General features: G+C 36.2%; 9 protein-coding genes across 11 annotated transcripts; 5 read left to right on the top strand and 4 right to left on the bottom strand.

Moving 5' to 3' along the window:
• The first annotated feature begins 1465 nt into the window (after positions 1-1465).
• LOC132166402 (magnesium transporter MRS2-I) lies at positions 1466-7012 on the top strand. Of its 2 annotated transcripts, none has more exons than XM_059577205.2 (11): positions 1466-1984; positions 2127-2156; positions 3125-3266; positions 3427-3548; positions 4736-4810; positions 5547-5771; positions 5851-5895; positions 6073-6117; positions 6390-6419; positions 6571-6690; positions 6830-7012. In XM_059577205.2, the coding sequence occupies exons 1-11, from the start codon at positions 1754-1756 to the stop codon at positions 6911-6913; spliced, it is 1149 nt and encodes a 382-aa protein (XP_059433188.1). In that variant the 5' UTR covers positions 1466-1753; the 3' UTR covers positions 6914-7012. The 2 variants fall into 2 exon arrangements, with proteins under 2 accessions (XP_059433188.1, XP_059433189.1); XM_059577206.2 differs by having other exon boundaries at positions 1767-1984; positions 2114-2156.
• Positions 7013-9614: 2602 nt separating this feature from the next.
• DRIP2 (DREB2A-interacting protein 2) lies at positions 9615-16400 on the top strand. Of its 2 annotated transcripts, none has more exons than XM_059576258.2 (8): positions 9615-9780; positions 9945-10157; positions 11016-11115; positions 12527-12860; positions 13014-13459; positions 13581-13631; positions 14716-14788; positions 15754-16400. In XM_059576258.2, exons 2-8 carry the CDS (start codon positions 10043-10045, stop codon positions 15925-15927), a joined length of 1293 nt encoding a protein of 430 aa, XP_059432241.2. In that variant the 5' UTR covers positions 9615-9780; positions 9945-10042; the 3' UTR covers positions 15928-16400. The 2 variants fall into 2 exon arrangements, with proteins under 2 accessions (XP_059432241.2, XP_059432239.2); XM_059576256.2 differs by having other exon boundaries at positions 9615-9845.
• Positions 16401-17025: 625 nt separating this feature from the next.
• Positions 17026-18366, bottom strand: LOC132165680 (PRA1 family protein F3). The gene is made up of 2 exons (XM_059576341.2): positions 17486-18366; positions 17026-17382 (listed from the first exon to the last, which is right to left on the bottom strand). Exon 1 carries the CDS (start codon positions 18134-18136, stop codon positions 17561-17563), a length of 576 nt encoding a protein of 191 aa, XP_059432324.2. The 5' UTR covers positions 18137-18366; the 3' UTR covers positions 17026-17382; positions 17486-17560.
• Positions 18367-19083: 717 nt separating this feature from the next.
• LOC132166290 (GABA transporter 1) lies at positions 19084-22280 on the bottom strand. The gene is made up of 7 exons (XM_059577086.2): positions 21998-22280; positions 21314-21436; positions 20926-21020; positions 20634-20820; positions 20391-20521; positions 19984-20199; positions 19084-19644 (listed from the first exon to the last, which is right to left on the bottom strand). Exons 1-7 carry the CDS (start codon positions 22218-22220, stop codon positions 19249-19251), a joined length of 1371 nt encoding a protein of 456 aa, XP_059433069.2. The 5' UTR covers positions 22221-22280; the 3' UTR covers positions 19084-19248.
• An 11931-nt stretch (positions 22281-34211) lies between these two features.
• LOC132166197 (Signal recognition particle, SRP9/SRP14 subunit) lies at positions 34212-37066 on the top strand. Its single transcript, XM_059576976.2, has 4 exons — positions 34212-34358; positions 34557-34625; positions 36150-36243; positions 36754-37066. The coding sequence occupies exons 1-4, from the start codon at positions 34287-34289 to the stop codon at positions 36828-36830; spliced, it is 312 nt and encodes a 103-aa protein (XP_059432959.1). The 5' UTR covers positions 34212-34286; the 3' UTR covers positions 36831-37066.
• Positions 37067-43698: 6632 nt separating this feature from the next.
• On the top strand, positions 43699-46598 carry WRKY21 (WRKY DNA-binding protein 21). Its single transcript, XM_059576911.2, has 3 exons — positions 43699-45059; positions 45200-45325; positions 46149-46598. Exons 1-3 carry the CDS (start codon positions 44299-44301, stop codon positions 46291-46293), a joined length of 1032 nt encoding a protein of 343 aa, XP_059432894.1. The 5' UTR covers positions 43699-44298; the 3' UTR covers positions 46294-46598.
• Positions 46599-48690: 2092 nt separating this feature from the next.
• LOC132166436 (ethylene-responsive transcription factor 3) lies at positions 48691-49593 on the bottom strand. The gene has a single exon (XM_059577251.2). The coding sequence runs from the start codon at positions 49485-49487 to the stop codon at positions 48978-48980; it is 510 nt and encodes a 169-aa protein (XP_059433234.2). The 5' UTR covers positions 49488-49593; the 3' UTR covers positions 48691-48977.
• Positions 49594-54002: 4409 nt separating this feature from the next.
• On the bottom strand, positions 54003-57884 carry LOC132166631 (small ribosomal subunit protein uS19x). Its single transcript, XM_059577477.1, has 4 exons — positions 57798-57884; positions 57521-57669; positions 57316-57373; positions 54003-54379 (listed from the first exon to the last, which is right to left on the bottom strand). Exons 1-4 carry the CDS (start codon positions 57798-57800, stop codon positions 54131-54133), a joined length of 459 nt encoding a protein of 152 aa, XP_059433460.1. The 5' UTR covers positions 57801-57884; the 3' UTR covers positions 54003-54130.
• Positions 57885-65008: 7124 nt separating this feature from the next.
• LOC132164929 (histone H1.2) lies at positions 65009-66363 on the top strand. Its single transcript, XM_059575453.2, has 2 exons — positions 65009-65332; positions 65449-66363. Exons 1-2 carry the CDS (start codon positions 65153-65155, stop codon positions 66118-66120), a joined length of 852 nt encoding a protein of 283 aa, XP_059431436.1. The 5' UTR covers positions 65009-65152; the 3' UTR covers positions 66121-66363.
• Positions 66364-69796: the final 3433 nt, after the last annotated feature.

Here is a 69796-nt window from a genome sequence, read left to right as displayed (position 1 = left end):
TATTATGTGTTCATCCTAGTACAAATAATTGAAGGCCCCAAATGTGGTCTCTTTTCATGAGATAAATAAATTATGTAAACATTTTTTTACAAGGTGATCGTGATGTAATCTAGATGGTAATTTTTGTTCTACTTCAATCGAAACTTAATTACTTTTATTAGACAACGGTGAACGGTGGAACTAAAGAAAGAACGTGACAACGTTACTTTGTGGGGTTAACTTTTTAACGGAAATATGTCAAGTTTAATTAAATTACTTATGAAAATGATATAATTTTATTTTAGATCCGACTTACTTACTGTTATTGTATGCTGCAATAAAAGCAACAGTTAAGATTAAATCTCAAAGTTAAAAGTGAAGTGAAGTTGTGGAGATAAGAAAATACGATTTCATCAAGTTGCCTTACCCTTCATTAACATGGTAGGTAAGGAAGACATTTTGTCATTTGGCTTCTCACTCCACGCGCTTAATAACCGTGGGAATGATATCCTTCCAATGGAAAGAGAAAGAAAAGGAGCATATAAATAAGAGAGAAAAGGAAAGAACGAAAGCTGAAAGAAATGACTGGGTTATATATTCATTGTATCAAGAGACAATAAATAATGATCAAGAAAATTGAAATTAGGGAAGAGAATAAATTCTACAAGAAAATATAATATAGGAGAATGAACATATTTTAACATAAAAGAGAAATAACTTATTTAGAAAAATAGAATCAATAGAAATAAATGGTTTCGCTCTTTTTTTCTTTTTTCTTTTTTGGGGTTGGAATTCTAGAGCTAGCAAGTTTAAACTCAATATTCAAAATTGACTTAGAAAAAAGGGTGTTCAAGAGTTTATATAGTCTATATAAATATAGTTAAGATTGAACATAATTGCTCAGTTACAAAGTTGAAACTTATTCGATTCCGCACTTAATGCTTTACATGGTAGTTAGTGAACGTAATGTGAGATGAAAACTTAATAAGAATAACATATATAACAGGATTTTTGAAGAATCATATACCTCTTATAAATAATTAGAGTTGCTCTCTGTTAAGGAATTAGCATATGCGTAGCAAAGTCCTACGCAGACTCTGTATTATTCTTATACCTTTTATAAGTAATTAAAGTTGCTTTCTGTTAAGGAATCAGCACATGAGTAGCAAAGTCCTACGCAAATTCTGTATTATCCTTATAATTGTTTTATCTCTTTCCTATTAAGCTCTCTAGTTTTCTATCTCTTCCCTGTTAAGCTCTTTAACTGTATTAGTTTTCCTAGTGCTAGTGGACTTGACTCCTACTTAAATAACAATACGATCAAAGAACACAGTAAACATTACCAAAAAAAAAATTTTATAAAAAAAATAAAATCAAGCTTATTTTCATCAATACCACGCGCCTACACACCGAGAGTAGAGGCAAGAATTTTAACAAAGAAGTTTAAAAGCTTTTCTTCTCCAATTTTTAACTTGCACTCCAACATTCCACTACCTGTCACTAAACTCCCCCATGCAAATATCTCTCTGAGCTCCACAATGATTCCACCAATGCCAACACTCTGCTCCCCGCCATAGCCCAACTTCTCCCGACCCCCTTACCCCCTTTCCAGCACAACCCAATTCCAATCCACCATTCTTCACACGCACGCACAGATATGGCGATTCACAAGCACCAACCATAGTTATTACTCCTCACCTATTTTGCAGCACACAGAGAGTTACTGGATTTGCTCATTGGATACGTGGCGGTGATTGCTTGCCTGCCGGGATTTATGGATCGTGATGGGTTGGAGATTCAAGCTTCTTTCAAGAAGAAGACAGCGGTTTCAAGTAGCTGGCTTTTGATGGACCACAGTGGGAGGAGTTCCGTACTGGATGTCGACAAGTATGCTATTATGCGACGAGTTCAGATTCACGCTAGGGATCTTCGAATTCTGGATCCTCTGCTTTCCTACCCTTCCACCATTCTTGGCAGAGGAAAAGTTATTGTTCTCAATTTGGAGGTGAATATAGAAAATTCCTTGCTTCACATTCACTTGTGTGTTATATTTTGTTGGCTTGGATTTTAGTTTTTTATGTGGATGATATATTCACTTATTTCGCTAATCTTTTATCTGGGTTTTGTTTTTGAGTTTTGTTTTCCAGCACATCAAAGCAATAATCACTGCAGAAGAGGTAAATCTATATTTTTTTTTTCCTGGGTCTGTTTATTTTTACTTCTTGTTTGCCTATAGTTACACGATATGTGGAGTTTGGGGGAATGGTGATTTCCGAATATCTTTTGAAAGGTGAACTTTTTTTTTTCCTGGGCAGGGGTGAACTTCTTTAACTTTACTTTGAACAGTACCATTTTCTGTTCTGTTTGAGTGTATTTGGTAGGTACAAGGAAAAGTCGGTTTCACGTGGATGGGAGTAGGCCAGGGTACTGTAAATTCGTGTTAGCATGTTTGGGTACTGTTTAGTATAAAATTATATAAGTAAACCATAATACGACCATGTAATCAAACGCCTTAGGCTTGTTAATTCTAACCTGTTAATTCTTTGTCGGGTTCGCGAGTAATGCCGGATTTGCTAAAATGAAAACATAACAAGTGCGGTAGATTTTGGTAGGATAATTCAAAAAATCCTATGCCTCCATAATTTAGGGTAGTTCAAAGAACACTAAACCTTCCAATAAAGAAATGTAAACCTTTGATAATTAACTTCTCTGATCCCTTTCATTATTCAAGCAATTCAAGCAATATAGACTTACAAGACAAAATAGAAACATAATTGAAAGACAACTCTAGAGATCGTATGGCGTCTCCTAATCTCCTGCAAACTTCTAATACTACTCCAACACTTAGGATAAACCATATCCCTTCTTCCCTACTTAGATAATAACTAAATAACAAAGATACAGGGCTGCTTGTGTTTATTTGCTGGTAGGACTCTTTGTTCTCATCTTTTGCCCACATCTAGTATGTAACTGTGTATAAGGCTATATAGGTACATCATAATCCGACCCATTTAATTATAACCCTAATTTCGTATTGTGTTCCTATTCGGTTCGTGAGTTAAAAATTGTGAGTCCGAAATTGAAGTGAATTATTTGAGGCAATTGACGCTATCTTTTAATTTTTTCTTTTATTTTTTTTTTATAGGTATTGCTTAGAGATCCATTTGATGACAACGTAATTCCTGTAGTCGAGGAACTCCAAAGACGATTGCCTTTAGCAAATGCCATTTGCCATGGCCAAGCAGAAGAAGAAGAGCACCCGGGTGCTGAAAGCAGTGAAGAAAATGGTAAGACTTAACAATGACGTTTTTCTTGCCAGTTTTGGCATTCGATGGTGTTAAAAAGATAATATTGCTAGGAATAGTTTCATTTTCTTGTTCATAACGCATTCTGATTCTACATTTTGGTGCCACACTACAATACTCTTGCTTTGGCTCGATTATGCAGAGTTTCCATTTGAATTCCAAGCCTTAGAAGTTGCATTGGAAGCCATTTGTAGTTTTCTTGATGCACGCACAAGAGAACTAGAGAGTGATGTTTATCCAGCTTTGGATGAGTTGACCTCCAAGGTATAAAGCTTGTTCATTGAGTTATCATTTTTGCTTGTACAGGGGAATCCCATTTATTCCTTGGATGCTGTTTCTGAGATTTGAGATTAGTTAAAGCTAAGTCATGATTTAATTGCTGCCTTGCATACCATACGTAGAATTCAATTTAGCTCTATATCTGTGAGTGTTGCATCTTTTGTTGGCTACGTTTAATATTTCCACTTTGGTGCAAAATAATTTACTAGAAGTGCTGATGAAAATATATTGGCAGTTTACTGCTTGTAACTTTTTGAGACAGCCATATGTTCCAGTGGTCTCTCTGATAACTTGAATTGCAGTTTGATCCTAGGTTGTCAACAAAAAATTAGTTAGTTAGTTACTTGTGTGTTTCTGAAGAAGAGTGGATGCTCCAAACAGCCACTATAGTGTCTTATTTTTAAACTACAGAGCAGCCAGCAAGGTCACTCCTGCATCAAACTGAAACCCTGCATTCTTCATTTCATTGCATGCCTGTCTTTATTCATTATATAGGACAGGCTACTAGGTTTGTACAGCTAAGCCAAGAACCACTTTTGAACTAAGCGATTTCTAGTTATATTAATTTTCATACCAACTTTGGAGTTAAGGTGGCAATTCGTGTTCGTGTGTTGTATTTAGGTCATGTGATATCGAGGTTTGGATATAAGATTATATAGGTCAATCATAATCCGATCCATTTAGTTAAACGGGTTAGACCCTTTAATTCTAACCCACAAATTTTGTGTTGAATTCGTGTCAGGTTTGTAAGTTGTGTAAAAACTTGCCAACCCTAAATGTCGAGTGTCGGGTTTGGATCGTGTTGAGGCATAGGTATAAGACTATATATGTAAACTTTAACCCAATCAATTTAATTAAACGGGTCAAACCTTCAATTCTAACTCGTTAAATTCATGTTGGGTTCAATTGGAGTTGGTGGGTCTTGTAAAAAATTGCCAACCCTACTTTGGAGGAGTTAGGCACTTAAGGTGACACGTGACAATATGAAGTGGAATATTGTTGAAACAACTGTGTTGATGTGCTTCTTGTTTTGTTGAACTGAAAAGCTGCATGAATTACCATCTGTTTTGAAGGCAAGTATTGTTCTCTCGATGGTGATTTCTAGGCTTGCAAAGAATTCAGATGACAACCTTCTTCTTGTTTTCTTGTAAAACCCTTTCCATAACATGCAGATTAGCAGTCTTAATTTGGATCGGGTGCGCAAATTGAAAAGTTCAATGACAAGGTTGACAAATCGGGTTCAAAAGGTATGTTGATATCTACACAGCATCTGGAATCTTGAATTTAGGTAAAAGTCCTTTCCTTTTAGATGGTTAAATTCGTTTCTTTTTGTATGAAGTTGATTAAAAATGTATATTTCCTGTATACAAGAGTTTTATTTGTCTTAGGAGGTTGACCAACCCTCTATTGAGTGAGCATAGGACTTCAGATAGGCTGTAGCAGCTGCCTTGGTGGTGCTGTGGGGCATCTTGTCCTGCCTATTCTATACGAAATTAAAGAAGAAAAATGATAAAAAGCAAAACGTTAGACATACCTGTACTTCATGGACTATTCATCATCAGTAATTATGGAGGACTGGATGTTAGTACAATCTCATGATTTTGGCTTTAAAGTCTTCAGTGCTTGATATACTGTTAATGGTAGTGTATATCAGCTTACTTGGAGATTTCTATTATTCATTCCCAAAAGAATAACTCCTTTTTTTTTGGTTGGCAGCCCCAAAAGAACAATTACAAATACAATTATTACATATATCCTAATGCACATGGTTGTTTCAGGTTGAAGAAATTTGTGACCAGTGTGGAATGATACAGGGGATTGCTTTCTTAATTTCTCCTTCAATCATAAATCATTCCCATTGATCACCTAAATGAAAACATTAATCACTTAATTCTAATTTAGCAGTGGTATTAGCAACTTAAAGCTGATGCCATTTATTGGTTGATCACTAAGAATTTTTCACTGGCGTTCTGGTTTTCGCAGGTAAGGGATGAACTCGAACAACTTCTTGATGATGATGATGATATGGCAGACCTTTACTTATCAAGAAAGTTATCTGGGGCAGCTTCACCTGCCAGCGGCTCTGTTGCTCCCAATTGGTTTCTTGACTCTCCTACTATAGGCTCAAAGATATCCAAGACAAGTAGGGCAAGTGCTGAAACAACTCAAGGGGAGAATGATGTCGAGGAGCTTGAAATGTTGCTTGAGGTTATAAATATAATCTTATTGTTGTAGTTTTTTCTAAAACTGAAACTGAAGTCTAAACTCACGCTGAAATATTTTACAGGCATACTTCATGCAAATTGATAGCACAATGAACAAATTGACTACGGTATGCATAAACCTGTGCTAACATGTTGACTTTTGTTTCTTCTCCTGTCTGTTGTACATGAAATCCTAGTTATCTGGAGTAATGTAGAGTAGAATTTTCTCAAAACATATTTAGTAGATTGTTTCTGTTTCATGTTGGTCCGTATTGATGCTATTCTAAATAATCTTATTTGGCCAGCTGCGTGAATACATTGATGACACGGAGGATTACATTAATATCCAGGTGCGTGAATACATAAAAAAGTTGTATCTTTATGAGTTAGCTTTCCAACGCCACTAAGTTTGCCTTCATCTAATATTGGAATTAAAAGCTATGACCATTTTACTCCGAATAGGTCTTTATTGGACAGCATATACAAACTTGAATTCTTATATCTTGGACCAATTTTTACACTGACGTAACTCTAGATCTAAAACTTAAATCAAAATATGTTTTGACACTGAATTTATCAACACTAAAAACCTAACATGCCCCTTATGCATCCCTTGTTGCAGCTTGATAATCATCGAAATCAGCTGATTCAGGTACTGTCTTTCCCTTTCCCTGTCCAAGTTTATTCACCTGTCTCTCTCTCCTTATCATCAACATGCTTCTTTTACTGCAATGGAGCTGGCCACATTTCTTACATATACATCATGTTTATGAAAATTCTCATTCTTTTTTTCTCTGTGGCAGCTAGAACTGTTCCTAAGTTCTGGAACTGTTTGTTTGTCTGTGTATTCTTTGGTGGCTGCAATATTTGGCATGAACATCCCAACTATATGGAATGATGGCCATGGATACGTATTTAAATGGGTATGTATTATGCATAATCTCATAATGAAAAGAAAACCAGACCACCCAAGAACAAAAAAAAGAATTCTGTTCATGTCTTGCCAATATACTTGATCATTCATGTGATTTACTTTTAACCTTCCTTTCCTATTACCTTTAGGTGGTCATCCTCACAGGAGTAGTTTGCGCATCCCTCTTCTTATTCATAATTTCATATGCTCGGCACAAAGGTCTTGTTGGTTAATTCTTGAAATTCATTAATCCAAGTTGAAAGGATATACACAATAAAGCTTTGCAATTTTACTTGCAAGTCTTCGATGAATTCGGAGGAGCATGGTTTACAATAACCATTTTTTTTTTTTTTTTTAATTTATGTATTTAAATCGTAATTTTTTTAAAATACCAATTTTAAACAATATGTTTATTTATTTATTTTTATAATTTTATTTTAAATTACACATTTATCCTATACAATGGCAAAGAAAACTGTTTTCAAATTGGGTAAAAGTCGTTTAGAGGCAATATCATTTGGTCGGCGTCAGCGTCAAAGACAATGACAAGTTGGCTTGGTCCTTTGGCAATGGGCATTAATTAAATTAATGCAGGACAGAGTTACTGTGATGGCATGTTTCACGTTTACTGCATTCGCTCAACAACATCCATTGGAGAAAAATACAAGCTTGGTCGGATAAGGATAAAAGAAATTGCAAAATTTTAAATTATGTGAATTTAGGCTTTTTTTTTTATTGAATGGTTTGAAAATTAGTACTTATTAAAAATGTGACGTGTAATTGAGGCAATAAAAAAAAAAAAAAATCCTCCCAAAAAGCTTATTCTTTACTTTTGAATAGACGCCTTTTTTTCTTCTTCATAAAACTAAAAGACAATTTTTAGTTCAAAGATTTTTTATAACAGTGTAAGAACTTGAAAATAATTTTCCTACCAAAAGGCTTTTTTTCTTCACCTTTTTTAATAAGTAACATTTTTGAAGCGGTAAACAATTTGAATTCACATGATTTTAGAATCTACAATTTTAATAAATCTTGATCTGCAGATGTGCAAAGTTTTCGTCAGTCTATAAAACTGAAATATGTTCAAAACCCATGTGTTTATTACATTAATAACACTGAAAATAATGTAAAAGCACATGCTTTATTTTCTATGCATGTCAATTTAATAGACTGAATTAAATGAAATCCCTTCACTATTTATCCAATTATCCTCCCACTAAATCTTGTGCTAGCATCTGGGTTAAGAGTATTACGTTTAGGTGACGCTTACTATATCAGTTACTTAAATTTATTTGTCAAATTTTATTATTTATTTATTATTTTTTTTTTTACCAAGGCATGGGTTTGTAAAAAGAATATAATAAAAGGTGCTATTACATTTTATTTTATTTTATTATCTTATGTGGAAAACACATTTGGAAAGAGCACGCGGTGATCGAGTACTAGCATCCTCTATCAGCATTGTTGTCAACAACTCTGATGTTCGGGGCCCTTTGGATGGCAGGTCAGTTTTCCAATGAATGATTGCACCTTTGGTTTGTTGAATATTTTAGATAAGGCTTAGGCTGTTGAAACCTTTTTTTCTTCAACACAAGTTACTTACAACTTACAACTCTCCTTTTTTTGGTGAGCAGCCAAAAGGGTTTCAAATGATTTCCGATTTGGCTTAAGTCCGATAAAAAAAAAATTAGTAAATGATCCACCAATTAGTTCATTTAAATGACCAACGTACCGTAATCTGCATGAATCGAAATTAATTGCAATTTGTTCGATCTATCGGACGAGGAATAAAGGTAGCTAGCTTGGCTAACATAAGATTCATATGTGTTAAAGTTAAAATATACCAAAAGAATAAAAAAGAAAAGGTACCTAACATCATATGCATGGGGGGCTAGGAGGAGGCAACTCATTTGGTTGTTAGTTATTCCATTTTTGAGGTTGAGAAATGAGAAGAAAATGAGGGCATGGGCTGATGGGCAGACCTATTTGACTTGCCAAATTCCAACCTACAGAAATTCTCACGCTGTATTGTACGGTTTTCATGTGAGCGGAATAAACATTTGGACGTACGGATTTGACATTTCCACCATCCTTCTTTGTCCTTCTCCGGAGAGAATATATATACGACCAACTCCATCATTGCCTCTTCAAAGGGGCACAGTCATTTTATGCCTTCTTCTTTTAATTTACTGTTTGAACTACGACTGCTAACGGAGAAAGGACTTCGATGGAGTTTATCTGTCCCGACTCTTGAGTTTTGAGTTGTTTCGACATTTACTCGAACAGATAAACTAATCAGAATGTTTCTCGTTAAGAGCTCGAACAAACTGCAATTTGTATCAAATTAAAACATGAAAACAATCTTTAGGATCATCTGTTTTATGTCTTTTTTTTGTTAATTTTTACATAAGCTTTACACTGATTAATGTGACGTATTTTAAGAGGAGAATGAAAAAAAACAGTGTGTTCACTTGAAAATTGAAATATAGGAAATGAGGTTTGTATAAAGGTAGTGTAAAAATCTGGTATGAAATGAAAAATAGGATTATGGTTACTTTAATCAAAGGTGAGTTGGCAGCAAAAGGTGTTTGTCCCAAAAGAAAACCTGAACCGAAGTAACTTTCTGTGCACAAAACACAAAAAGCAAAAACCTGAACCGAAGTAACTCCATCTGAATCACGAGGGCTCGCTAACATGCACCGGTGCACACATTAACACCACCCACTCCCGCATAACTCGCCGTCGCGTACACGAAACCCTGTGGCGCACCCAAGCGCACGTTATCCCCACCCTTTAGCTCGCACTTCAGCTGTCGAACTCGTCTCTTTGACACTAAACAATTTCAAATTAGAAACAAAAAAAAAAAATAATAATAATAATAATAAAACAACGCACAAATAAAAACACACAGAGAAAAAAGAAAAAGAAAAGTAAACAAATTTTTTATATATAAAAAGAAAGAAACTCCTGGTTCATGCTATTTTCAACGAAGAGAACCTCTCCTCTCATCGATTCAGATCAATCAGACAGACCCTTTCTCTCTCTCTACAAATACACCGAAACCCACGTCAAATCCCCACAAATCTCGCCGACCCATTTGGTAATCTCACACTCTGAGTCACCAGCTTTGGTTTTCTCCACCGATCAAGAACCATTTGCTTCTCTGTATGCGACTATGCATTAAATTATTCGTCTTGGTACCGTATTTGCTGGCTTTGTTTGCTTATTCTTGTTCTCACTTCTGCGTTACTGGGTCTAATGCAGGTCAACATAGAGAAATGGACGTAAATTTTGCGTGTGCGCGTGTGGTGGTGACATGCAGTGTGCGGACACGTGGGTGAGAGAGGCTTTGGGTGGTGGAAATGGCGAATCCGGTGGTGAAGGTCAGGCGGGAGACGATTGTGGCGTGCATGACTTGTCCTTTATGCAAGAAGCTCTTCAGAGATGCCACTACGATATCTGAATGCCTCCATACGTGTGAGTCTCTCTAATCTGTTTCTTGTGGTTTGAATCTCGTTTGTTTTGGCTTTTTTTAATATGCAAATTTTAAAAATTTGGGGATTAAGGCTTCTTGTTGAGGCATTTTGTGATTTTGCTTATATGGGTTGTTGTTATTATGTGTTTTATTATATGGGTTTGGCTTGGTTTGGCTCTTTTTGATCTGGGCATTGGGTTTTGTAGTATTTTGATGTTTTAAGGGATCTCTGTTCCTCTCTCTCTCTCTCACAGTACTTGAAATAGAGATCCTTAAATCCAATTATTACTTTCCCTAAACAAGTTTCTGTTTCATAAATATACGTTGTGGAGAAAGATTTGGATGTTTGGCTAATAGTGATATAATGGAGGGCCTTTTTTTGTAGTGACTAAGTAAGCATACTAGCATTGCACTCATGCAAAAGGTATATTAGGAAATTTTAGATTTTGTTGGGCTTTGAGTGTGCTTGCCTATGGGCGAGACTAGGATACAATAATACAGTTTGTTTATTGGGAAATCAAGTATCAGGGGATGCATTAATTCTCGTTTTGTTGTAATTGATAATTTAATTTCTATCGCAGTCAGTAAATTATGCTATCACATAGCTTAGAAGCCTCTTCTTCTGGTCAAGACTCTAAGAAAAGCTATTGTAAGCCTTATGTGTGAAAAACGAATTCTAAGTATGGTCTATATCCTAGGACTTATTTTCGCTGGCCTCTTTTCCTAAGTTGAAGAGTTTATCGGAAATTGATTTTTTGAAAATTTTATATATTTGAATTTCCTTGTCTCTATTACTTAGTAAAGTTATTGACTAACTGAACGGATGTTGTCTGATGATTGGTATTTTGAATTTCATCCAGTTTGCAGGAAGTGCATATATAATAAGATTTCAGATGAGGAATTAGAATGCTGTCCAATATGCAATACGGATCTGGGTTGTGTTCCACTGGAGAAATTAAGGTTTGATCCGTGATCTATAGCTCAGCTACAAATACAATCTCTCTCTCTCTCTCTCTCTTTGTACTTTTATATATACCATGAAATGAGCTTGCATACAAAAGTGATATTTCGAGTTCATATGATTGGATACTTCCATAAGCAAGTGCTTGAGATGCAGTTGTTGAATGATTGATGTCATTGCACATGCACAAGGCACATATAGTTCAACCAGTAGCTGTTATGTTCAGATAGAAATGCGATATAATTTTTGATCACTTAGTCAAAGCTTGATTATTTTGTAATATAGATGCATTTGTATAGGAGTCTTGCATCCTCCCCCACTGGTGCTCCCCATGAGTATACTGTTTTACTGGAAAAGAGGATCAAATTATATAGAATAAATTGGGGTACATGTGCTACTTTGGGTAAATATTGAGATGCCGAGAGAAGATGCTGGTCTCAAGAAGACTTTAATGAGGAAGTAGAATGATGCAATTTGAAACTCTCAAGATCGTTTGTTTTTTCTCCTTTTAATAAGTTCTGTCACTACATACAACTAGATGTGAGGCTTTCTGTTACTTATCTCTCAGCTACAAACATTCTCAAAGACTTTTAACTTACAAAGGCACATTGCACTTCTCTATCACTTACTTTTGCCAATCATGTAATTTTTTCTTTAGTTGGAACTCTGCAGATGGCTTCTTCCACTTTCTTTCTTTCTTTTTTTTTTTTTTTTTTGTTTTTTTGTTTTTATGTTTTTGGTCTTTTTCCTTTTAATAATACTTTGTATACTTCCATATCTAATACAAAAAATGTGAAAGCTTACAACTGAAAGGGTAGAAAGCTTTCCAATGAAGTACACCCCACAATTCATTTTATGCCCTTTATTACCAGATAATGGTTTCGGGTGCTTGATATATATTTGCATCCATTTTTTATAGCTGAAATTGTTGTAAGAAAAATTAGGTATTGTTTTAGTCAAAATTTAGGTAAGAGATAATATTTTTGTAATTTCTAAAAATATGGAAAGATGCTAATTATTTTACGAATTTGCAAGGGCGTATTTATTGGCATGTTGGGCTGCAAGGGCGTATTTATTGGCATGTTGGGCTGTTGGAATTTGTATTGTGTATCCGTTTGTGCGTATTGATGCTTTGAGTAGTTTTTTTTCTTCCTTCTGGCTTTCTGCTTGTATGCGGGTGGGTTGCTTTGCATTCATGTCATTGTGCTTGATATAGATTGCCATAAATTGGAGTTCATTTACTGCCATCTTTCAACTTCTCATCACACGTACCATTCTGCAGCAACAATAAAATCTGCTTTCTGAGCAGCATGCACATTTAGATCCGCATATTAACCACACATTTCAGTGGATGCTTTAGATGAGAATCCATTGTATAGTTAGCCATACTTAATAACTTCTAATCATCAGGCCGGACCACAGTTTGCAAGATGTAAGGGCCAAGATTTTCCCTTTCAAAAGAAGAAAGGTAAATGCACCTGAAGCTGTGCCTTCAACTACATTACCAGCTAGAAGAAAGGAGAGATCACTCTCGTCATTGGTAGTCAGCACTCCCAGAGTGTCAACCCAGGCTACCATGACTGGGAGAAGATCAAGAGCTGTTTCAAGAAAGGCTTCTGCTTTACAAGGTTCCAGATTTTCTATTGAGAAACTCATTAAAAAGGAGGGTGATTCTGTGGAAGATCATCATGAGAGTTCAAGCTCACCAGAGACTTCAAACAAGTTTCTGCAGAATACTGGGCAGGTAAAGAGAAGGCCAATATGCTGTTTTCTTCATGCTTTCCATGACTTATATTTTTCAGCCTTCCTATATAGTTTTGTTTTCCACTAGCTCAAAAAGATTGCATCTGCTCCAGTTCACTAATAACTTTCATGCTCTTATATTTGACTGTTATAGAGCTCTTCCCCTGGTGAGCCTAGCCACTCCACCTCCATTAAAGAAACAGAGAATGATGTGGAACCATGGGACGCAAAATTGGATCTCTGGAAACCTTTAAACTGTCTGGTGGAAGTTGCAAATAGGACTAAATCTTTCAAGTCTAATTCACAGGGGTCTGATGCTAAGCTAGAACCTATGCAAGCCAATGAGAGTGAAGGTCGAGTGCGAAAATCCAAAATTAAGGAAGTTAAACGCAAATTGAAAGTTGAGGATGAAAAGAATATCACTGATCCTGTCTCTTCAGAAACAGTAAAACCTAAAATGTTACGAAGGGTTCGCCGGAAAAGGGAACATGTTTCTGGAGAATCATGCTTTTCACCCCAAGCTGTGCTGGATGCTGCTGGTGCAAAACATGAAAGAAGACTTGGTCCAGTTTGGTTCTCTCTAGTAGCTTCCGAAGACCAGTGAGAAATAACTTCAGCTTTGAAACCTGATATAGTTAATTTGATTATAAAAACTGGTTGAATTAGTGCTGAACATTTGGTTTTCCTCTGTTTAACATTGACTTGAAATTGATGGTTTCAGGGAAGGAAGTTCACCCTTGCCACAAATTCCTGCAAGTTACTTAAGAATAAAGTAAGTTCCTTTTGCCACTTCACATGGTATTCATTGCTTTTGATAGCTTATTTGATAACATAACTAAATGTGTACATTTTGATGGATTATGTATGTGTCAAGGTTATCTGCGTAAATAACAGAAATAAAACTTATCCAAGTTATAACCCAATTATCTTAATCGGTTAATCTCAAAATGCTCCCACTGAGAAATCCTTCACATGCTATTGAGTCACGGTTTTTAGGATGCTTATGATAAGCACCAGTACGGTGATTCTAGTTTGTAAATATTTTAAGAAGTATATACACTGTGGAGACTTCTGGTAGGCATAGGTGATGTTCCTAAGTATATGCTCTCCAGCTGCCATCATAAGCCTTGAACGTGGGCTTGGTTTTTCTTTCAGTTCTCACCTCAATTATTGTGCTTTGTGCTCTGCTTCTCAGGCAGCTCAAACATCATTTTTATTTCAAGCTGAAAATTAGTTATTTGAGTCGCCTGTATGTTAAACTATCTCTATGTACTGTAATTATATATATCATATGAAACTGTAAAGAATCTATAATCCCAGCATCCATCTCCCCCCTCTCCCATCATAAAAATCCTCTTAATTTGACTATCTCTACCAAACTGACTTTTTGTCAAAATGTGAAGCATCTATATTGAACTGCTAATAGCAAAGATACTTTTTCTGAGATATCCTAGTGTGCAATAACTGTTCTCACATGAATTTCACATTCAGAGTCAGCCCTAATGGTAGTGCTCATTATGTATTGGGCCCGTCAGACCAAATGAAAATTGTTCCATTTTTCACCCTGGAATATGAAACTGTAACTGAGATTTTGATCCTCTCTTGCATGCGTGCTATGTTAATCAAAAAACAGTTCAACAATGTACCACAGAAAATTTCAACTGGCTTGAAATTACATTTGCTCTAAAGAGAAAGAAAGTGATGTTAATATGTTCGATTAGCAGTTGTCTTTTAAAACTGTTGTACCTAGTCCACGATATGTGAATTGGAATTTATATTTATTACTGACTAAAGTGGAAAGAAGGATATGATAGTCGGGATATATCTTTATGTCATGTTTGTGTATTTTGTCACAGGGATGGAAATATGCCTGTTTCATTTATCCAAAAGTACCTGATGAGGAAACTGGAACTCGCCAGCGAAGCTGAGGTGAGTGAAATTGTCAATACTTCTTTAATTAATAGAAACTAACTTGAATGATTCTATTGCTCTGTTTAGAGTTGCCATAAGGTTCAACAGGCTAAAGTTACAAATTTCAATGGGTTGTCTTGACCCTATATATTCTTATGTGCTGGAAACAATTTAAATACTAAAAGCTTCTCCTACTTGTCTTTTAAGAGATTCCTTATGAAATGTCCCATATCATTTGTAAAGGTGCACTCCCAATCAACCTTTTCTGTATTCTTCTAATCTTGAATTAGCCATCAATATTATGAATTTGTATTTTTTCGGACTGATGGTGGTTTAGGCAGAATGGTATTGCTAACTCAAAATCAAGTGCCCTAAACATGCAGCTATGTTTTTTAAGAACCTAGAAACCAAACAAAATTTTCCTGAATTTTAGCCCCATATTTATGGCCCCTCCTCTCTAAAACAAGTAGACAACTGAATTAATTGGCTGAAAAGTAGTGACGAGTAAAACAAAAGTAAATCACTAGTCTCATGGTCCATCTCTAACAGAGCCTGTTTGCATATATGCTGCCGCATGGGAGCATTGAGTTATAATTTATAGCATTAACAGAAGTTCGCATTTTGTAATGTCTTCTGAATATGGTCCATGAGAATAGTGACAATCATTATCCAGTGTTAATCCCAACTAAGTAGGGTCTTGAAAGTGTTCACTTGAATATGGTCCTACCTTCAGGTTTTGACTCCCGAGTCTCAAACCGTTGACTTGCCCCAGACAGCCGGAGACTTATGATTGTACTAAATAAAGGCCCCTTTAAGGATAAAGAAAGTATTTTGTTAAATTCCTTAATTTTCAAGGAGCTGTATAACCTACAATGGATAAACACCATTGGCCTTCCTTTGGTATTTGTCCATCGGTATTTTATAAACAAAGCTGGGTATTTTGAGTTTATACGTTGGTAACCGTTCACTCAATGCTCTTGCAGGTTGAGATCAAATGCATGGGGCAACCTGTTGTCCCCACCTTGCGATTATATAATTTAGTTGATTTGTGGCTAAAAACGACGGCAACATTGGAGCGAGTTCCGGCATCCATTGGGTCCTCGGCAAAGGATTATGTGATGGTGCTGGCGTATGGTCGAAAGGTTTCAGACCCTTGATCATGGTTTTCTCCATCTGCTTCCCTTTGACATCTTCCATAATCTAAATATACTCCTTAGAATCTCCATGTAGTGTAGGACTTCCCGATCCGGCAGCATGTATGTTATGAGTATGTATTCTAGAATTGGTTCCTTCACAATGAATTGCCAGCCACGGCACTCAGGATTGGAGGGGAGAAGAAAATAAGCTACTAAAAGGCCACTCCCATAATGTTACCCATGTTGAAATAATCAGTGCCCCCCTATACAATGGCATGGTCTGCTGGTTGGCTGTTATATGATCAAGAGGTCCACTCTTCAAGTGTATGGATTTATTTTTCTAATTACTGCATGATTACACACCACGTTGTAGAACCCTTTAATTTTTTTTTTTTTTATACACACTTTGTGGCTACTAGTTGTTCAGCTTGCTTGTAACAAGAAGTACTTTATTACATTCAATAGCAAATTACTACTATCATCATTCTGAAATAGTCATGTGCCAGAAACTCCCCCCTTTTGATATTTTGGCTCTTCAAATAGTTAGGATGAATGAGCTGTTGCTGTTATGTAATGCCATTTTCATTTGAATGGTAGGAAATTTCTGTGCTTATTTAATAATCCGACTTTCTAGACTGGTTCAGATCCCAAAATCAAAATTGGTGTTCTTGAAGGTTGAATGAGCTTCTCTCCCAAAACTGTTAAAACCCTGAATTTGAATACAAGAATTGCGGTCCAATCCAATTAAAATAGACACTTCCAAAGCTTCGGATTGTCATGGTTAGTATTAAAAACGACTAATTTTTTGGGTTTCAACGACCCCTCAAAAAATATTGAGATGAAAGGCATGCCACGTCAAGTCAATTTTTTTTTTCTTCTTGTTTTTCACAAATCCTCTCCCTCTTTGTTGATTGGCGCTACCTCCATCACGACCATCAAATCTCGCTCATTGGGTGATCAGCTATCACTTCCAATGGCTCTTACGATGGCCGTGACCTGACCACCCAAAGACTCCGAGGGTGTTGCCACCATCCATGAAAGTTTCCAAAGGGCCAAAGACAACTTTCCAGTTTTCCTTGTCAATCTTGAAACTTTTCTTCTTAAATACAACATATTCAATTGGGGTTCTAAAGATACAATCCTATTAAGCTCACACACAACATTGAAAGCAGTCAACAATGAAACAATATCCCACTAATTGAAGGAACTCAAAAAACTACAAACTCCAATCGGAATTTACAAAGTCTGTATCATTAAACTAATAAGTAGAACATGAAAAGGGCCATAAAAATGGCCTTTTGGCTTCTTCCTTGTATCGTTTCTCTCGCATTCCCCCACATGGGCCATAACAAATGCATTGCAATCTCCAATGCCTTGTACTTGTAAATCCCACATCCCACAATCAACGGAGTTGACAACTTCTCTCACACACACATGGCACAACAGTAAAGAGAATCTGTATAACTTCAATTCATACTGCAACATTTACAAAGCATATTCTTCATATTGATGGAATTTAAAATTCAAGAAAAATTCGATCATATCAAGAACCAACTATAAGCAACAAAAACGAAAATACCAGATTCCTGGCCCGGCATGTTCAATGATGAGAAATCTTTGTATTTCGACAACCTTCGGCGCGTGACAAACGGTCTTATATGCGGCTGAAAGCGGAGCGCGTGGGGGGACTGCCGACAACGGAGAAGAGGCCTCCATCGGCGGCGTCTTGCTCGTCGTCGTAATACAAGTCCTCCGTGCCACGAAACGTAGCGTGAAGGACGACAATCGCGGCTCCGATCAAGAGCGAAACCAGCACGTTCAACCACACGGCGGTGAGCACCAGAGCGACGACGGTGACGACCGCGAGGAAGCCGAGAATGAGGCGGTCGTCGACGTGGCGGTTGAAGAACACGAGCGGCGCGTCGCGGAGGAGGTACAGGAAGCACCAGGCGACGAAGATGAGAAGGAAGACAATCATGGAGATCGGGTGCCAGAGGAGGCTGAGGAAGAGGACGAGGAGGACGATGACCGCGTAGTTCACGCGGAAGTTGCTCAGGTTGCGCTTTATGCGGATGCCGGCTTCGCCCAGCGCGGAGGGGCGCGTGAAGGAGGAAAACGGTTGGACGAGCTCCCGCCATGGGCGACTCGTAGGGAAGGAGAAGCGCGCGTCTCCGGTGGCGGCGGAAGTGGAGGGGAGTGTGGAGTAGTAGGCTGCTGATTGCGAAGACATTGGAGAGGAAACCCCTTGGGAGAGAGACACAGAAAATCAAAAACCCTAATGAGAAATCAAATTGATTCAAAAGCAGAGGGAGAGAGAGAGGAGATTTGATACGCTGGGTTTTGATATTTGTGAGTGGGAAAGCATCGGGTGAGATTCGTGAGAATGGCCAAAGACGACATCGTTTTGGGTTCTCGGCAGTCGGCAGTCGGCCCTAGATATATCCGATTGATAAGAGAGGCATTTAATTCTATAGGGCCGAAAGGATAAAATACTGGTGAGTGGTCTCACTGGTCCATACTAAAAATGGCGACCTACTTTTCATTCAAATTTTTATTCGAATAATTTTTATAATAGCATGCTAGAAAATTAGTAGAAATATAAGCTTTTTTTAATAACAAAATTTTAATATTATTAAAAAAACAAAAAACATATGTTTTTCTCACGACAACAATTTTCAATTTTAGAGCCAATTTTCAATTTTCAATCTTAAATACAAACTTAATTATGCATATATAAATTTTTAAGTGCAATTTTCCTTGTAAGCCAATTTTCAAGTATAACTTCTACGTAAAATTTGTATCATTTGAATCAGAGCCAACTATCACATTGAGTATGGGATTGGATATAGTTCGTCGAATATGGGTTGTGACTTTATGGTCAAACCACAAAAGGGGTGACTTATAGGTTGGATTAAATTGTCTTTAGTACTATGTATGAATGTAGTATTAAGTCATTGAATACTGATAGATGAGTTAAGTCCTCAAAAGATAAAAAATAGAGTCGGCTGCTATAAACGTCGATTGCTAAGCGTGGTGATATGTTACGATTCTAAGTGTCCCAAATGACTTAAGTACAATCTTAACTATGCATATATAAGCTTTTGAGTACACTTTTCTTGTAAGCCTATTTTCAAGAATGAGTTCTATTTGATGTGTATCAACAGTCTACATGTCACTTGCCACGTATGGACGGGCAAGTGAGTAAAAGTTGTAATATAAAGTATTTTTCTATTGTAAATTCCTCTGCCCCTCATTTGGAAGCTATACATAATAACCCTTCCAAGTATGCTCTAAACATAAAAGAAATAGAAATAACAATGGTGTAGTGTAGAGATACGTAAGTCACATATCATGAAAGAACTTGTAAGTCTTGATATCTTCTACAATGAACCTGACTGCACCAATGCAACCTAACACTGCAACAACTGAGAACCAGGAAGCTATTGCAAAATTAAGGAGCTGGATTGAAAGACGAAGTGTGGTGTTCTTGGGCATTCTTCCTGCTTTCAAATATGCTACAGCAGGGAAGACGAAGTCCAGTGGAGTGAACCCAATTGCCCCACAGATGGACACAAAATCTCCAAAAAAAGGCATGGCCGCCGCAATAACAGTAATAAGGACCATGTAAATGGAAGTAAAAATAAGACGGACGAGGTGATTTCTCAGAGGGAAATGGCTTTTAGCTTTACTGGACAGCATTCTTTCCTCAAACCAGGCATATGTTGGCCTGCAATATATCTAAAAGAAGAGGCATTCAATTTATAAATAAGAGAAAAAATAATCATAATTCATACAAATATGGAAAATGGTAGTGGTAGAAAAATAACAAAGGAAGTTAGATTTTATGTATTTGAATGCTCATACGGAATATTTAATTGAAATGGGAGGTAAATGATAGAGCCAGAGTTCAAACTCAATGCTTTTATTCTTATACCATACTAAATCACTCTTTGTCTCAAAAACTTAAGTTGATTGGAAATGGTAATCATTTAATTGATATTCTAACACGTAAACTTGTAATGGCAAAGCATGTTATGTAAAATGTAAAGGTTTATGTAATAAATGTCCAAAAAGTACCTGATAGCATCCTGATATTTGTATCACAGCAAAGAGATTTGCCATAACAATTGTCCATTCAGGAACAGTTAGAGAAGATAATATGTATGGCTGGACTTCTGATCCAAAAGCCCAGTATCCACAAAAGGCCAATTGCCAGTAACTCAAGACAATGACAGTGTATGCTGCTGATACACCCTTATACAAATTCTTCCTTGCAGGTTCTCTTACTGTGTTCTGGAAAGCAAATGATAGTTTAAGTCACCATATTGATTGTTAAGAAACTATAAATTTCAGTACAGGTAGACAAAAGACCAAAACAAAATACCTGACTTTCTGCAGATTTGAAAAATCAGCGAAAGAAAAACTATGAAACTCAATTTGTGGTGTTGTAGAACCATATTGACCAAGCAAAGCTATTATATTACCTGTATTTCTGGAAGCATTGCATCTCCAAATGAAAAGGCAATTATCCCGAGAGCATTAAAGGCTTTAAAGGTCCTTGCAGAGGAGCTTCCTTGCAGACTATAACTCACTGCATTTCTGTCAATCTTTTTACCTACAATGACATGGAAAAAAAAATGGAGATGAAGCTCTGAAGAGATTGATTTTGATGGGAGAGACTGAGCATAAAGCTATGAAGAGAGCAAATAAAAGTATCACAAGCCTACCATCATAAATCGTCACACCAATGGTTGTAGCAGCAAACCCAATAGTGCTGAAAGTGCACAATGCGTTTACCCATCTCAATGAGTGAATATCAGGAAGCTGGGAGAGAACAAGTTCATAGGCACCAAAGAAAATAATGAAATGCTGCAAGGTTAAGTCACCATCCTTGTGAAAGTATTTGTAAACTGCCTGCATAGAGATGGAGCAGAACCCCCACCCAGAAGGAAACAAACCAATCAGAAAGAGAAAGAAACAAAAATATTTACTGGTGTTCACATTTTGAGATTGCCTAACCTTAAGGCTGCTCCCAGCAGCAATTTGAATGGCAATGTTATTGCCCACAGAAGCCACTTGCTGAAAAAATGCAATAGAGCAATAACCCCAGAATCCTTCAAGAAGTGTGAAAAGAAATATTATAGTCAAATAAGCAGAAAATAGATGGTGAACGAGCAATACAAGCAAAAGCACTGAAAAAGGTTCAAATTGTGAAAATCAAGATCTTTTTAACTGTATATGATCAGTGCAACTTGTAGAAAGAAAAACAAGTGCAATATATGTAACTCAGGGAAATACTTGCCATAACTTAAAACAAATGACCATAGGAGCTATATTTCTTATTCTTGTTCTTGCTGTCAATGTTGTTGTTATCATTATAAACTGAAAGTCAGGAGATAAAACCAACCAAAGATGCTCTCTGCAAGTTTTCTATATGTAATGTGCTTCTTTCCATTCCATCTCCATAACGATGCGATCAGAAGACTAGAATACCAAGTTGCCAATGTTGCACCCACTAAACTGCTTACACCTGAAAAGGGGAGAGAAAAATGGATTAGCAACAACATATCCACAATAAGAGATTGTACAGAATTAGGGGAAAAAAAAAACAAAACAAAAATTAGCATTAACCAAGTATAAAACGCAAGAAAAAGAGAATTTAAAAGAATTATACATTAATGCATGATCTATGTTATTTAATCACCTTTCTACAATAAACCCACTTTAAAAAAGTTCAAAAATTTTATTGTACTGAATTAAAATAATAAGACTCGGTCAAATGGGTTTCCCGATATATATATATATCATGCATGCTTCAATAGAATTGCTAGCAATTTGGGCGAAATATGCCTTATATGAGACCATCCTGCCTTCAAATAAATTATGGCCTAGTCAGCCACCGACCTGATCAGTTAAGTCCCATATGGAGTCCAGCAATTCGGGCAGATAATTGTTTAGATCTCAATCCATAAATTCAGCTATTGAGTAAACCCTTTTCTTTTCCTAATAAGTTTTCTGAGCAACCAAACAGAATTAACAAAAAAAAAAAAAAACAAAAAAACAAAAAAACAGAGAAAGCAAGAGAACTGACCGAGGGGCCAACCAAGAGAAGCGAGAGCGAACGGCAAGGGAGCGTAAGCGGCCGGAGTGGCAATCGTAGTGGCGACATGGAAAGCAGCGTGCTTCCACGTCCCTCTTCCACCCTTTTCTTCTTCTTCTTCTTCTTCTTCTTCTTCTTCATGCTGCTCTGCGGCTATTGTTGGTGCAGTCGGCGGTGGCGGCTGAGAAGAATTGTCGGAGACGATGGAGAGCATTGCAGTAAGTCAGCAAGTTCGAAAATTTGGAGTTGAAAATGGCAAAAACATCCATCACTGTCTTTCTCTTTGACTTTCGTTTGTTGCAAGCTCTCTGTTAGAATATATTATTTTCTTTGTTAGAATATTTTATATTTTCGTTATTTAATTTGTAATGTAGGGTTTATTTCTTTGCTTATATATTTTAGGGTTTAATTTGGGTTTCTTGGTCACTATTCATTATCTCTCTATAAATAGAGAGTTATGTAATATTGATTGAAATGGTGAATATATAAGATGTAGCCCATACGTCTCTCTCCGCTTTCACTCTCTGTTCTTTCTCTTATATTTTAGTATTTTATATTTTATATATATTTCAACATGGTATCAGAGCTATATATATTTTAACATGGTATCAGAGCCATGTTTCTGTTTCTGTGGCTTTCAATTAAAGTCTTATGATGTTTCTATGGTGTTTTCTAGCATTCTCTTCTGATGATCTCTTAATTCTGTTGTGATCCACGGCTTTATTCATTGGCGAATCTTGGCACAATGCGGTTTTGGCCCTTCACGGGAATTTTAACGGCTAGTTTTTGTTCTTCTGCCTCATTGTCAGTTGCGGCTTGGCCCTTCACCGGATTCTTTTAGTGGCTTGTCTACGTTCTCCGGTATTTCTCCGGCCGTCACTTTAAGCCTTTCTCGTCTTTGTTATTGGCGAACCCTGGCACAATGTGGTTTGGCCCTTCAAGGGATTTAATGACTAGTTTTCGTTCTTCGACCGTCATTGTCAGTTGCGGCTTGGCCCTTAACCGGATTCTTTTAGCAGCTTGTCTCTATTCTCTGGTATTTCTCCGGCCGTCACTTTCAGCCTTTCTCGCCGGCATTGTCTTGATCCAACCATTGACTTTAGATGCCTTCAATTTATTCTCTTTTCCAAACTCAAGCTTACACCTTGAGTTTGAGGGAGGATGTTAGAATATATTATTTCTTTTGTTAGAATATATTATTTCCTTTGTTAGAATATTTTATATTTCCGTTATTTAATTTGTAATGTAGGGTTTATTTCTTTGCTTATATATTTTAGGGTTTAATTTGGGTTTTTTGGTCACTATTCATTGTCTCTCTATAAATAGAGAGTTATGTAATATTGATTGAAATTGTGAATATACAAGATGTAGCCCATACGTCTCTCTCCGCTTTCGCTTTCTGTTATTTCTCTTATATTTTAGTATTTTATATTTTATATATATTTCAACACTCTCCAATAAATCATTTGTTGAATTTCATCATTTCATTCATATTTTAACATGAGAAATAAATTCTTTTTCTTTTTTCTTCTGAGCTCCAATTTGTTTGGCTCAAATCGACATCCGAAAATGACTTGCTATCACTCTACTAATTGAATTCGGTTGTCTGTTCGAAGGCTCGAAGCCATTTTCTCGTCTTCTTTTTTTTTTTTTTTTTTTTTTGGTGGTTTTTTAGGAAAAAGTCACACATCCATGAACTATGACTAGATAATTTCCTCCCAAATATTAAATTAGGACAAACATCTCTTTTAAACTACAAAAAATTATCAATTTTTTTTAATAACCAAAATACCCTTAATAAAAATTAAAAATAATTCTATAATTCTGAAAAAAATAAAAATAAAAAAAAAACTGTGAAAAAACCATAAGGAGGTGGTGGCCAAATGGGATGGCTGAACTATCCCCAACCGCCATATTTAAATAAATTTATATTATGTGTTATATTTTTACTTCGCTAGTATAATTAATTACCTACTTCTTAACATTCTACTCCGAGTCATTGTCTAGCCTCCTTGCGCTTACGCGTGGATCTCACTTGCCGATGGATTCCTCTCCCTCGCGTGTGGCCTTTTGGATTCGTGGCTCCACTGCCCTTCTTAGTTTTTGCTGTTGTATTTTGGGTTTTTTTTTTTTTTAATGGTATTTTTGCCTTTTTTTTTTATTATTTATTTTGGGTTACCATCTCACTACTCATTTGTGGTATTTTTTTTTAGTGTAGACTTTTGTTGTCAGTGTTCGTTCTTCGTCAACGGTTCATGTTCAGTTCTCAGCAATACTTTCCCTACAACAACCTCTCTCTCTCTCTCTCTCTCTCTCTCTCTCTCTATATATATATATATATATATATATATATATATATATATATATATTAACCAACTAGTTCATAACTTAATATATTAGTTAATGCTAAGCTATTATATGTTCGTTTATTTATATACATATAAATACAAGCTAGGCTTGCAAGCCTTAGTCGAGTTGTTCGAGAAAATTGGATCGAGCTTTATACGAGTTGAGTTAGTAAGCCTTAATCAAATTTTGTCGAGCAAATCGAGTATATATTACTTAATAATCGAATGGGTTTATAGAGTTACTAGTGGACTTCTACAGTTAAAAATCGAATTCGAATCGAGTGTAAACAAGTGGATTATTGAACGGAGGCTGATATTATTTATTCTGTATAATTTTAAAGCCAAAGAGTACCAAGCAAGATCATAAAATCTTACACACAGATATCATTTCATTCAAGCATTAAGGATGCTTGAGAATCTCTTGTTCTCTTCTTTAGGTGACTTAAGTATGAGTTTTGTAACATGAATGTTTAAGGAAATATTATTATGGGTAGCCTATTTAATCAATTTCATCTTTGTTTTGGGTAGCCTATATATAATATACATCAATTTCATGGCTATTTAGAGGTTATATATAGGAAGAATGTTTCGTCCATAAAACATAAATAAAAATGTTGGCAAATTTACCCAAATCACAAAAAGGTCCAGTCGCTTTTTCTAAGACGGATCGATCATATTTTTTCTTCGATTTAAGTTTACAACCAAAGAGCATTTAGCAAGAACAGGTTGCACATAAAATCTTCACATAGATATCATTTCATTCAAGCATTTAAGGATGCTGGGAGGTAGTGGACTCCGCACAGCAGAACATACAATGTACTGGTTGTATTGTTGTGCACACGCAACATTTTTGGCTTGCGCACTTCTCACCAGAACAATCTGCCCAAAAAATAAAACCAAATAAATCCATGCTTGAAGAAAAACATGGAACAAATTAAAAGTGATCACAAGCTTAATTACCCCTTGAAAAAGTTGTGGGGATGCTAGTGAGATCAATCCCAGAAGGAATTTGATTGGTTGCTTCAGTCTGCAGATTAGCAATGATCAACACCAAAAACATGCAGAGGAGAATTCTTGAAGATGCCATGGTTTTGTGTTGAAGTAGGATGAAAGGTTTTGGCTCGAGTGAGACCAAGCCACTCTCATTATCTCAATTTATAGATCACACAATAATTGAACAAACTTTCAAACTCCTCCTCACATTACATTATTTGTCTTCTTACATTTAAATGTTACAAACATACGTTACAAAACAAAAGAAACGTGTTACAAAACGGTTACAAAATTAAAGAGACACATACTTTATCTACGTGTCACAAAACTAAAGAGGCTTTATTAACACCAACATTAACTACATGAAGAGAGGAGTTATTGTTAATAATTGACTGAGATATGCTACACTTACTACGAGTATCTTATAAATTGAGATAACACTTACTATGTCCACTATTAACTTATTTAACTATGAACGGCACGTGGCATTTTGCATGACACTTTCCACGTTTACAAACTGACGCAACAATTTACGTGATGCTTATCACTGAAATATGGACTATTACATGTCACCTATTTCTATAAAATGTAGACTGACACATTAATTTGTAAGGATATAGTGATCCAAACTTCCAAACATTTTTCATGTTGATTGAAGTGATAAAATTTGAACTAACTAATTTAAAAACAAACATTATTATTTTAATTATCATTCTTGAGCCCTGCGTTTCTTTTGAAAGGTAATTTATTTTAATTATCATTCCATTAATAACTTAATATATTAGTTAATGCTAAGTTAGTATATGTTTGTATACATATACCAACTTATGATGGTGTTTGCTAAGGCAAACTCTTTGGAAGCCTCTTTTATACTTGGCTGCATTAATAAATTTGCTTCTTGGTCTGGACAGCAAGTAAATTTCAGTAAGTCTTCCATCTTTTTCAGCCCAAACACGAAACCTAACTCAATTTCCCATATAAAATCCATCCTAAATCTCCAACAAATTTCACTCAAAGCTAAATACCTTGGTCTCCTTTTATTTATCCATAGAAATAAGAAGAGAACCTTTGCATATATCAAGAACAAGATTTTAAGTAGGATCTCAATCAGGTTGGAGGGCTATACTCTTATCCCAAGCAGCTAGAACTACATTGATCAAGACCGTTGCCAATGCGCTGCCTTGCTATACCATGTCCCTTTTCTTGTTGCCCAAATCTTTTTGTCAAGATATTGATTCTTCTTTGAGGAAATTCTAGTGGGGTCATCCGCAAGAAAAGAAGCATAATCTCTCTTTGATTGGATGGCACAAGATCTGTAACCACACTTCTTTGGGTGGTTTGGGTATTAGAAGAATGGAACTTCATAATCATAACAAGGCTCTTTTAGCCAAGCTAGGTTGGTCTATTCTTTCTAATCATAATTCTGTACGGGTGAACTCTAATAAGGCCAAGTATCTCAGAAACTCTGATTTTTTGAATGTGACCAAGAATCCTTCATCTTCTTGGATTTGGAAGAGTATTTTGAATAACAGAGAGATTATTGCAAGGAATGCTTGTTGGGCTATCTCTTCTGGTTTTGATCTGAATATTTGGAAGCCTCCCTGGATTCCTAGCTTGCCAGGGTTCAAGCCTCTTCCCATTCAGCATCTCCCTTTACCTTTGCCTAATCTATGTATCTCTGATCTTATTAATCCGATTGATAGAACTTGGAGTGCATATCTCCTCTTTTTTTTGTTTGACCCAGTCTCGGCGACTCAAGTGCTCTCCATTCACCTCAGCATCATCCTTACCTCTAATTTTTGGGTTTGGCCCTATTCTCCTTCGGGTAAGTTCACTGTCAAAGCTGCCCATGAAGCTTTTTCCCTCTTCATTCACAATGGCTCTGTACCGGATCCAGTCTCTTGTTTGAAGTCCATCAACTCCATGGTTAAAGCTCATTTTAAAGCATGGCATGACTCAGCTTCTGTCCATGAAGCTTGGTCCCCTCCACCCCTAGGTTTCTTGAAAGCTAATTTTGATGTTGCCATTGGCTCCATGTTCAGTGTTGCGGCTGTGGTCCTCAGTGATCACATAGGTCTTATCGTGGCTGCATGTACCAAGAAGTTACCCCATTTAGATGCCACTGTTGGGGATGCCAATGCTGCTCTCTTGGCAGTTAGTTTTGCTGCTGATTTTGGTTGTTCCTCTATTCTCCTTGAAGGGAATTCTTAACTTTGCATCCTTGCCATCAATAAAGATCATCTCTTTTCGGATGGGCTATGTGTCCCTGTGATTGCTGATATTTGTTTGCACCTGCTGCGATTTGCTAGTTGGACCGCATCAAAAGTTTCAAGATGTGCTAACTCAAAAGCACACTCTATTGCTAAATGGGTCGCTTCTCACAATGTGTTTGGAAGCATTCCCGCTTGTTCCCCTTTTCTCTCATCTATCCGGATTAAGAGTGGGAGAGACCCTCCTTTGTAATCCTTTCCTCTTTCCCCCCTTTGATTAAAAAAAAAAACGTGTATATTCTAGCTAGGCTTGCGAGCCTTAGTCAAGTTGTCCGAAAGAGTTGGATCGAGCTTTATACGAGTTAGGTTTGTGAGCCTTAATCAAATTTCGTCAAGCGAGTCGTGTATGTGTTACTTAATTATCAAGTGCGTTTGTACAGTTACCAACGAGTTTCTGCAGCTACAAATCGAATTAGAATCGAGTTTAAATAAGTGGGTTATTGAATGGACTGATTTATTTACGGTTCTAGGTGTAATGCACGTAAATCAAAATTTTGACAGATTCACCCAAATCACAAAGGCCCAGATGCATTTTCTAAGACTACTAATATTTTATTTATTCCATTTAAGCTTACAGCCAAAGAGTAGCAAGCAAGATTAATTAGGTTGCACATAATATCTTCATAGAGATATCATTTCATTCAAGCATTAAGGTTGCTGGGAGGTAGTGGTCTCTGCACAGCAGGCGATACAGTATGGTGCTAAATCTGAGCATAAGCAACATTTTTTGCTTCCGCACCGACCAGCAGGACACCCTGCCAAAAAAGAAAATCAAATAAATTCATAGAGCAACATTACTTTTTTTATTTTTTTATTTTTTGCAATTATTTACTCCTAAATAAATTCAAAAAGATGTACATATTTTGTTTTCCATTTAAAAAAAGATAAAAGTAAATGAAAACATGCTTGAAGAAAAACATGGAACCGACTGTGGCGTGAGATACTATAGAGTGATAAGCTTACACGATCCAAAATCTTTGGCAACGCTAGTGACATCGACCCCAGATGGGATTTGATTGGCTGCTTCAGTCTGCAGATTACCAATGATGAACATCAAAAACATGCAGAGGAGAATTCTTGAAGATGCCATGGTTTTGTGTTGAAGAAGGATGAAAGGTTTTGGCTCGAGTGAGACCAAACCACTCTCATTATCTCAATTTATAGATCACACAATAATTGAACAAACTTTCAAACTCCTCCTCACATTACCTTATTTGTCTTCTTACATTTAAATGTTACAAACTTACATTACAAAACAAAAGAGACGTGTTACAAAACGGTTACAAAATTAAAGAGACACATACTTTATTTACGCGTCACAAAACTAAAGAGACTTCATTAAGGATCCGGATCCTCTCCCATCCAAAAAGGACTGGAGAGTATCCAGTTAAGGGCTTGGATTTCTTTACAGAAATCTAAGGCCAAAAAGAAGACATGTCACTCTCTAATTAAAAAAACAAGAACTTAAAAGGACCGGTTCAATGTTTAAAAATTAAATAACCATAATTATCTTACATTAAATATAGTCACTTAATAATGAAATTCATATAAGGGAACGTTTTAAAATAAACTCTTGGAATAATGAAACTGCCTAAACCTAAATGGTAAACTATTAAACCATATTAAAAAATAGGAGAAACACTAAACGGTTAATAGAGAGTTAAGAAGACACTTAAAATTTTTTTTAAAAAAAATTAAAAATTAAAACCGGTTATGCTTTTAAAAAGTATGAGTTTAGGACACGTGTCACAATTCTAGGCTCTCTCTAAGCCAAAACTCGACTTATATATATAAAACATGAGTTAATTTAGTTAATTTAATGGCCTTAGAGGACCGGTTTTTAACTTAAAAGGACCGGTTCAATGTTTAAAAATTAAATAACCATAATTATCTTACATTAAATATAGTCACTTAATAATGAAATTCATATAAGGAAACGTTTTAAAATAAACTCTTGGAATAATGAAACCGCCTAAACCTAAACGGTAAACTATTAAACCATATTAAAAAATAAGAAAAACACTAAACGGTTAATAGAGAGTTAAGAAGACACTTAAAAAAATTAAAAAAAAATTAAAATTAAAAATTAAAACCGGTTATGCTTTTAAAAAGTATGAGTTTAGGACACGTGTCACAATTCTAGGCTCTCTCTAAGCCAAAACTCGACTTATATATATAAACATGAGTTAATTTAGTTAATTTAATGGCCTTAGAGGACCGGTTTTTAACTTAAAAGGACCGGTTCAATGTTTAAAAATTAAATAACCATAATTATCTTACATTAAATATAGTCACTTAATAATGAAATTCATATAAGGAAACGTTTTAAAATAAACTCTTGGAATAATGAAACCGCCTAAACCTAAACGGTAAACTATTAAACCATATTAAAAAATAAGAAAAACACTAAACGGTTAACAGAGAGTTAAGAAGACACTTAAAAAAAAAAAAAAAAAAAAATTTAAATTAAAACCGGTTATGCTTTTAAAAAGTATGAGTTCAGGACACGTGTCACAATTCTAGGCTCTCTCTAAGCCAAAACTCGGCTTTTATATATATATATAAACATGAATTAATTTAGTTAATTTAATGGCCTTAGAGGGACCGGTTTTTAACTTAAAAGGATCGGTTCAATGTTTAAAAATTAAATAACCATAATTATCTTACATTAAATATAGTCGCTTAATAATGAAACTCATATAAGGAAACGTTTTAAAATAAACTCTTGGAATAATGAAACCACCTAAACCTAAACGATAAACTATTAAACCATATTAAAAAATAGGAGAAACACTAAACGGTTAATAGAGAGTTAAGAAGACACTTAAAAATAAAATAAAATTAAAAAAAAAAAAAAACGGATATGCTTTTAAATTCTAGGCTCTCTTTGAGCCAAAACTCGGCTTATATATATATATATATATATATATATATATATATATATATGATAAAATAAAATAACAAAACGGAAACCAACCCATGTTAATTTTTCGTTAGACAAACTTTAGATCCCCACATCTGCAGAGAAAAAGTAACCTCCCATCCATATTCGGATCCTCTAACCCACGTATGCAAGAAGAGAAGCTTGACTATGATCTGAAGATGGTGGCAAAGGCGTGAAGAAAAGTTGTGGGACCGATTCGGGAGTGAAAAAATTCTGGTTTTTTTTTTTTTTTTCATAGTTCATGGGTTTTAATTTTCTTCATTTCGAAATCATTGTTTTGATTTTGTTTATTTTCTCCTCTATTTGATGCGGGATCCGAATCCTCTTTTCAAATTTGAGCATACTATATATATATATTTTTTCTGGGTTCTTATTTTTTGATTTTCAGAGTTCATGAGTCTTGGGCGATTCCCCCTTTCCATTGGGTTCTATACAAATTTGAGACACCCAGAATCTAAAACAAAACAGAGGACGATGAAACTCAAATACCCGATTTGAATTCATAACACTAACATTAACTACATGAAGAGAGGAGTTATTGTTAATAATTGACCGAGATATGCTGCATTTAGTACGAGTATATTATAAACTGAGATAACATTTACCATGTCCACTATTAACTTATTTAACTATGAACGGCACGTGGCATTTCGCATGACACTTACACGTTTACAAATTGACGCAACAATTTACGTGACACTTATCATAACAATCACTAAAATATGAATTATTAGATGTCACCAATTTCTATAAAATGTAGACTGGCACATTAATTTGTAAGGATACAGTGTTCCAAACTTCCAAACATTTTTCATGTTGATTGAAGTGATAAAATTTGAACTAATTAATTTAAAAACAAACATTATTATTTTAATTATCATTCTTGAGCCCTCCGTTTCTTTTGAAAGGTAATTTATTTTAATTATCATTCCATTAATAACTTAATATATTAGTTAATGCTAAGTTAGTATATGTTTATATACATATAAACATGTGTATATTCAAGCTAGGCTTGCGAGTTGCGAACTAGTCGTGTATGTGTTACTTAATATTGAGTTTGTTTGTACAATTACCAGCAGGTTTTTGCAGCTACAAATCGAGTTTTAAATAAGTGTAATTCAAAGATATTAAAACATAAATCAAATTTTTGACAGATTCACCCAAATCACAGAAGGCCCAGATGCATTTTCTAAGACGACTCATATTATTTATTCCATTTAAGCTTACAGAACAAAGAGTACGAAGCAAGATTAGGTTGCGCATAACATCTTCATAGAGATATCACATTTCATTCAAGCATTAAGGATGCTGGGAGGCAGTGGTCTCTGCACAGCAGACGATACAACGTGGTGCGAATGATGAGCAGACACAACATCTTTTGCTTCGGCACCAATCAGCAGGACACCCTGCCCAAAAAGGAAAATCAAATAAATTCATAGAGCAATATTACATAGGTTTTTATAATTAGTGCTGCTAGGGTTATTATATTATAAATTCCTTACAAACTGACTGCTTGGTAATTTGTTCTCATTTTGTTCTAATTTTTTTTTTTTTTTTGCAATTATTTAATCCAAACAATTCATTTCACGGGAAATGAATACTATAGAGTGATAAGCTTACCCGATTGATCAGAAGCTTTGGCAACGCTAGTGAGATCGACCCCAGATGGAATTTGGTTGGTTGCTTCAGTATGCAGATTACCAATGATCAACGCCAAAAACATGTAGAGGAGAATTCTTGAAGATGCCATGGATTTGTGTTGAAGAAAGATGAAAGGTTTTGGTTCAAGTGATATCAAACCAGGCAGTCTTATTATCTCAATTTATTGATCACACAACAATTAAACAAAATTTCAAGATCCTAATTGTCACATTACATTAATTACCTACCGTTACAAAACAAAAGAGACATCTAGTGCTACAAAACGGTTACAAAACTATAAAGACACTTACTTTTATCTACGTACCACAAAATTGAAAAGGCTTAAAGAACGTGTAATACTAGAAGTTACTTTTATATCATTTTAAGAATGACGTGGCTCTTAAAATTACTAGTGAACTTGTGATTGATCATTATTGAATTTTGATCAAATGATAATTTTAAAATTCACTTCATTTTATGAGGGACACAAAAAACGATTTCTAAAATTACACCATCATTATCTACATGTTGTTGCTTCATTATCAAAAGAGAGGCAGTTAATAATTGACCAAGATAAGTGGTATTTACTGCAAGTCTCTTACAAACTGACCTGACACTTACCATGTCAAATTGTCAATCATCCATTAAATGTGGGCAGTTACGTGGCATTTTGCATGACACTTATCACCTTTACAAACTGACTTGGCAGTTTACGTGACACTTATTATATTAACTACTAAATATATGAACTACCACATAACACTCATTTTCATAAAATGTGATTGGCACATTAATTTATAAGAAAATGTAGTAAAAGCTAGTGTAGTATTTCAAGCATTTTTCATGTTGAGTGAAGCGATAAAATTTGAACTATTTTATTTAAAAACAAACATTATTATTTTAATTAAGAACTTCATATTGTAGTTGAAAGAGATAAACTTTAAAAAGATCATAACCATTGATCCTTAATGGGGCTTGCAGAGATGTAAGGCGTAGATTAAGTAAATCATAAATCACCACGCATTTAGACCAATGTAGCTTGGAGAAATGCAAGGTGTAAATTTGGTAAGGATAGAAATTTCATTTTAAAATTAGTTTAGAAGAACTTTCTTTTAATTGGTTAACATATGTACGTGGGATATAAATTTCCTTCAAGCCGGCCCGAAGAAAATATCATTTAACTCATGTAAAATAGTGTTAAGTGTCTATAAACATTTAAAAGGTACATTAAATTTAGTTTAAGTTAGTAAACTGATATTAATGAGGTTAAGAATTTAATGTGTATTTTAAATGTTTGTAGACACTTAATACTATTTTACATAGGTTGGAGGATATTTCGGTATTTCCTACAAACTGGTTTGGAGAAAATTTCTTCCCATTTTTTATTGGATAGAAATTTACTTCAAATCAGTCTGAAGGGAATATCCTCCAACTTATTTAAAATAGTGTCTAATGACGGCGCAGCCCATGACTTGACTAACGAAGGACTGCAACTAGATTCAGCACACACTTGGTTGTATGAATCACCTGAATGAATTAGAAGCATTGTATCATCATAGCGTAATGCTCTTTTTGTTTAGATCCTCAGGGGTCTGGATTTTCCACATGAATGAAATTCTTGGAAGTTCAAAAAAAAAATATATATATATATATATATATATTGTCAAATGTCTATAAATATTTAAAAGACACATTAAATTTTTAACGTCATTAATAGCAGTTTATTAATTTAAACTAAATTTAATGTGCATTTTAAATATTTATATACACTTGACACTATTTTAAATGATTAGAGGTCCAAAATAAATAAATGAGTTGGAGGATATTTTCTTCGAACTGGTTTGGTGGAAATTTATGTACTTTTTTTATTTTGATAATTTTCCTCTTGGTCAACTTAATTGGTTAATTATTTCCCTGTTTTATTATTATTATTATTTTTTAAAATTTATTTCTCTGTTTTATATATATATCGTTTTGTTATATAAAAAAGCCCACCCTAGAGTATTAAACCCAAAACAAAATTACGTGTTTGTAGGTTCTCTGAACATTCGTTGGATTTCTCAATCTCTTCTCTTTGCGGCGCAATGGTTTACATAACATCGTGGGATGAGTTCGTAGAGCGATCAGTGCAGTTGTTCCGTGCCGATCCCGATTCTGTGCGTTTTTTTTTCTTCTCCTTACTCTGTTATTTTCCTCTCCTCTATCTCCTGTTTGGTTGCCGAGAAAGTCCAAGGAAAAGATGATTAAGTGCAGTACTCATTTTATGATTCTTTTTTCAAATACTGGATGTATCCCCTCATTTAAATATTGTGTTAATACTGTTTTTTTTTTTTTCTCTAATTTGTTGGATATAGACACGGTATGTGATGAAGTACCGGCACTGCGATGGCAAACTGGTTCTCAAGGTCACTGATAACCGAGAGGTACGAGAAGTTTATTTATGTGTTTTTTAGATCGAATTCATTGAGTTTTACTGTTGTGAAGGCTATGATTTTCTGGGTTTCAATGAAGTAGGTCTAAGGTTGTGTTTGATAGCAAATATTGGAATCCCAATTGCGGTGAATGTTAGATTTTATGTTTAACCATTTAATCTTCTTGTGGATTTGGGGTGTAGTGATGCTTTCAAGTAAATTGGTAATGCCCAATCTCAATGGGTTGTGATTGGGTCTTGGTTCTGTTCATCTCTCTTTTTTTCTTTTTTTCCCTTCTTTAATATGTAGATGTAGTTTTTAGGAGCTTGTCATTTGTAGTGAAAAGGGTTAAACCCAGAAAATTTATCTTAAGAGAGGAATGGAATTGAGTTGCTGATTGATAATTGCCATTGCCTGGTCAGGAGTCTCTTGAAGTAATGGTTTGGCTTCATCAAAGATTTGATGGAGGTTGGAGTTTGTGTTTTTGGGTGGTTATTGAGGTAGATGTAAAATGCAGGCCATTAGGGAAGGAGACATAGAGCTTGACTCCAGTAGCAGTATTGGGTAGTTGATTAGTGCAACGGGAGGGACTCACAAGAGATGCTCTTCTGGCTAGAGAAGAGAGGTTTTGTCTGATTTTTAGCTAAATTTTTATAGTGAATGAATCAGGAAAATAAAACATGAAAGATATGATTAGAAGATTTTAATCTAAATGTTTGAATGATCTACACTTGTTTCACAATTTGGGCTTATAAAATGCTTCTTGATTAATCTTGATTCTGTCCAGGGTACTATCCCTATCAAATAGTGAAGGGGAGTCGATTAACCATCATATGTTTTATGTCGATAGATGTGCATGCTAAAAAACCCTCATGACCTGGGAGGTAATTGTTATATAAGATAAAATGAGTAAACCTTGTTCATTTGTGCTTGCGTCTTTCTGAAACAGTTGCTAGCAAGTTAATTTGCTCAATGTACTTCTACGTTGAGTGGATTTTTTTTTTGTATAAATGTTTTCTTGGTTGTGGAACAAGAGCTGATGGTAGTTCAAGATTGATATGCTAGAGGACATTTTCTCTCTATTTTTCTAAATTAGAATGCCAGTGATTTATATGTGATAAGTGTCCATTGCTATGTTATGGGGATTTTGGGCATCAATGAAATCTGACATACACTTTTGTTGTGCCTTTGCAAAGGGAAAAATCACCTATGCTTGCTTATTTTGCGATGGCAAATTTAAGCTATATTATATACTTATTTTCTGAGCTTTTGCATCATAAACCCTGGACTAAATGTTTTAGGACACTCGTTTCTAGATATTGAGTTGGGAATGTTTTATTTTTGCACATAGTTTAGTCATGGCTTTCTGGAAAAGAGAATGACATTGAGTTGAGAATGTTTTAGTACACGTGATTTAGTCATGGCTTGAGAATAACTGAATATAATTCCTCTTGTTGAATAACCATGGAATCATAATTTTATCTATTTGTTTAGTATATGATTGCTCATATGATGGGTTCTTCTGCTTTTTGCCAGTGTCTCAAGTTTAAGACAGACCAGGCACAGGAGGCTAAGAAGATGGAGAAGCTTAACAACATATTCTTCACTTTAATGGCTCGGGGTCCTGATGGTATCATCTTATTCTAAGCCTCTCTTTGTAATTTATGGTGTATTTTCGCATTCCATGGAAGTAAATGTTCTATTTCTATCCGGGGTAGTTGAGCGCACAGAGATTTTGAAATGGAATCACTAAAAATGGATGTATCACGATGCATTATTATAGGGTTCAACCAGTATAGATTTCATGAGATTTGAGTCTTTCCCTAATATTTGTCATAATGGTGAACTTAAAGTAAACAGAAACTGGTTTCAAATGCTATATGAAATGCTATGGTATAATTTTCTTTCCGTGGGACGCCCACGGACATGCTTGTTAGATTTCTTAATATTGTGTAGTGGTAAGAACATTGCGAAGAGTTGAGGCAGCATCTTTTTCGTCTAAAGCTGCAAAGCACAGCTCCTATGGACCACTTTTGAACATGTTATTATGGTTCAATCAGTATATTGTTGATTTGATTCTGGATTTTGATGTCTCACAAGTTGTACTAATGAAAACCTGTTCGGCTTTCTCATTTTGCAGCAGAAACATCAGAAGTTACTGGGAAGGAACAGATGGATGCACAGCCAACCAAGAAAGGAAGAGGAAGGAAACAATAACTTTGTTTGCTACTAGACAAATAGGCTTCGGACAAATTTTAGTAGGCATCATTGGTGACTCGAAAGATGATTTGCAAACTGTTATGCCCCAAAATTCCATTAAAATCATTTAGGTTAAATCAAATTTTCAAGGGGGATGTTGTCTCATTAAGGTTAAATCAAATCATTTTTGTTTCATTTATACGGATCATTGTTACTTTTCACTGGCTTCCTTTATGTGGATTCTTGTGCATTCATTTTATTTCTTGTTTGAAGTTTTTACTGAATCCTGTTGCCTCGATTCTTTACCAATTGCCACCATACGGAACATCTCTAAAGAGATGTGCAGCGTCAGCAACTACTGGTGTGTTTGATAATAAAACGCCATTCAACAACTACATAATTAAGCTTCTTTAAGAGGATTTCGGCACGAATAAAATCTTCAATCTCTTTCAGATTTGCTAGTTTCTTGAGTTAAGATATTTCTGATAATTAAAATTTTCCAATTTCTTGTTATTCAATCTGTGGTTTACAGAAATCGATCCAAAACTAAATTGGGCATTGACTAGAATCACTAGATCACCTCATCACCTGTACTCCTGTAGATGTGAGAGAAACCATAGTGATGCCATTATTGACAATAATGGGTTGTGGACAAAATATGGATGTATATGCACGTGTTTGTTTATGTATATCTCTCAGCTGTCAGCACCCTCTTTTTTGAGGATGCTCCCATTAAATTACTTTTTTAACACAATAAATCCTTAGTCAAATTAACTTTTGACCAGTGGGACCTTTTTGCATCCGACTTGGTGCTTGTTTGGGTGTTTATTTGATGGGCCTAGAAGTATATTTAACACTAAAAAAAATTTGTTTGAAAAAAAAAATACTTGTTTGGTAAAAAAAATTGAAAGCGTTTTTAATGGTTCAAAAAACTCAAAAATAGTCAAAACGCACTTTTGACAAAAGATAAAAAATAAAACTTTTGCCAAACAGCAATTTTTCATTTAAAAGTTCTATTTCTCAAACACAATTCCAAACATGCTCTTAGCAATCTTGGGAAATGTTTTTTGTTTTTTTTTTTTTTGAATGAAATGTAGGTGTTTTAAAAAAGTGAGTAGCTTAAAAAATATAAATTATTATTATTTTTAGCTAAAATGGAGAAAAAAATTTGCTTAGTCGGATTTGGTACATAAAATTCGGGCAACCTAATATTAGTCAGAGATCTTCATCCCAATAAAATAAAAGCCTGAAATGTGAAAAATGTTGTATTTTTGCCTAGTTGATGAACCTGTTGCTGGAGAAGGATCCTTGCACATGTGAGCTCTTAAACCATTAACATGCTAGGTGTAAAGTGTTGCCTTGTAATGAGTATCATGTCCAAATCCATTTCCCTGCACTTCTGAGACACCCCCCCCCCCCCCCCCCCCCCCCCCCCCCCCCCAAAAAAAAAAAAAGTAGAAACGTGGCTGATAGTGTATATATGGCTGAGATTTCATATTTAAAACTTGCATGTCAAGCTGCTCACTTTGGCTGCGGCTTGTCTCTCTTTATACCTGCCATAACTGTGCTTAATGAGAAAAGAGATAAAGGTTTGGAAATAAAGGAGCATCCATGTGGTAGTCGGGCAAAGTGCAGAACAAGATTAAAGGAAACAAATGAAGCCCATAATAATCTTTCTTTGAGTTTCACTGAACTTTAACAAATCAAAATCATTATTGGACTTAACATGTGGGAGTCCATCCAAATCCTTGACAAAGACAAGCACTGGATTTTGGTGGGGGGAGATTGGACCCTTTTTTTTTCTTTTTTATCCCCTAAGATTTCGGTGCATGTCCGTCCATACAATCAATTGGAAATCCTTACAATTTCTCAGTTCGGATTGCAAAGAATTCTTGCAATCGATGAGTCTCGTGCCAAAGCATATGCACGAAACGAGGCTTCATCGAGAGTCTCTTATAATTATATACCCAATTGTAGAATTTGATCCCATGTAATCTTAGTAAATATAGATAACAGAGGTTTTCAATAATCTTACTGTCGAGACCAAATATGAGAGAGTTGTATGAAGTCTAGTTGTTCAATCAGGTTTGAATAAGAGTTTTCTTAAATTGTTTTGCCTGAATTTCGAATCCGAATAAAATAAAAAGGGCACAAAACCATACATAATATTACCACATCTCTCATTCTAATCATGGCTGTACCTCAAAAGTCTAATATGTCTCACCGGATCCCGAAGAAGTTCTTTTGCTTTTTTCTTGGCTTTATGAATTATGAGGCCATTAAAAAGTAAAGTGTTAATTCCATGTGCCTGTAAAAGCTTGTGAAATTCTACCCTTTTTCACCCTAAAAAAGATAATTTAAAAGTGATAAATATTCTCCAATCAAGAAAAGGGGAGAGACGGACAGAATGTTTTTAGTGCGTAATGAGGAGGTAGGACAAAGTGCATTGTCTTCTTTTATGAGATGGGGTATGCTATGTTCCCAGGTGAGTGGGGCTACCACAAGGCTCCCTGGCTTGGCATCAACCACCATTCTCTCTTTTAGGTGGTAGTAGTAGTAGTTTGATTCCCTTGCAGACACCTCACCCATTGCCTATTGGCATGTGAGTTGAGCATCGATGAGAATCTCCGGCATCTGTTCCTTTGAATTTTATAAAAATTTGTGCAATTTAAGAGAGAGAAAAGAGAAATGTGGAGCTCATCCGTCCTAAATAAATAAGTCTCTCTAAATTGAGCAATTCGAAACAAATAACTCTACAACCCTTCTCTTTTACATTGTCTACATTTTATGTGAAATTCAAACAAATTCCCTTGCAGATCTACACTCATGACCTATTGCCTATTGGCAACGTGGGGGTGGCCGTTAGAATTTTCATAAAATTTTGAGCGGTCTAAAAGAGGAGATGCATGGCTCACCAGTCTTGAATAGGCAGTCTGGAGCATATGAGCCCCAAAGTCTTTCTCTCACGCTTTCTAAATTTCTGTGAAATTCAAGCAGATTCCTTGCAAACACTTATTGGCATGTAGATTGAGGATGAAAATCTTTATTATTAGGTTGTTCGAATTTCATAAAAAATTGAGTAGTCTAAGAAATGACAGAAGGATTCATCTATCCTAAATTTGAGTCTGCTAACCTTTCTCTTAGGCTATGTGACCTAAAGCTGAAAGGGTTGATTCCTTAATTCGGCAAGAAGAATGAAAATGAGGGGAAAAAATAAAAACAAAAATAAAGTCTAAACTTTGTTCAGATTCCTTGAGAAAAGGAGAAGGAAAATATGATTGCAATTGAGAGGCTGCCACCGACGCCCTTTAGAACACAAGGTAAAGTGGTAATCTATTGGGCATGTACCTCACCCTCAAAAGGGGATAAATTGAAATGAAGTTGTAAACTTAATGTGAACAATAAAAAGCTTCTCGGAAACCCGTCTCATCTCCCTTTTCCCGACCCATAAAGAAAATCACTAGAAACAAAATAAATAAATAAAGTTACGCAATTGTCATGTTAATTTGTCATGTGAATTGCTACGTGACAGTTTAATGATAGACATGATAAGTGTCATCTTACTCCTTTAATTTATAATAAAAGTTACAATATCTAAAAAAAAAAAAAACGTCGGTTCTTTTATGCGTAATCAATGATCTCATGAGAAATGTTACATCCATAGGCATCATATACATGTGTGGAAAAATGCATGAACCACCCTATGAGGGCTATGATTAGATAATGTAGCTAATCTCCTTGTATCTAATTTGCTAGGTTTTTTTTTTTTTTTTTTTTTTAACCATGGAGACAAAAACAACATTTAATTAAAAATCCCTGTTGTTCCATTTTACAGAGAGGTCAAAGCACATGCTTAAAATGTTGAGACATTTCAAAGAAGTTTGGTAAAGTGCTTTGACCAACTGGAGCCGCAGGATCAAGATCAAGATGAGAAAAGATTGTGTGTGAGTAACTGTCCACACACGATCTTTGATGGGTCTTAATCCAAAAACGCCAGATTAACCAATCAGATTAAAGACAAAAATTGGTGATAATCCATAATTCACGTCTGGATAATCAGTTCAACCAGACAGGTTTGGTGAGAAGCATGATGGCTTTGTCGCCTCGACAGTTTTAGGAAATTGTCCTTGACTGACGTTGAAATTCCGGCACTTTCAGTGTATAGGATTGAATGGCAAATACTTGGTTTACCCAATTCCCTTTCGGACAACCGTTCTTTTAATTCAGTCTGTTAAACTAATGTTTATTATTAAAATATGTGATTTAAAGGAAAATTTTGTTGTTAATTTATGGCCTACTCATACAAATAGCTTATGACTTTCATCAAAACCAATGTTTTATTTTGTTGGACCACCCGATTATTAATAGAATTGTATGTTAAATTACTAATTATTCTAAAAAATTAAATTAATTAGTAAGAATAAGTTAATTTAATTATTATTATTTTTATTTATTTTAATACTCTTTCTCACGTGTAATGATAAAAATAGGATTCAGATCCCCTCAAATTCTTAGGGGAATTTCAGTTTTTAAAATTTTAGATCTAAGCCATTCGTTTTCATCTAAGAGCCATTATCTTGCCACATGTCCCACTATTAATAAAATAATAATGATTATTAATATCATTAAAATTTTATTATTATTTTATTAGTAGTGGGACACGTGGCAGAATAATGACTCTTAGATGAAAATTGATGGCCTGAATCTGAAATTTCAGAAACTATAATTCTCCTAGGAATTCCAAGGGATCCAGATCCGGTAAAAATGAGTACTTTAATTGAAATGAGTGTTAAATTATGTCTTACAAAAATTAAGTTGATAGGAACCAATTAATTTAAGTTAATATTTTAATATAAGATATGAAAGCAAAATGAAATACAAGCACTCCGTCCACTTGTAAAGAAAGTGGATGGATAGAATGGAAGGTGGTTTGACTTGTGTAACCAAGCTGATAAGATTATGGGTTGGTGTATTTGCACTCTATACTATCGCATCAATCAATTTTAATACTAATTATGCCTCCAAATTAATAACAAAACAAAAAACAAAAGCCTTTTTACGCGTGTTGAATTTGACAATCCAAAGTTTAATAGAAAACTTAGAGGAAAAGCGTTGTAATATTGACTTGAGATTATGACCTAAACTTTAGGCTGCTATGAAAGAGTTCTTTTATGGTTTAGATTTTTTATTATTATATACATATATATATATATAGTATATATATTATTTAAAAAATTTAAATTACTTGAAAACATATACAACATCTCATTTCAATTGAAATATAAAAGGTTATTGACTTGTTAAAATATATATATACATATCTAATAATTTTTTCACATAAAAACTTATTTCACCCAAGGTTATAAAAAAAAGCCGAGCTCTTGGGAAAAAAAGGTCTTCTTGAGGGTATTATAGTCATTAAGAATGTGTTGTTACATTGCAATAGCTCCTCCAATTTTGGGCTAATTCGAGAACTAGCACCATAAAATTCCTGAATTTACCAAGATACTATTAAAGTACCCCCCCTATGAGTCTATGACCCCACAGACAGAGAGAGAGAAAAGGTATAAAGTCAACGAGGTTGGGACCCAGCGGGACCCACGCCATGTCAGTCACCGAACAAACAGTGTTCCCACGGCGCAGGATAGCAATTGGCGAGCAGGGCAGTCAAACAGCACCTAGGAGTACGTGTCAGACTTTAGTTAGCGATTTTACACGTAGCGTTCTATCATTGGTTACCCTTCGCAACGGCTATATAGAAATGCTCTCTCGAGGACCGTTCTTGGGTCCCACTTTTGGCGGACATTTTGATAAGCCGCGCAGATAGAGGGAAAACACTTCAAAGGAAAGTAAAACCAAGCAGTCAAAAACAAAAACAAAAATCAACACTCTTTCTTTTATTTTTCTTTCTTTCCAAGTTTATCTCTTTTTTTGTCAAGAGTTTGGTCTGGCTTTGACTTTTGGTTTGTTTTTATTTTAATTTAGCTATTAATTATTTTTAGAGGCATTAATAACTTCAATTAGTATGATAATTATGATGATGATGTAAGAGAATATATTTTGGCTAGAAAACTTAAATGGAGTTCAATAAATATTAAAATATAACCAATCTTCATTCCTCCATCTTGTTCTTATCATCTACTTACCTTATTAGTTAATCAGGTTAATTTAATCATCAAAGGCCAGTTTTAGAAGGTGATTATTAAAACCCCCAACTTCAAAACTTGAATTAATCATATCATTGTCAAAACAGCTTATTGAGAAAAAAAAAAAAAAAAAAGGTTAGCATCATGGTTTTGAAAATCTAATCCCATGATGTTAATTTTACTCTTCTTAATAATTATTTGCTTTCCAAGCACTGTACATGTAGACTTCTTAACATTTCTCCAAGAGTGCTGTTACAAATATAATTCAACATATAAAATATTCAGAACTATTTTTATCTTAATATCATATATATATATATATATATATATATATCTAAAAGTAAAAAATATCATCTAAAAGATATTGCTAAACAAGACTTTTATTACAAATTAACGTGATAGTTTACGACTTTCATTTTCAGTTCACACTCCCCTTTGAAGTGACAATTTTTATCCATAAAACCTTTCATATCAATGTAGAAACCAGATTATAGCGTGACAAAGCATAGAGTTTTATCTAGAGGCAGTAGAACTCAAGCTGGAGAGGAACATGATACACGGCAGAAAGAGAAGAAAAAAAAATAAAGATTAATTAAAGCTGAAATGGAGGGAAGAAAAAAGAGTGACAAAGGTCTTTGCGTGGGGCCAGCCTTCAAATCTGTGACAGAGACGGCAGTTTCATTTCTCTCTAGGACTGCTTATTTAAATGCCCCCCTTCTCTCTCCTGTGAAATCTTGGTGTTTTTTTTTTTTTCTCTTTCTAGGAAAATAGTAAAATATTGTCAAGGAGAAAGTTGAGGGCTTTGTATTCTTATGGTTGTGTGAATTCTCAAGCGAAGCCAAAGTCTTCTCTTTCACACCTTTCAAACTCAATACCGTGGAACAAGAATCTAGGGTTTGACAGCACCAAGTCCAACAAGGTCTGTGCTTTGGAGCTTTCCTTGCCTTGTCACTCTGAATTTGATTTATTTCCTTTTTCTGAAGTAGCTATATCCGGTTTAATCTCTATTTGGGTGTTTCTCTTCTTTAATCCATTTTCACAGACCCAGTTGGTTATGATCTTCTGGGTCTTCTTTGTTTTGGAAAATTAAGTCTCTGATGGGGCGAAATTCCTGAAATTTCAATGAAAAACTCGAACTTGGGCGTTTGTTCGGTGAAAAATGGGATTTTGACTCTCTGGGTGTTTGTTCTGTCAGAAATTGATAGCTGGATATATATTATTTGAGTAGTTATTTGAGGTTATGGGGTCGTGTATGGTGTGCGTTGCTTAGGTTTTAGGGGTTTTGGGGATTTAGGGTTTTTCTTTTCTTTTCTTTTCTTTTTGTTTTGGTTGGGGTCGGTATGGAGGAGGTTGAAGAAGCTAACAAAGCAGCTGTAGAGAGCTGCCATAGAGTTCTAAGCCTTTTGTCTCAGCCTCAAGATCAGGTTCAGTGTAATTTAACGGTAGAGACTGGGGATGCTGTGTTTAGGTTTAAGAAAGTTGTTTCTCTTCTCAATACGGGTTTGGGTCATGCTAGAGTCAGAAAGCTCAAGAAACTCCAAATCCCTTTTCCCCAAAGCATCTTTTTGGAGAACCCAAATTGTAGAGCAGACCAACAATCCAAAAACCTTCAATTTCTTCAGTCTAGTTTTCCTGAAACCCCAATTCAAGAAATAGGCTCAAATGTTAAGAGTACATTGTGTTTGGGAAACTCATCTTTGGAACTGAGCTCAAATGGGAAAAGCCCTCTCCAACTTGCCGAGCAAACACCATCAACACATTATCACTTCCTCCACCAACAGAACCAACAGAGGCTATTGCTTCATCAGCAACAAATGAAACTCCAAGCGGAAATGATGTATCGCAGGAGCAATAGCGGCATAAATCTGAATTTCGATAGCTCCAGTTGTACTCCCACAATGTCATCCACTAGGTCTTTTATTTCCTCCTTGAGTATAGATGGAAGTGTAGCTAACATGGATGGAAGTGCTTTCCACTTGATTGGGGCACCTCACTCTTCGGATCAGAGTTCACAACAGCATAAGAGAAAGTGTTCTGGCAGGGGAGACGATGGGAGTGTGAAATGCCCGAGCAGTGGTAGATGTCACTGCTCAAAGAAGAGGTTAGACTCTGTTTCCGTACCACCCATCTATTTCACTTAATTATGGCCTTGGATCTTATAGCTTGCAATTTTTCCGACTAATCAGTAAGGATTAGAGTTGTTCCAACATATTTTTCTTAATTGGTTAACTCTGCTTCCAGGAAACATAGGGTTAAGAGATCAATCAAGGTACCTGCAATCAGTAACAAGCTTGCAGATATACCTCCTGATGATTACTCATGGAGGAAATATGGGCAGAAGCCAATCAAGGGCTCTCCGCACCCTAGGTATGTTCAATCTCTGCTTCTTGATACGCAACTAGGCTGTCTGCGATGCATGCAATTTTTTGTTCAAGTTCTGACAATTACTTATGTAAATTTGCTGATAAGATTTGCCATTTTTTATAGTGGCTCTTCAGTTTGATATGCATTTAGGATCCTGTGATATAAAAGTATGATGATGCACTCACGAGTTCATGGATAAACTGTTCTTCTTGATGTTGCTGTTTCTTTCCAATCTCTTTCTTGTCTAAAAATATGCTTCCCCCCCTACACATGCCAAGAGAGGTGTCTAATAAGACATGAAATATAGGACTTTTTTTGTGATTGGCCATCGATGGCTTTCTAGGATGTAATATTCACGATCATTACTGGAATAGCAACAACACACACACTTATCCAAGAAAAATGTGCTAATCACTGGCCATGTCCTGGTAGTTTTGTCAAGGGCCTTGCTTTGGATACATTATCAGAAAGCAAAACCATCAAGTCTAGAAACTTTGAAGTTTTTTTTTTCTCATTGTTCCTCTGTTGCTGGGAATTGTCTTTTTACTTTTGGCCTTGCTAGTTGCAACATGAATTTCTGTTGGAGGTGGTTGTTAGATTCCAGTTCTATATCATTCTACTTTTCAACAAGAAATTGTAGTGTCATATAGGAACAATCACAAAATTGTCGTTTTTCTGACGAGAATAATTACAAATTTGAAATGTTTTCGGACTTCCACTTATCATTTTTCAGATTTGTTACTTGTAATGCTTGTTGGTGTAGTTTCTGCATGAACTTCAACATTTGAGGAACTTGTTAAACTGAGAAGTTTCTGAACTTGTGCAGGGGATACTACAAATGTAGCAGCATGAGAGGTTGTCCTGCAAGGAAGCATGTTGAGAGGTGCTTGGAAGAGCCTTCCATGCTTATTGTTACCTATGAAGGCGAGCATAACCACCCCAGGATTCCATCACAGTCGACGACTACTTGAACTGCATGGAGAGCTTCAGCAAGGTCAAGCCCCGCTGTTCAATTTTCCAAAACTTTTTGTATGGTTGGCTTGGAATGCTCCTGTACATATTTTGCATCTTTCGACCATGGATATATACTTGGAGCAGTTTTTTTGGTTTTGGAGGGTTGTCTCCAAGCCTTTTGTAGCTTATTCGCAAGAGGGCATGAAGCCCCGTGCTTAACTGAAGAATTGTGTAGAATTGGGGGTTTCAAATTGTAAAAACTCTTTCATCTCTTTTTTGCAAGCAATGCTTTAAACAGTTTAGGGTTTTCTAAATGCCTTAATTGCCTCTGCATTTGAAATTTTAGTGTTTGATCGACTATTTTACCTAGGGTTTTGATGTTGGGTATTGATTCACTGTCACATTGATGGCTGTGGGTTTAAATTCCTCTTGAGGATACTTCATGCTTGAGTGGCATCAATAGTTGTGAATGATATAAGAGGATTTTGCATCTACTATGACAAGAAGATGCAAGGAAAAAAGAAGTTAAAGAGTTAAAAACACTATTTACCTTGACTGTTTTTTGTACCGTTTGATAATAATTTTGGGCTTTGGCAACCCCTTTCGTTGTCACTTCTGAGAAGTGTTTCATCTGCAGGTAGTGAGCGCCATCTTGTGAGTGTGAATTATGAGTCTTACCAGGTAATGACTATCAACTCGACCCATAAGTCGGTGGCCAGGCCCAGAAACAGGAGCCCCTTGATTTGGGTCCGATAAAACTGTCCGGCTAAGGATGGGTTTAAAGTAGTGTTTATAATTTTAGACACAATTCGCAAACTCGACACAAATTCAATATAAAACTAATGAGTTAAAAGTTAAAAGAAAATGACCAATTTAATTAAATAGATTGAGTTATAGTTGAGCTATACAATCTTATAATTTATAATTTACAGTGAAACAACTTATATTCCCCCTTGTTTAGAGCCACTATTCTGTACTAGAAGCCGTCCTTTTCAAGCTAAGTTTAGATCTTTTTTTTTTTTTTTTTCAATTTGCTGTTTCTCTATGCTTCTGTAAGAAGAATTATTCAAGGTGTCCATATTTTAGGAGTCCAGAACAAGGCATGTGAGTAGTAAGGGGACCAACATGGCTTGTCATGCTCGACACTTTTACGTGATATTCTGTCTCCTTTGGCATCCATATTATTCTTGGGGCCATTTCCAAATATATCCAAATTATAGGAGGTTATAATGTAAGGTAGGGAACGATAGGGAGCAAGGGCTCATGACTCATGAGGTAAAAAAAGAGAAGGGAATTCCTTGAGAAATGCTACATGTTTTATTCTTAAAGAAATGTTACGTACCACACAAATATCTCATAAAGTTAACGTGGCAAGGTCTATTAGCCATTAAATTATTATTTTTTAATAATCCTAAAAACTATATTTTTATTCTACAACTATTCTACTTTCAACAAACACTTTTTTTTTTTTTTTTTTTAATAAGACTGAACCAAAGGTTAGTTGAGACTGTCATGTCAATATTGTGGAATAAAAATGTAGTGTATAACATTACTATTTTTTAATTTTTTAAGAATGACCGATCCAATAGCGTATCAAACCTTGCCAAATTAGGTTGTGATGCTTTTGTGGTACGTAACATTTCTCTTTATTCTTTCAATAAAGACTATACTTTTATCGTACAACTATCAAATAATGCGACAATCTCAAACAAACCTTAATATATTTTTTTTTAACAATAATGAACATAAGGGGTTTGTTGGTTCTTACACGTCAGCATCATGAGATTATAATTATAAAATAAAAAAGTAGTTTTATGTGCCAACTATTATTCTCTATGAGCTAAACCTTATCCATTATCATTGAACAACTCGGAGTCAGGCTTCCTTCTTTTTGCAGAGTATTAAAGATGGGCCTGAGCCCTTCTGGTCAATAATTAGTTTTGAGCCTGTCATGGATCCGGGTCCTACCACCACTAGGATCGTATTCTGTATTTATTTTATTATTATATAACCAGATATATAGTAGATCTTGACGATGATTTAAGTTAACTATTAACCCTAATGAAATTATAGATTTAAATACTTAAGAGAGAGAGAGAGAGAAATGTGTGGTTGAAATTGAGCAAGGCACGTCAGAGAATCAGAGACAGAGAGTGCACGGTAACGTGACGAACAAGAATGAATGGGCGCGGAGTCAAACGCAATTATGATCCACCACTACTGCTGTCTTCTGCATGCACTTCCAGTCAAACACACAGCAGGTTCTCAGCTTAAATTAATCTTCCTCTTTCTTTCCCGTCCTTCATCTTTTTTGACTTCACCGTTGATTAATAATTTTATATATATTAATGGTAAATAGGGTATGCTAACTTCTAACTCAATAATGGGTGTAAAATAGTATAAAGTGCACTGCAATTCTGTCATAGAATTCCAGAGCATTTTCTCATGGTAGGATTTTCATTGAATTCACAGTAGCCTGTAGCCCGCCCAACCTTAATTGCAATATAATCAGAAAGGTTTTTTTTTTTTTTTTTTTTTTGGCTGTACATAAGGGGGGGAATAAGATATAGACTAACTAACTAAACTACGATGCTAGAAGAGGAACTTAAAAAAGAAGAAAAAATGCCGAAACATGAACAAAAATACAAGAGCAATATCTTCTCCGGAGGAAGAACTCACTGGGAACCTCGTCTCCGGCGGCTCAGAAAAGCGGCGCAGGCTGATTCAGATCGAAGAGAAACGGTTTCTCCTTCATTTTCTTCTTTTCCTCCTGCCCGGCCACTACCACGTCTGCGTTCTCCATCACGTACCCTTTGAACTCCGACCTCGCCGGCGCCGGACTACCTCCCCCGGGAAAGAAGTCCGGCAGAGGACTGAAGCCGAAAACCTCGCCGGGAGTTCCGGCGACGGCGACCGGCGGAGAGACTAAGAGGCCGCGGAGGCCGAAGTTGGTGCGGGCTTTGGAGCCGCGGAGGCTGATGGCGGCCTCGTCGTAGGCGAGTGCGGCCTCCACGGCGGTGTCGAAGGTGCCGAGCCACTTCCGGGTCTTCCTCCACGGGTCTCGGATCTCCGCCGCGAACCGCCCCCAGGGCCGCTTGCGCACGCCTCTGAAATGCGTCTCTCTTCGCTCACCCTTCGCCGGAGGAGTCCCCGACGGAGCTCCGGCGAATGTGAGGGAGTCTCGGCGGAGGTTTAGCCCGTCAACAGGCATGGACTCGATGTACGGACCTAAAAAAGGTAAAGTGAGAGTCTGATAGTGCGAGAGTGAGAGTTAGGGTTTGGAGGGTATTTATAGTGGAGGGGACAGTCTGGATTAACGCCGACAGCTTTGGTTTTTTTCTCTGTGCGCGTGTTTTTGTTTAATTTAGTAATGTTTTTTTTTTTTGAGAAAAATATATATAACCGTTTTTATTATAATTATTATAATTATTTTTATTTTTTATTTTTGGTGCAAGTACAATTATAATTATTGTTATTGGCGCATTAAGAAATAAGTACAATAAATGAATGCGTGTGAAGATGGAGAAAGGGGTCTTCCCTTCGCAGACCTTTTTCACGTTTCATCTGTTTGCGTGCGACTGAAGATTAGGTTGTAAATGGGAGATCAGCACTTAGTATTTTTGGTTTAGGATGTAATCTACCCTTAAAGACATAAGATTAGATGTTTTAATTAGTAATTACATGTTTCATTATCCATTCCAAAGCAAGTTTTGTAAGAATGATCTTTAGGGATTTAGATCTCTTGCAATGAGAACACTTGAACTTCATGACCCTGTTTGCCAATAGCCTTGGAACGGTACTGTTTCAGGGCCGGTACTGTAGCCTTTTTTTAGAAATAAGTGTTTAATTGGTTTTAATGAAAATGTTTTATGGGAAAAAGTGAAAAAAATATATATATATATATATTTTATATGAAAAAATGTAAAAATTTTGTTTTGTAGTGATTTTTTTTATTTAAATAATAATAATAATAAAAATAATTGATATGGTATAAAAAGTAGAGATGTTGAGATTAATTTTGAGGTGAAATTTTTTTTTTTTTGGATTGAGAGAGGCCCTGGAACAGTACCGTTCCAGGGCCATTGGCAAACACACCCCATTTGTTTGGATAAATAATAGAGTTCGAAATGCTCAAATACCTATATGAATAAAGTGAGACTCGAGTACTCTCTCCCGTAAAGCTACTCGCACTTGAATGATCTAAACTTGTTTGGAAGCCGATTATATTTAATTTAAATGAATTAGAGAGGAAAAGCTAATAGCAAAATTATTATTTCACATTTTGTTGGCAGAAAGTGAGGCTATAAAACATGTGTTATTGACAAAGAGAAGCTAATTTGTCCCCAAAAAAGGTCTGAGGGAGAGGATTAGGGAAGCCGCCCTAATAATGCCATGTACCACCACCAAGAGTCAAAGGGAGAACAGTAGTAGTCAAGACATCCCCCCCAAACATACTTACATACATGATCTTAATTGAGTGGCTAAAAAGGCTATTTAATTATCTTAAAAGGAGGTGAAGCCTAATCGAAGTGGTAGAAGTGTAGAACTCTAGCAGAATCTTCGAGCACAGCCCTAAATAATGGACCGTTTGCTTTTTGTCTAAGTGGGCTACGCTAGTCGCTAGGATAGGGCTGCTCTCACTGCTGGGCTTCTATATCCTAGCACGTGCCTTAGTAAATAATACTAATAATTATAATTAATTCTAATAATAATAATTATTATTATTATTATTATTGCATTTACATGTTCCTTGTCAGTAATGGTATTTTGTTTTTATAGTACTATAATTGTTGTCTACCATATTTATGCGGTTACTCACTGCTAAAATGACCCCAACAACAACAAAAATTGTGTAGAGTGAGTGAATTTTGTAGAGTTATAATCTATTTATTATTAACTTAAACAAAAATAAATAAATAAATAAATGATAAATCAAAGTTTGATAAACATTTTATACAATATAACTCGAAATTTAAAATCTCATTATGTAATAAAGTTTTTAAAGATTATTCTAGGATTCAGCATCACCCAACAAAAAAATAAAAATAAGGGAAAATTACAGTTTACCCCCCCAAAGTTGTCAGCGATTTGCAATTCCGCCTCCAAAGTTTCAATTTTTGCAATCCACCCCCCTAAAGTTTCAATTTTTTTCAATTCAGGCATTCCGTCAGTCAAAGCCGCTTTGACTGACGGAACAGTGATCACGTGCAAGTCACGTGATCACTGTTGGTTGTTTTTTTCCCAAAATGACGGAAGAGAGAATTTTTTTAAAATTCTCTGTCCAGGAGCTAATATCATTTTCGGATCGAACTGAGCTTTTCTCTCTTGAAAAGATCCCCATTTCGAGCCAAAATGTTTTATCCAAGATTCTTGTGTCTCGTAATGTGAAAGATACGTCTTAACCTTAATGCCAACATTCTCACAAAATTGCAATATTTCTTCATTTTGTCGATCAAATGCCTCCCACATACTGAAGCCACTTGAACGCAGCAAACTTACAACGTAGAAAACATCTTCTTCCGGTATAACCGCAGACATGTTATCATCCCACCTGCAAATGAAACATTTAACGTCAATTTATATATATGCATGTTAAAATATATATGTTAAGAATTTTAACTTGTAAATTAAAACCTTACTTGTTTCGGTTCATGGGGTAAAGTAGGACGAGTCCAGCAGAAATGTTTTGTTTAAGAATGATGTTCTTAAAAACACCCGAATCGAAATCCGAGATACGAGATCTTGGTACAAAGAGATTCAACCATGGATGAGGAATGTCCCATAGTCCTTTCGATCTAAGTATTTGCTCTTCCCTTCCCACTCTATTCACAAAATCTACGTACGATACATTTTTCTCAAACATGAACCCCGGAAGAAAGCTTAACCCTTTCACCAAAACTTGAAGCTCCTATACAAGAAAGGAAATAAAACATTGTCAAAAAATGACGAAAAAAAATGAAGCTCCTCTCTGCGGAGAAGAGGAGGTAGGGATGGGGGCATTTTGGAAAAAAAACAACCAACAGTGATCACGTGACTTGCACGTGATCACTGTTCCGTCAGTCAAAGCGGCTTTGACTGACGGAATGCCTGAATTGAAAAAAATTGAAACTTTGGAGGCGGAATTGCAAATCGCTGACAACTTTGGGGGGGTAAACTGTAATTTTTCCTAAAAATAAAGAAGGAGCTCAATTAATTATTTAACGCAAACAAAAGGGAAAAGGTTTTGGGCTTTTTTTTTTTCTTTTTTTTTTTTTTTTCAGTTTTGGGCTCACTTTAAACAATTTCTTTTTTGCCTTTTCATGGTTATTTTAGCATTAAAAATTGTTATATACTAACGATTAACAGTTTTTAATAACCGCTTTCAAAAGCGATTAGCAATTAATAGAGTTATAGCGGTTAACAGTTAGTAAAACGGTTAATGCTTCTAAATTTTCAATGATGTATAGGATATCTAAGTTTACAAGTTGTTTAGTTTAGATGATAGCCCACCGCATAGCAATTGACCTGACTTGCGCACGCAAAACGCTGTTCAAGAATCTACTCATCAAATTTAAGGTAAATTTCCCTTTTACTACTTAATTGTTGGCTAGTTAAAGTCTAGCTCCATTCTCAAACCCAAAAGGACTTGGGACCGACCTCTCTAGTCTTTTCTTTATTTCAAATTTTCTTTTTGTGCGTCCGTTGGACCAACCTATTTGTCCCTCGTAACTATAGGTTGGACCAACCTATACCTATTGGCCCTACTTATGGAAAGGTAAATAAATGGATTTTGGCCCTTTCTTAGGTAAAAAAAGTGAATGAAACTTTAACTTTAAGAAAAAGAAAGTAACATAATATCAATTTTTTCATATTTCTTTTTTTTGATAGGTAAAAAAGGGTAAGAAAATTTCTATGTGTGAATATTTAAATATTTTTGGCCCTACATAGTTGATTAAATTTTTTTTTTTTTTGACATGTCCACACAAGAGGGGGAGGGGGATTCGAACTAGTGACCTCCACTTCATTGAGTGTGGTCCCAGCCAATTGAGCTACCTCTTGGGGACACATAGTTGATTAAATTAAGTTATTATGATTGTAAATGAAGGATTTCGGTTCGAACTTAGGACTATTGAAACATTTCCTCAAACACAGCCTCTTGGCCCAATAACGATATCTGTGTTGTCAACGAAAATCCAGAGTTCTCTCTCCACCTTGATTGTATCAATGGCTCTTCTCATTCGCATAAACAATGGCTCTCAGTTTTTCATCAAATTCTCACTTTCTCCATCTCTTGCTCTCATTGTATCATTTTCTATAATCCATACCTTTGTTCTCAATCTTTGACTTTTTCAGTTGAATGTTTTGGGTACTGAATATCTCTGATCTAGGCCAGTTTTTCCAAGTTGATGTATGAAGAAGCTGCTTCAATGGAAGTGGCTACAGAGACTTTCAGAGGGATTCGGAGCAAGGAAGTTCGAAAGAGAAAAAACTAGCTCAGAACAAAACCCACTCGAAGGAAAACAAAAACAGGTTTTGGGTTTTTAATACCCAATTAGTTATTCTTTCCAACACCCCCAGCCGCATGGTAACACGTTAAAAGAGATGTATGTGTAGCATTTTTCTTTGACGTTATAACTAATCATTTCAGGTGCCCGACAGCAGAGACAAGAAAATTTAGATAGCACCAAAAAACAGTAATAACATAATAATCAAAAATTGAAAGTTAAGCACAGGTTGATCAACCATATGTTCAAAGATGAAGTCATTTTACTTAAAGAACAAGACAAAATCACTACAATATATGTTGGTCAAAATTCAGCAAAAATCAAGTTAGCACTGCCATTAGGCCAACAATATAAAGCACATGCAAAATCTTCACTTGAGAGGAATGAACCTAGAAGAGTGGGTGGCACCAATACCCGGCCTTCCGTGCTTGACAGGCTTGTAACTGATTGAGAATTCAGCTAGATAATGGCTAATCATTTCTGGTTTGATTTCAACTTGATTAAAGGTCTTTCCATTGTAAACCCCAATAATGCTACCTATCATCTCAGGTACAATGATCATGTTGCGGAGGTGAGTCCTGACTGGTTCAGGCTTCTCCCCAGGTGGGGCATCCCGTTTCTGTTCCAAGTATAGGACTACCGTTAATTTAGATAGAAATGGCATGATTATCCTTGTATATGGTCAACAACACTACTAACAAATACAGTTAAAATCATGCTGCACAAAAATTTCAATAACCACAACGAAATGGTATATAACAAGGTACGATAGAATATACGAAAACACATTGTTTGACGATCACGGCGCCAATAATTTCCAGAAATTCAAAACCATATGGTGTATTTGGAGGGAATACAATGCTCGAAATTTTGAAAATTATGAAAGATTGTCAATTGAGTTAAATTCTATTATGTTCAAATCTCTCTATGTTTGGTGACTGGTTACAACAATTCTACCTCTACTAATTTTTTCGAGTTCCTGAATTTATGTTCTTCCTAGTTAGGTGTCTTTGGTATACTACCTCTGTACTTGGGTTGCACCCTTTGCGCTTTATAGTAAGATTGAATTACTAATAAAAAAAAAAACCTTAACTAGGTGTCGGGAAGCCATCTCTTAATGTCAAAGCTAAACATGTGCACCTGTTTAAAAGCCTGAACCCCCTTCCCCCTCAAGGTACAGGAGACAATTTTTCAAGTTTTTGCAAAAAGCGGCTTCAAGCAACCACCATTGGTGCACATCCAAGGAAAAACAGATTGAGAGAGAGAGAGAGAGGGATTAAACTTTACATCACCTATTTTTACTATTGTTAGCATTTGGACTCGATCCTATTGTTAGACTGAAGCAAATCCTATTGTTAGATTCTCTCATATAATTTTCTAGCATATGCTTATGAGTTGGAGGTGTAAAATCTGTGGAAAACTGAAAATCTATGACAAAATACCTACTTCTGCAACAGATAGATGGTGTCCCCTTTTTAAAAATATCTCCATATATTAAGAATTGAGTCCAATATGGAGGTTGTCATTGGAAGTGGATTTGAGTCAACAACATCCTCTCCATCATTTAGTAAGGCCACGATGATTTCCACCAAAAGGACAACAGTTCTTGAAGGGCGGGGGAATAATACATTCTCGATGTTTTACTACAACCAAGTATTACTAGGGGTGGGCAAAAACCCGCCCAACCCGCCCCGCCCTGCCGGGCCGGGTTTTAGTGTTTTTTTGGCAGATACGGGTTGAAAAAATCAAACCTGTGCGGGTCGGGTCGGGCACATGTATAGTTTTTTAAAAAAGAGGCAGGTACCCAACCCGCTCCGCCCATAATGCTTAAACCCTAAATTCCTAATATCCTCTCATTTCACGCAGCCGTCTAGACTCTCCAGACCCAGCGCTTCTCTCGCTCTCTCAGTCTCTCGAGTCTCTCAAACTTACTCTCGCCGGCGCCGCTCCTCTCTCACTCTCGGCGGCGGAGGATTTCCTGAACCATACAGCTCCTTTCTCTCTCTCGCCGTCACGCTAATCCCAGGTTTCTCTCTCATCTCTCTCTCTCTTCTCTAGGAAGTGAACTAATGCACTCTCTCTCTCTAGTCTCACGACTCTCACCCCTTGGCATTAGGTAAAGAAATCTCTTCTTTGGTAGATTGGTCTCTCTTATCTCTGATCTTTGGTAAAAAAAAATCAGTCCCAACCCAATTTTTAAAAATAAACTACAAAAAAAATCAAGTCCAGTGGATACCCAACCCGCCCTGCCCAACCCGAAAAATCGGTAGATAACCCACATTGTATCCAGATTTCGGGTATGGTTTTTTCAAACCCACCTGGGTTGGGTTGGGTAGCCGAAAAGGCCAAAACCCGCCCGAACCGACCCGTGCCCACCCATTACTAAGGTACCCATTTTTTAAGCTAAATGACTAAATCTCAAAGACACTCAAAATCAATATTTTTATTTTCTCCAGTTGATTAGTTCTTTACACTTTCACCCCACTACTATATTTGCCCCAACCAACACATGTAAATGTCCAATTTTTGGGCACTTGAAATACTTTTGTCTGTTCCAATTATCCTAACTTGGAGGACTAGAAGGAAACAACACTTGTACACACACCAACGACCACCACATGTATGTAACACGACAATGCAGGATCCTAACAATTATTTGTATAAGGTTCTCCACTTTATCAAATTTAGATTGTTGGCCATTATTGATTTTCTTGAAAGCCTCATTGATTATCATGAAAAAAAAAAAAAAGATTTGAAGTTGCATACTATTGAAAAAGATTTGAAGCAAGCACCTCTGAGTTAATGAAGCATGAACTTGTGTATCAATATCTCAACTCATCTCTTCTATCTGGCTCCCAGTCACTAATATTTCGACCATTTCTTGCCAATATGTATTCTCAGATTTCTGCCTCATGAGTCATGCCACCTAACCAGAGTATCACAGAAGGTTGGCCCATCCCGTACATCATCTCCCCTTGTCTAGTGCCAATCATGTTAACACACACCAAGTCATATATGAAAATCTTAATTCCCTCCCTTCTAATTAACACCCAACCACTATATCATTCACTCACTCTACCTGCTACCCTAACTCCCAATCACTATATCATACACTCACTCTACCTACTACCCTAATTCCCAATCACTATAAAATTACATTCCTAAATTCAAGTAGAACCAATGAATATTGAGACGCTTACAATCTTCCACCAGTCCATTTCTAGAGAGCATACAGAAGCACAATAATGTCACTTCACTTAATGTAACTACTCTGCTTTCACAAGGCACAATACCATCCAAAATGATAGACAGATACAAATGGCTCCATCTTGCACCAATTCTAAGTACTTCCGTCATATTTTAATACTCCATCAGATGCACGTCCTCACACACACATGCACGCTCATAAAGCAACATAAAAATAACATTAAGAAAATTAAATCCTAAGAAACCTCAGTAACTTGCTTGTCATCATAAAAACATATGAATATCGATTTGAACCGAAACATTTAGAACCAAATATTATATATCAAAAACATAAGAATAATAACTAACCGCCTTGCGCAGCTTCTTGATCAATGCCATCGGCTTCCTCTTCAATCCGCGCTGAAACCTAAAACCAAATCAACACATATAGAGTAAACATATGTTCAAGCACACACATGGCACAACCATAAACAAACATATATACGTATATGCATCATATAATATTTGACATAGATATGGAAATTGAGCTCTGAGGCACTTCGAGATCGATCACCTCCGGCGAGCGCGGGCCGGGAAGAGCTTGACCAGCTCGTCAGTAGACATGTCAAGAAGCGCATCGAGATCGACACCTCTGAAGCTGAACTTCTTGAACGTCCTCTTCTTCGGCAGCCCTGGCGCCGCAACATCTGCTTCCACGTCCGCCTGGTAAAGCCACAGAACAAACAATTTAAGCGTTAGAAATTGAACTTTCGTAAGGTGAATGGTCTGTTTGGTTCTCAGTAAAGTGACGTAAAGGGATGCAAAATTGACAGTGATGGGACGAAGCTCACCATGGCTGAAAATTTGAGAAGCAAAGGCAATTAACTCACTGGCCGCTGGTTTGTGATCTCTAGGGTTTGGGGATTATTATCAGTTAGTATTTATAGGGTAACCCAGCCAGGTTATGGGTTACGGGTTTTTGATTACTTGGCCCGGATAAGATACGAGAGGTCAGTTAGAGCAACGGATCGCGAACCGAGTCCGAGGTTTTCTTCTCCTTCTTCTTCTTCTTTTTATCAAATTACTCTTAAAAATTTAACATTGATTTTCGCACACCTCAAGTTTTTAACAAAAATTATAGGGTTAAATTTTTTTTTTTTTGAAGGAATGCTAGTCTTATAAAATTTTTTTACAAAGTGACGTGATACAACATGATTGGAAATTAAATAAATTCAAATTTTGATAAATTCAATCATATTGTACAACATCACTTTATATAAATTTTTTTTTTTAAAAAAAAAAACATTTTTTTTAAGCCTAGCATTTCTCAATTATTTTGTTGTACCATTATTAGGATCAATATCAAACCGCTATCTCGGTTTTAAAGAGTATCACAAGTGGTACCTGTCGTAAACTGAAATACTGAATTAACCCTTTCATCCATTTTTGTAATGGAAATCCACGTTAATAGCCTTTAAAATGCAACACTTGTCTTAAACGCCACATATTTAAGCCAACTCGACACATTTTAACACAGGTAACTAACATGTTAGTGACAAGTGTAAAATGTTAAACATCTCAAATGCCACCTATTTCCAAAAAGTGAAATGCTAAGAGTATTAACTTTTTTCTTAACATGATGTGAAGCTTATTCATTGGAGATGATTAAAACAATTAATAGAGAAAAATGCTACGAATACTAATAAATAAGCTTCACGTCATGATAGTACTCATGGCTATGTTTGGCAAATGAGTGGACTTAGGAAGGGGGCCGGAACTGCAGCAAAATTTGATTGATGTGAGGAAAAAAAAATGTTTTGTATAAAAAAACGAAAATTTTTGTTTAGTAGTGATTTTTTTATTTGAATAGTAATAAAAAATGATTGATGCGATATAAAAAATAATAATGTTGAATAGTAATCTATCTATCCAAGGGATGGAAGGGTAGAGGCCTTTGGTATCCCCTCCAGTCAAGAATTGGGCCTCATAATCACTAGCCAATATGCTTTTCTCTCATGCCTTTCTTCGTTCATGGTTTTTATTCTGATGTCCTAGGCGTAGAGGAACCACACCAATCCATCCCGAACTTGGTGGTTAAACTCTACTGCGGTGATGCTACTATAGGGGAGGTCCAGCGGAAAAATAGCTCTACGCCAGGATGATAAAAATAAAAAGCTTAACACCTCTCATTCTTATTACTTTTCAATATGAAAAAGAAAAAAAAATGAAAAATGAAAATGTCGTCTTATTCAAAACCCCAATTATGAAACCCCTTCTCTCCCACTTCACGCCTTGGAACGTACCGTTCTTATTCTTATAGAGAGAGAGGCGCTTTCACATCTTCTTAACCCGAAATGGTTGGGGTTTTGAGAATAATTTTTTGAGATTTTGAGTCCGGTCCGGCCCACTCTTTTACCAAACACAACCCATCTATTAGTAAAAAAGTTAGTACCCCTATCATTTATTTTTCAAAAATTACATAAACTAATTTGTACCTAAACCCAAAATTTTACCCCATTTATCCATTATCCCATAAATATTCCAATCTTTGTAACGCTTAGGTTTCCACAAATGTTCAAATTTTGGTTTTGGACATTCGGCCACTTCTAGTGGTATGCACATGGAAACAAGTGGTTTGCAATGGTTGGAGCTCTTTTTTAGATCATTGTACTTGTCCATGGAGCCTATTGTTCACACATATATTATAACGACTTATGAAAAAACGTTAGCCACATATATGTTATCACTCCAAAATGACTAATCAATTTAAAGCTTTAATATAATTCCTTATAAAACCCAATTTTTACATAATAATTAGGCAATGTGAAATTTAACATTCATGACTGTCTTTATAAATCATTAACTCTATATGGATCACTCTTCAGCTTCTCAATATGGGACTGAAGTGTTACAAACTCCCCCTCTTAAACTTTTGAGGTCTCTTCATTTTCCTAATATGAGACCCAGGTGTTATAAATTCACTCTCTTAAACTTCTAACGTCCTCGTCATGGGCACACCATGCAGTGCTCCAATACCGCATGGCATAACGCTACAAGGTGGCTCTAATACCATTTGTAATTACTCAAGAAAAGCGTAAGTCACATTTATTTTATCACTCCAAAATGACTAATCAATTTGAAACTTCCCTATAATTCTTTATAAAACCAAATTTCACCTAATAACTAAGTAATGTGAGACTTAGTACTCATAAATATTTTTGTAAACCACCCACTCTATATGGGCTACTTATCATCTTCTTAGTATCAGACCGAGGTGTTACATCTACTCAAATTGAAAGGTATAAACTCGAATTAAAATTGAATGTATCTTTTGAGGGCTGCTAGGTGTCTCAAAATCCTTCTCAAATGATGTGGAAAACACTATTTTGGGAAGGAATGGGAGAAAAAGGAGAGAGAATGAGAATTTCTTAAGGAAAAAAATGCTTGCCACATCATTTTGGAAGCAATTTGGGAAAAATCCCTTTGAATGTCTACATCTTTTTCCCTTCATTTTTTTTTTCCTTCTTTTTGAAACCATAAACTCACTTATATAAATCAAATTCAACACCATAGCTTAACGTAAACCGACACCTTTATATTACATATTATCCCTAACATTATTCGAACTATACAAAAGTGCTACTAATGGCAACTACTATGACTTATAGTTGAACTCCACAAAATCCTGACATACCTCAATGGCTGAGGCCTTCAAAAGATCTCAAGGATATAATTTATATAAATCTAGATCGTAATAGGGTTATTTATTGCTCATGATGACTATATTTGTAAAATCTCCACAATTTTCTAGATGAACAAAGCAGATCCACAACTTAGTAAGTAAATATTAACCAACTCGTTACAATATGTGTGACGTGAGCTCATTTTTTTTTTAAAAAAATCTTTCTCTCTCAAAACATATCCTTCATTTAAACGGATGCAGAGATTTTATAAAACTTGCTTAAAAAACGTTTCGTTAGTGTACATGCATTTTAACTATGAGAGAAAAATTTCATAATAGGTTCCAAATAACAAATATTCTCTTCATTTTCGTTTTTAGAATAAACCATCGGTGTACAACTTTATATGTATCAATTAAATTCAATTATTGATATCATAGAAATGACAAACAATAATTAAATCAAAATATGAAAATAGTCTAGCATATATTCAACCTATACTTTTACTTCTCATTTCATTATATTATTTCATTAAGCATACTCTCCCACTAGATACTAGGTTGTTGAGCGTATTCTCTCCCTCAACACTAGGTCGTCAAGCGTGTTAGGAAGATAAACGGTTTGAGAGTTTTTACCAATAGTACATTCATTTGTATATTTGAACACCACTTTAATCCAAAAGCCTAAGCTAATGGGCTTGGGTCCACTTATGTATATTAACTACTATTTTTCTTTATATTTTTTTTTCAATGTGGGACTCAACACTCACAATAAAGCATACTCTCTTACTCAAAATGCTAAGAAAAACAACGAAATGAAGAGAACTTTACCTCTTCAAGCTTAGTTAGTCCTTCTATCACCAAGCAAGACCCCCCTTGCCTCCTTTCTATTTGACCTCCATTGGATGAACATAATGAGTGTTAGGGTTTATCATGGGAGTTCAAATAGCCTTTCCCCCGTATGCAAGTTTCAAACTTACCTAAATCGCATGTATACTGTCACCTTAAAAGGTTTATTATTATTTTTTTATTTAATAAAATGAAACTTAATTACATTATTTTGATTTGGGGCCTTAGGCGACCACCTAATTTGTCTATGCAATGACCGGCCTACCACCAAGGATAGTAGAATGGATTCTTGTGTGTATAGTTGCTTAGTTGATAGGTGATAAAAATTGTTTGATAGAAAGGTGATTGAACACATCAAAAAGTCTAACACAACAATTTTTTTGGGGGCAAAATGCAAAATTAGTCCCTGCAGTTTGATCGACTTGAAATTAGTTCACTGCTCTATAAAAACTGGCTGATAGCTTCCTGTTGTAAGCAAGAAAATCAAAAACAAAATATGTCCCTGCACCAAACTTCTGTCCAATTTTTGTACGAAAACATTCAGATGTCACATTATCACTAATCATATTATGACACATATCACCTATGATTTTTGTCATTTTTATCTTATATATATTTATTTATTTATTTATTTTTAAAAACTTGAGGGGGGTGGTTGAGTCACCCCTTTGGTCAAATGGGTATTTGGGAGTGGTGAAATCCATTGAGATGTTCCCCCCCTTCCAATTTGGCCAAAGGAGGTGCTCAACGATCACCTCAAGTTTTCTTTAATATATGTGACACATGTCATAATATAATTGGTGTTCATATGACATTTAATGATTTCTGTCAAATAAATTGAGCGAAAGTTGGGTGTAGATACCAATTTTTTTTTTTTTTTACTTACCAAAGAGAGCTGTCAGCCAATTTGAATACATTAGGGACATAATTGCAAATCAATGAAATCACCCAAACTAATTTTGCTTCTTTTATATTTTTATTATTATTTTTCTAACTAAGTAAATTGAAGAAGTAATACAATATATGAGTCTGGTTAAAAATAACTTAAAAAGGGTGCTTTAAGAAATCATGCTTAGTTAGTTAGTTTAAATTTTGAAGAGCTAGTTCACTCAGCTAAAAGTCACAAGGAGGGAAGAGTAACCATTATTTTATTTCAAGGAAAGTATAGTATATGAACATCAAAATGAAGTAGAAACTCTCAAGCATGTTGTTAGAAAATGACAGTTGTCACAATCAGGTGTGGATCAAAATGGATTATGTATAGCATTGGGTGTAAACCTCTTATTAGGGCGGTTCATTTTAAATGAACGGCCTCAATTATGACACAGAAGAGATAAAATAATAATAGCTTGCCATGTGTGCAAGCCACATGGGTGGTTGTTAAGCTGGGTTAGCGACTACTTTGACAAAACTTGCCATAATATGGGTGGTTTGACCACCCCTTATGGTGAGGAGGGATAATTCAACCACATTCAAATTGATCATAATAGGAGTGGTCGAACCATTTTCGAGGCCGAACAATTCCCATGGCCGAATAAAGTTGTTCGGTCATCAGAGATGAATATTTTCAGTGACTTACACAGTATATTTGTGCAAGTTACTCATTATTTTTCTCTTGTATGTATCGTCACGATCTGAGCCGATTTTTTAAATTGAACAACCATATAAAAGCTAGGTATTGCAACGGATATCAATCTACTCAAAAAACTAAACTAGCATGATATAAAAATATTAGACATCAAGGCCGGGGGGTTATAAGAATATCAAACAGTGAGCCTTGTATGGGGACATTGTAGTTGAGGTTGTAGGCAAGCTCGCTCTATAACATAAATTGGGCTAATAAATTGTATAAGAACAACTTTTAACTCTCTGGATTGCATTAGACAACCCAAACAAACACTCTTTTTTGTGCATATCTCTGTCTCTTTTTTCCTCATAAAAAGAAAACTGTTTTTGAACACAAGTGCAGGTTGTGGTGGAACTTGAGTCACCAAATGGTAGATATAGCTCACAATTGAATCAATACAGCTACAGCTACATCTTAATTCATAGAACAACCATAAGTTCATTGACAATAAAACTTAAAAGGACTTGGATTGAGTATAGTTTTAGTTAGAATTACACCAGCTGAAATCGGGACACGTGTTCCTTAATATGACACAAAGAATACATCTGCCAATGTCAAAGGTTCAGTTTGAACCAAAACTAGAACCAAACCAGATCCCAAATTCACCAACATGTTCAAGATCAAGATCTCTTATGTTGTTAGCAGACACATGTTTGCAATAGTTATTCCATGTTCTAAAGAAAGTGGCATATTAACTAGCTGCAAGAGTTGTAATTGTTGTTCAATGGAACTATTTAATGTTGTAACAACATATACAAAGAACCGCTGTACTATGCATTTCGGTAAGAAATTTTTGCACTCAAAAGCATACATATATCACCCCTATGTAATAGTAAATAATGGCTCCCTATGATTGTCTCTCAAGCAAATTTATTACACGAGTAAGATTGATCGATAGTCTCATATCAGTAAAATGAGATAAAAGTGAAATCATTTATCTTTATTACTTACATGTGAAACAAAGTCCTCATTGGAAAACAATATCATGACTAGTGAATCTGTAACTTGTATGCCTTTACATCTTAACCCCGTAGATCTATCATTCCTAATGTATAAACACAATATAAAGCGATAAAACGATTTCATATTTTAGAACCATACTTGATGGGTATGTTTCTTAATGTGTTTTGAGGGTGTTTGTGATTTGTAGTTTGAAAATATGTTTTGATGTGTAGTAAAGGTGAAAATCATTTTTGTGTTTTTAAGGATGTTAAAATGTATTGTTTGTTAATAATTTCGTTTTGAGATTAGAATACAGAAGACGAAAAACAAAAGTTTTAATAAACATAGCTATCGATATGCTTCACATGCATTGTATCACACCTTATGTATTCTCAAACATGTTCAACTTTGAGGACATTCTAACCCATCATATTATATCCAAATCTTATTGGATTTTCACGATTCTTGAACCAATAGTTTCCTTTACTAAGCTACTTTCACATGACATACAAAAATCCCAATTTGGTTCAAAGCATTCTCTTAAAATTGCCCAAAACCACAATAACATCATAAGAAACCCTAGTCCTGACCATTGCAGCTTTAAAACCAAATTTATCGCAAACCAAAACTCCACACAGCACGCATAAATACTTGTTAGAAAGCTTATATAATTCTCTACAAGATGAAAAAAACCTCACCAAAATTCATCATGTGTAGCCTAAGTTATGCCCAGATCAATCCAGCTTAAAAGCACACCTAAACATACCCAAACACCCATCCATCCCTCGTCTCCCTATCCTCCCCTCCCCCATCTATCCTTCTCAACCGTCGATAACGACTTATCCAAAGGCTCACATTCAAATTTGCCAGAACGGACCGATCCGCGTGCTGGTGCACTCCACCAATCAGAGCTCAGCTCCTGGATATTGCCTCTCACACACACGACTATTTAAACCGTTCATTTTCCGTCATCTTCTCACGCAACGAAATTACCAGTAAACACCGATAGATTTATAGATCCAATACCTCTTCGAATTTCTCAGCTCTTCTCTTACATACCCTAACCCTAGATTTCCGTTCCTCAGCTCCTCAGCTCTTTTTGTACTCCAATGGCGACCGGAGAAGAGCCCATTGCTCCCGTCGAGCCGAATCCCGAGCCGGCCCTCTCCGAACCTGTCGAGGATAAACCGGCCGAAACCAACCCCGGCAAGTCGAAGAAACTCAAGGAGCCCAAAGCCAAAAAGCCTGCTGCTCCTAGAAAGCCTCCCTCACATCCTCCTTACGAAGAGGTATAGCCTTTAGATTTGTTATAAATTAATTGTTTGAATTTTACGGTCAAATTTTTACAAATTCAAGCTCGTGGGTTGGATCTGAGTTTGTTATTTTGTTGCTTTTGCTTTTGCAGATGATTAAGGACGCGATTGTGTCTCTGAAGGAGAAGACGGGTTCGAGTCAGTACGCGATCGCAAAGTTCATAGAGGAGAAGCAGAAGCAGCTTCCACCGAACTTCAGGAAGCTCTTGCTCTTCCATTTGAAGAAGCTTGTGGCCGGTGGGAAGCTCGTGAAGGTGAAGGGGTCGTTCAAGCTTCCGGCTTCGAAGTCGGCAGCGCCTGCCGTCGAGAAGAAGAAACCGGCAGCGAAGCCGAAGCCAAAGCCGAAAGCTAAGCCTTCGAAGCCGAAGACTAAGGAGGTGAAGACGACAACTAAAGCACCGGCGAGGGGTAAGGCGCCGGTGAAGCCAAAGGCGGCTGCAAAGCCGAAGCCAAAGCCAAAAGCGGCTGCAAAGCCCAAGGCTGCTGCTCCAAAGCCGAAGGCAGCTCCGGCTAAGGCCAAGCCGGCGGCGAAGCCGAAGCCCGCTCCAGCTAAAGCAAAGCCAGCTGCGAAGCCGAAGCCGAAGGAGAAGCCGGCTAAGGCCTCGAGGACGTCGACGAGGACCTCTCCCGGGAAAAAAGCCCCGGCTCCGAAGCCTGTGGTGAAGAAGGCTCCGGCGGCCAAGAAGACTCCAGTTAAGAGCGTGAAGCTCAGGAGCGTAAAGTCGCCGGCGAAGAAAGCTACAACCAGGAGGGGAAGGAAGTGAGAGAGAGAGAGAGAGGAGCTTAGTCGTAGTAGGGGTAGCCTTGTAAATTTCTTGAGCTTTGAGGGTGTATTTAGATCCATATATGCCCATGGAAAAGAAATATTTTTATTTTTATATTGTTATTTGTAATTTTTTTCTTTGCTTTTTTATTTTATTTTTATTCGAGACAGTTTCAGTTGTATTATTATTCAGTTAAGTGGGGTTCCTAGGAATCAATTCCGAGCTTGATGTTTTTCGTGTTCATAGCCTCTGCACTCATTTTTCCTCAATGCAATCCATACATCAGCTCTCAGCTAATATATTAGGGTCTGCGTTTGCCGACTTGTCCTGGGCAATTAGGGTTTTAGGGTTCAATGGGGCTTGAAGATGGTGCCATCTTTATGCAGGCAATGGAAGTTACCATGAAAGCGTTTTTCACACGCAAGTGGTTGCGTGGTAATTGAGATTCAAAGCTTGCAGTTTCGTTGCTTGCTTCCTATCTAAGCACTTAAGGTAAACGCTGAAACTTTTCAATTTCTCTGTATTTCTATGCCTAGCGACTTTTTAGTAACAAAGAGTTTACCTGGTGTGCTTCACAGTTGACTGTAGCTCAACGGAATATTGAGTGCCCAATTTGCGAATTTACTTGGGTCGAGGTTTGTTTCTTCATCCACCCTTCATGCTGATTGATTATTAATTTATTATTTTTTATGTGCCCGTTGTCTTTTTATATTGTTATTATTCAAAGTTCAAGGGGTTGCTAGGAGAATAGGTAGATGGTGTGCCAAAATTGTAATGTTACTCCATTGAAGATGTTTCCTAGATTGAACTAAAAGGGGTTAAATAGGAAGTATGAACGTGCCATGTAGTTGCGATGTAGGGCTCTTTTTTTTTTTTTTTTTGTGATTTTGGTTTTTTTTAAATATGCAACCACATGTGTATTTTCCTTGAAAGAAAGCTTCTCTCACATGCCTTGTGATGGCCATTGCTCATTGAAAATTGCAACCGACTGTTTAACTAGAAGTTTCACTTGGTGAAGAATGATCATTAACATTCATGTATAGTTTTTTGTTGTTGGTATGTTATCAATTCTTTACCTTTTCTAGTCTACTTCACCTACAACAATCTCCCTATAAATAGAACATGTTAATCTAATTGTATCATACAATTCAATGGACTCTGGCCCCTAGGGTGAACAACCCCAAATCTCGTGTTCTCTTTCTCTTTGCTTTCACTATTCTTCAATTCTTTTATATTTTACATAAATTTCTACATGGTATTAGAACCAATTTTTTATGGCCTTTAACAAACTTCTTCTGGCATTCCCTTGGTCTCCCTCTTGGCGTTCTCAATCCTCTCGAGTTGGTGACTTGACCAACTTCGGAATTTGACCTTTCCAATGCTGCCATAATCAGTCCAATTAGAGCTTTCATGCGCTCTCATGCTCCGCTTGAAAATTCTACCAGTTCAGCCACATGCTCCACGCGCCGCCACTGCTAGCTCTTTAGCCTTCATCGCAATTGATTCTGAAAAACTAATCCTAGAATTAGGTTTGCAGGGTGCAAATCTGCTGTTTTGTGAAAGCTGTGACAACAATGGATCTCAAACACACCGTCACACGCCACAAGTAGTTCGTCCACGTGCCTCACTTGCTGCCACTAAATCTTTTTCAACGAAACAACCTCCAAAATTTGTTTTTTCAGCCTCAAATCGGTGGATTTGTGCAGTTCTATTGAAATCGGAGTACGCATACACTCCCACTCGCTGCCCATCGACACTAGCAGCTCCTTATGCGCAAAATGTGCCGGCAACTTCTTCTATGAGTCTCCTTCATGCATGTCATGCGCCACACTTGTGTTCTCGGATCCGGTTATTCGATCCAACCCGATGACCTGGTCCATCATAAGGCACATGGTTCTTAGGCCTTCCAGTCTTCTGGCAACTGTTCTCCAGCCGTTACCAATGTCTTCCAATTTTCATCCTAATTTCCATTGACTAGCTGCCGTCCTTCGATCTCCATCACTACCACCATTGTCCAGCCGTTCCTGCCTACATCTTCCTCCAATTGTCATTGTCGCCGCCTTCTTCTGGCCGTCATCACCGGCATCTTTCCTTGACTGTTGTCTCCGCCGTATTCAGCAACTATTTTCCACTGTGTAAGGCTACTCTCTATTGTCTTTGGTTGTCATCCACCAGCGTCTGCCGACTCCTATCCTCTGCAACCCTCAATAAAAAAAAATCCTTAGCGTCTCAAGGGATTATGGCCATTCTAAGCTCACATTTAGCCTTTCACTGCTGCCGCACACGATCTTCATCTTCTTAATACAACTCTCTTTGTGCCATGCCTTTAGAGTATGAAATTTATCAAACTCTTAAGCAACTTAGTCCTACTAAGGCCCCTGACACCAAATGGAATGACTGGTCTAGTCTACCAAACCTACTAACCAATTGTAAGAGCATTCACAGCAGCCTCACCAATTTAGTAGCCAAAATAGTTAAAAAATCAACTCTCTATTTTAGCTTTTCACTTTTGCAAAGTACCTACATCAGACATAACATTTTAGTTATTCACTTTCACTATTCCATTTAAACATTCTTTTTCAAAACATTTTTTTCTTTATTCAAGATTTATCTTTTCTGGTCCTATTTTTGTGAAATTCGCTTCTTTCATCCTAAACTTCTTGGCCCCATACTCAACATTTGAAACCTTAATATTTTCTGGGCAGCGATTGATCATGTCTTTGGTAGTGCCAGCAGTGCAGTCTTGGCATTCATCAGTGGAGAGATCACCCCAACAGAGGAAGAGGCTGTAGACCGCGTCGATGGAGTTCCTGGCTGACGCGATGGCGTTGTAAAATCCTGTGTTGTGGGTGGCTTTGGAGGTGATTGACTGTAGGCGGTTAAAGTGGTTATGTTTGCGCAGACTTGGTAGAGATAAGCTAATCAGGAAGGGGAGGACCAAAAGGATCATGGAGTTGAAGTAAGGTGAGCCCATTGTCTAGCTGGACTTGTTGGCCGGTTGGATTTGCAGCAGGGGTGAAGATAAACGAAAAAAGACAAAAGGAGAGAATGTTATATTTTAATGTTTTGGTGAGTGAACAGCGCCCAACAAATCTGCTGAGCGCTATTCACACTAACCAAAAGTTTCAGCAAATTGCTGAGGCGCTGAGGCTGATGGAGGAGGATTTTAAGCTTTTTCAGCAAATTGCCTCATTAAAATAGGTAGGCTGCATTGAGTGCTCTAAAAGAGAATGTTGTGAAGTTCATTCAGAGGTTCTTCAGAGGGGGTTGAATGCTTAGGAAAATTAATCACACGCATATTTCCCTTACCCTAAAATGGATAACCTTTGCAACAATATAGACCTATCAGCCTTTGCGATTTTAATTAGAAGCTGATCTCTAAGATTCTAACTGACCGCCTTAAACCCTTGCTGCACAAAGTCATCTCTCTGACTCAATATGCTTTTATTCAGGGGCGATCTATTCATGACAGCTCGAATCTTGCCCACCAGATTTTCACTCAATGAAGCACAAGAAGGGAAACGACGATCTTATGGCCATTAAACTCGATATGGAGATTGACAAATGATCATTGTTGCTAGAATCATTTGGCGGCATTCTTGGTGGCCCCTTAACATTTCCATCTTCGAAGATCTCCTCATCTCTCACTGGATCAAAGCAGTTTTGGATCCCCGAC

The sequence above is a fragment of the Corylus avellana genome, chromosome 11 (assembly GCF_965113065.1).
Source record: "Corylus avellana chromosome 11, dhCorAvel1.hap1.2, whole genome shotgun sequence".
NCBI lineage: Eukaryota > Viridiplantae > Streptophyta > Magnoliopsida > Fagales > Betulaceae > Corylus > Corylus avellana.
This window is presented reverse-complemented; position numbering and strand designations above follow the sequence as displayed.

Coding starts and splice junctions, on each gene's coding strand:
- WRKY21 (XM_059576911.2), top strand. CDS start 44,299: ATGGAGGAGGTTGAAGAAGCTAACAAAGCAGCTGTAGAGAGCTGCCAT. Junction 45,060..45,199: donor TGTCACTGCTCAAAGAAGAG/GTTAGACTCTGT, acceptor CTCTGCTTCCAG/GAAACATAGGGTTAAGAGAT. Junction 45,326..46,148: donor AAGGGCTCTCCGCACCCTAG/GTATGTTCAATC, acceptor GAACTTGTGCAG/GGGATACTACAAATGTAGCA.
- LOC132166197 (XM_059576976.2), top strand. CDS start 34,287: ATGGTTTACATAACATCGTGGGATGAGTTCGTAGAGCGATCAGTGCAG. Junction 34,359..34,556: donor TCCGTGCCGATCCCGATTCT/GTGCGTTTTTTT, acceptor TGTTGGATATAG/ACACGGTATGTGATGAAGTA. Junction 34,626..36,149: donor AGGTCACTGATAACCGAGAG/GTACGAGAAGTT, acceptor GCTTTTTGCCAG/TGTCTCAAGTTTAAGACAGA.
- LOC132166290 (XM_059577086.2), bottom strand. CDS start 22,220: ATGCTCTCCATCGTCTCCGACAATTCTTCTCAGCCGCCACCGCCGACT. Junction 21,437..21,997: donor TTCTCTTGGTTGGCCCCTCG/GTCAGTTCTCTT, acceptor TCCCCTTTTCAG/GTGTAAGCAGTTTAGTGGGT. Junction 20,200..20,390: donor CAATGCTTCCAGAAATACAG/GTAATATAATAG, acceptor TTTGCTTTCCAG/AACACAGTAAGAGAACCTGC.
- LOC132166631 (XM_059577477.1), bottom strand. Junction 57,374..57,520: donor CCGGCCCGCGCTCGCCGGAG/GTGATCGATCTC, acceptor ATTTGGTTTTAG/GTTTCAGCGCGGATTGAAGA. Junction 54,380..57,315: donor TCAAGAAGCTGCGCAAGGCG/GTTAGTTATTAT, acceptor TACTTGGAACAG/AAACGGGATGCCCCACCTGG.
- LOC132166402 (XM_059577205.2), top strand. CDS start 1,754: ATGGATCGTGATGGGTTGGAGATTCAAGCTTCTTTCAAGAAGAAGACA. Junction 3,549..4,735: donor TGGATGAGTTGACCTCCAAG/GTATAAAGCTTG, acceptor CATAACATGCAG/ATTAGCAGTCTTAATTTGGA. Junction 6,691..6,829: donor ATGGATACGTATTTAAATGG/GTATGTATTATG, acceptor TATTACCTTTAG/GTGGTCATCCTCACAGGAGT.
- DRIP2 (XM_059576258.2), top strand. CDS start 10,043: ATGGCGAATCCGGTGGTGAAGGTCAGGCGGGAGACGATTGTGGCGTGC. Junction 10,158..11,015: donor ATCTGAATGCCTCCATACGT/GTGAGTCTCTCT, acceptor AATTTCATCCAG/TTTGCAGGAAGTGCATATAT. Junction 13,632..14,715: donor GCAAGTTACTTAAGAATAAA/GTAAGTTCCTTT, acceptor ATTTTGTCACAG/GGATGGAAATATGCCTGTTT.
- LOC132164929 (XM_059575453.2), top strand. CDS start 65,153: ATGGCGACCGGAGAAGAGCCCATTGCTCCCGTCGAGCCGAATCCCGAG. Junction 65,333..65,448: donor CACATCCTCCTTACGAAGAG/GTATAGCCTTTA, acceptor TTGCTTTTGCAG/ATGATTAAGGACGCGATTGT.
- LOC132165680 (XM_059576341.2), bottom strand. CDS start 18,136: ATGTCTTCGCAATCAGCAGCCTACTACTCCACACTCCCCTCCACTTCC.
- LOC132166436 (XM_059577251.2), bottom strand. CDS start 49,487: ATGCCTGTTGACGGGCTAAACCTCCGCCGAGACTCCCTCACATTCGCC.